At 38.1% G+C, this 72,089-nt stretch overlaps 1 protein-coding gene across 1 annotated transcript; it reads right to left on the bottom strand.

Moving 5' to 3' along the window:
- Positions 1 to 22,520: 22,520 nt before the first annotated feature.
- Positions 22,521 to 44,881, bottom strand: PI15 (peptidase inhibitor 15). The gene is made up of 6 exons (XM_066332460.1): positions 44,756 to 44,881; positions 43,866 to 44,207; positions 28,518 to 28,636; positions 28,178 to 28,310; positions 27,905 to 28,020; positions 22,521 to 24,171 (listed from the first exon to the last, which is right to left on the bottom strand). The coding sequence occupies exons 2-6, from the start codon at positions 44,136 to 44,138 to the stop codon at positions 24,036 to 24,038; spliced, it is 777 nt and encodes a 258-aa protein (XP_066188557.1). The 5' UTR covers positions 44,139 to 44,207; positions 44,756 to 44,881; the 3' UTR covers positions 22,521 to 24,035.
- Between the last annotated feature and the right edge of the window lie 27,208 nt (positions 44,882 to 72,089).

The raw sequence follows: 72,089 nt of genomic DNA, 5'->3' as shown, positions 1-72,089 counted from the left end.
ATGATCATTCTTCTTGGTTAATGACTCCTCTGGAATCTCTTCTCAGCCTGCCTAATTCATAATGGTTCAGTGTTTTCTGTCTCTGTAACTGGAGGTGGAGTGCTGTGACAGAGCCAAATAAACAGGAAAGTAATGGGTGTACTGTAGAAAATTGAAGATTTTTCAAAAGGCAAAGCAGCAAGTCTGCTAAACCCATGACCCTTATCTGACAGAAAAAGAAGAGGAAGAAAAATGCCCCTAAGAGGGAGAAAGGGCATAATTTTCAGTATGTCATACAACATTATCAGCTCCAACAAAGAACTCCTCCCCTGATAAGTTTCCATACGAGAATATTAAAATTGGAGAAAGCAAAATGCTTCATCCGGGTAGCCTTCATCAAGAGCCTTTGTCATACTTCTCAGCTCACTTGTGGAACTATTACAATAAAGTTACACAAAGACAATATTTACAAATATTCAACATCAATATTAAATATGAGGTGAGAAGGAAGGTGAAAAACAAATAATATTTGGTGGAAATTCTGAAAGACTAGAAGCAAATTATGCCATGATATTGCAGAAATGTGACTGGCTGAAAATTTAAAAATATTTAAAATCACTCACATTCTCCCTTGATGTTTACATTAAAAACTCTAATCCCAAACTATCTGGAATGAATTTGCTCATCTCGTTCAATTAGCTCTCTGCTGGGTCTTGTTAAGACACATCTTAGATACATTTTTTTAGATGTTCCTTAGGTGTTTTTGATGTTCCTTTTTTAGGTGTTCCTTAGATACATTTTTTTTCAGAAAGATTTCAAGTAATTTCGGTGAAAAACATATAAAACCAACAAGTAATAGCCAGATCTTAATGGGTATAAAATCAGAACTCTATTAATCTTGTCATTCTGGAACAGGAGAAGTACTGTTAAAAAAATAAAAACAACTCGATTTTTTTTTCTCCATGCATCCCAGTCTTTTGACTGCCTGTTAAATTCTTGTCTGTCCATCACACATTCAATGGCTACTTAAGCATCTAGATTCAAGAAAAAACTTATTTTCAACTCAATTCTGACAATCATAAACCTGAGACTACCAAAACTTATCTCATTTGGAGTCTGTATTTCCATTGTTAATGTTGCTATGGTACTGAAACCCTTTTACTGGGTATGTACATATCTGGCCTGCAATCTGATAGCAGTAGACTTGAGTTCCTCTCTCATAGCTCAACTCCTTCAGGGCTCATAAAATGCACATTCTTCCACTTCTCCCAAAATACACTTTGATTTGGTAGATGATCATACTTATCAACACTTGCCCATGTCCCCCCTTCCCACACATTCCCAAGCTAACTGAAAGAGTAACTCCTGTTTTTCTCAACAGACCAGTCATTAAAGTTCTGGGTGATTTTAGCATTTTTCATCCCTCCTTCACCAGAAGTTTCTTCCCACTCTATAAACAGCCAGGCTGTGGTATATTCCAGGGTTATCTGTGTGTCACTACAGCAGAGTTTTGCACTAAATTCTTGCATTATCACAGCATCCAAGAGCTGAGGTTTTAATCATTTTTCAGGCAGTGGCAGAGACTAGACCTTGAATCCAGTCAGTCATCATGCACCAAACAAAGATACTGAGAAGTGACATAGATCTCTATTACTAAAACCATATCCTGATCTGCTGTTTGGGAAAGGACTGATCTGTTCACATTATCCACGCAGATTAAATATCAACCAGAAAAGTCTTGAGAATTTATAACTTTGCCTCCAGTTTATATTTAGAGTCAAGTTATTTATTCCAGTAACAATAATTTTTTTCTGGCTAATGGAGTTTAAAAAGGCTCTTTTTGCTGATTTCAACCTTTATAAAAATAGTCAATGTATGAATTTATTTTGGATTTTGTTTTTGAACAAAAGTCTCTACATCAACCACTGAAAAATATGGAATAATACTTTATATACATAGGGTAATATACTTAATGTGTGCAAACTGTAACAAAATAGTTCTGTAAAACATTTGACACAGGAGGACCAAAGGCAGAATTATTTTTACATAGAAAGTAAATACTGAAATAGTTTGGACCATACTTTGCTTCTGGGTTAGCAGAGGAAATAATAACAAAAACATTCCTTCAGAAGTTTTGAATGATACCTGAGAAGTTCCAGGAATTTGCTATCAAATACATTCAGTATCCTTTGAAAGAAATTAATAACACAAATCTCAGATCAAAAGTCTTTCTCCCTCAGGAAGGGCCACTGTCTACTCTTAAAAGACCATAACTTGTGCTAAAATCTGCTTTTCTACCTGTTAAGCCACAAAAATGTGACTATAAAACTCTTCATTAATGCCTCTATAATGAGACAGAGTAGTTCAATGCCAAGGAAGGTTTGATATCACTGATAGTTTCCTGTCCTTACAAAAAGGTTTAGAGTTTTTCAGTTGATGGAAGTTTTTTCCCTTTTAATGAGCATCATGTTTATGATGTCCTTCTGCCAGCCCCAGAGAATGAAGCAGATAAAGATTAATGTAATGTTCTCCAACAGAGGTGCTGGAGTAATATTAAAAGAAGCTGTCTCCTATTCAGCACTATAAATGAAGTTACATGGTGGAACTGCTGGGCCTTTTCCATATCTTGACTGCCTGCAGTTCCCTCCAGGCTTGTGGTGAGGGCACAAGGCAACTGCCAAGGAGCTAATGATCTCGGGTACAAGGGAAGGGGCCAGTAAAAAAAAAAAAAAAAAAAAAAAAAAAAAAAAAAAAAAAAAAAAAAGGAAGCATTCAATTACCACCTATTTAGCTTTTATAATAATTCTCAGACATAATTATACTATCTGGTGATAGACATATGTGTCTCGTTAACAGCATTATATATATTTATGTATGTTTTGGCAAGAGAGACTGAATCCTAGAATTTTTTCATAATGACAACCTTGTAGTTGTTAACTTCACACTACATTCTTGTGATGGCACTTCATTCCAACATTTTCATACTTTTTTCCTACAAATAACTTAGTTGGAAATGCAAGATTGTTTTGAAACCAACTGTTATTTTCTGTTGAAAATAAACATTTCTTTGCGTTTCTCAGTAGGAGATTTGCTTTGAACTTATTTGTGGTTTTCAAACTATTCCTTCAGAGCGCCTCAGGTCCAAGCTTTCTCTGCCTGCAGCTTGATCCTCAAGAAATGGAGCTGGAGCACTTTACAAGCTACACTAGAAACATGCAGTTTCAGAATCCTACTGCAACTGCTATGGTTCAGCACATTTTCCCCACAAATCCACATGTGCTCAGATGCAATGACCTCTTCACAGAGCTGAATGTGAATGATGCCACAATGTCCCTATGATGCTCTTATAGTGATTTCCTAATTCTGTCCCTTGTGGCTTTGGCAAGCCACTCATGTAACAAGTAACCATGAGAGGAAACTCTCAGTATAAATTTTATCATAAAACACTGATGGAAAAGAAAAAAATTATCCTTGCTTTCAATTTTTTCACGAAGGTCCTATAATTAGTCAGATGGAATGTGATCTGTAAGAATTTCATTTACTGTGCCTTCTTAATGAATTTGGACCCTGAGAAAGCTCCTCTGTTCCTTTGTGTTCTAGGATGGGCTTCTTACCTCTTTTGGGGGACACTGTTTAGCAGTAACATGGTCATTTGGGGACAACAGTGATCTTAGAGGTCTTTTCCAACCTTAGTGATTCTATGATTCTTTTCTCAACAGACATTCCAGTTCCTCAACCAGCACAAGCTGTTTCATACTCTCCATAAACCTCCTTAACTGACTGAAACCAAGGCCATAAGTTCTTCAGGCAGGATGCTAAAAGTGCAGCAGTGCCCACACTCAATACAGCACAACTGTTCCAATGGGTGCTCAGTAAATAGGAGCACAGGGTCAAGAGTCCAAGGATGTGAGGTATTCCAGCAGCAATTCCCAAATTATATAAGAAGAGAAACAACCAAAAAACTCCATCCTGTGGTGGCAACACAGGTCTAGTAGTAGGCAGCAGCAACTATTACTCTGCTACATTCCTCACTGTCAACCTCAATGTGCTTCCTTGCTGCAGAAGGGAGCTGGAGCCAGGGTCTTGCTGCTTCAAGAAGGCTTCACTGTCGTTTGTGAGAATAGCACAGCTTTGTCTTTCACTCACACATGGCCCTTGGAAGGTGAAAGCCTGCCAACTAGCAGTGTTACAGCTGCAGGGCAGACAGGGAGAGCAAGAGTTCCCACGTGCTAACAGAGTGTGGCTGTTTTGTTTTGCAGGGTAGAAGGACCTTGAGAGACTGGAGAGAAGGGCAGAGAAGTACTGTCACAAATTCAACATAGACAAATGCAGATTGCTGCCCCTGGTGAGGAACAACCCCACACACCAGTACAAGCTGGGGGCTGATCTGCTGGAAAGCAGCTCTGCAGAGAGGGACCAAGAGTCCTGGTGGACTGTAACCTGTCCATGAGCTAGCAGTGTGTCCCTGGGGCCAAGAAGGACAAAGGTATCCTGAGGAGCATTAGGAAGAGCATTGCTGGTGGGTCAAAGGAGGTGATCCTTATCCTCTGCTTAGCCCTAATGAGGCAGCATCTGGAGGGCTGTGTCCAGTTCTGGGCTCCTTAGGACAAGAGAGAGATGGTGCTTCTGGAGTGGGTTCTGCTAAGAGCTAGAAAGATGACTGGGGAACTGGAGCATCTCTCTTATAAGGAAAAGTTGCAAGGGTTGAGCCTGTCCAGCCTTGGGATAAGATGACTGAGAGAGGACCCCATCAAGGAATATCTGAAGAGATGGTGTCAAGAGGCTGAAGCCAGGCTCTGCTCAGTGGTGACAATAGGAAAAGAGGCAATGGGCAGAAACTGATGCACAGGAAGTTCCACCTGAATGTGAGGAAGAGCTTGTTTACCGTGCAGGTGACAGCACTGGAACAGACTGCCCAGAGAAGTGGGAGAGTGTGCCTCACTGGAGATATTTAAGAAGCATCTGGAAACCAATCCTGTGCCATGCACTCTAGGATGATCCTGCTTGAGCAGACAGGTTGGACTAGATGGCCCACTGTGGCTCCTTTTAAACTGACTCAATCTTTGTTTTTGACTTCAAAAGATTGCTGTTTGACAGCATCTTTTAGAAGAATCACTTGGGCTTTTACAGAGGGCTGGCAGACAAATTGTTCCTGTAACGTGTTGACAGGGAGTTTCTAACCAAACTGCTAAAGCTACTCTCATAACTCTTTATTCTCCTACCATGTTGACAGAATTTCTGGTTTTATTTCATGAAAAATTGTATTGTTCTTACAGAATAAGTATTAGGGGTTTTACAGTCTGCCATTTTATAGGATTTTGCAATACCTGATTACAAGATACGTTAATAAATAATGAGAGGAAATTTAAACCAGTGAAATTTGAAAATTGCAAAACTACAATGACATGGCTGGAAGATACTCAATTGTTAGCACTGAAGGAGCAGCACAAAGTAAAATACATTGCATAATCTCAACTTTTTGTTACTCCAAAACAAATATCACACAATTATACAGTAACAAAAAAATACAATATGAATTTTGGCTAATACAGATTCTGAAAAGATAATTCATATATTGTCTGACTTGATGTGATGACAGCTGTAGTACTCTATTTACACATAGTTGTCTAGAACACTTTGTTTTAAGGAAGAAGGGTGGGTGGTGAAATTACCTTTGTTTAGTCATACTGATTTCCACTGATTTAATTTCTCATTAAATTGAGAACAAGAAGGCTCATTATGTGGTTTAGTTTAGAAACTTCGTGATTATTTTCTTCACATTTTCAACTCATATGTTTGTGATAAACACTGTTCACTAAAGATGAAGCATTAAAGCTCTCACAGATGGACTCATGCTAGTAATACAGCATGAGAAACTAACCAGAATACATAAAAGTATATGGAAAAACCTTTTAAATTTAAGCTGGCCTATAAATAGCTCTTTTGTTTATAAGTAGCATATGTATATAAAAAAATATATCAATGTATGCCACACGGATTTTAATGACACCTTTTTCAAACGTGTCCATGTCCACTTCTCCAATGTTATGGCTCTCTCCTTCTATTTCCTATAGCTCCCTCCAAAACTTGAATCTGTCTTTTTTATGAATTGACTGGATTCAGATTACAGGGGTTTACAGGGGCTAACTCTCCCTGCTGTAGATATCACTCCTTCTGTCTATAATAAATAGATCTTACTGGTTTCCCTTTTCTATATGTATGCAGAGAGTGGAGGGAAGGTGATGTGTAGCAGACCATGTCTGGATGTCACGGTACTATTGATGACAACAGCTATCAGCTTCTCCCCGCTGGTTCAAACAAAGCACAGGAACATCACATGGTGAAGCTGTAGGATTATGAATTTTCCTTCTTCCCTGAAAATCTTCTTTGGTAGGCTAAACATCTGAAACATTTGGCTTTATAAAATAGAGATTCATTGATTCATTGAAATACTGCTTGAGGTTATTCTATCATCTCCTCAGTAAAACTCTTTGACTGCACATTGCTATAATTCATAGAAAATGTTGAATAAAAGCTGAAACTTGCTTCTAATTATCATTGCAAATTTCTGAAGGTTGACCATAGAAAGACTCTTTGTTCTACCAAGGACATTGAAAATGTCCACTCCCATACTGATAAAGAGATGAGAAATATAAAATGTAAGAATATAGTAATGAAAAGTACTGGGGGAAGCAAGATATCCCAGACTAGAAAAAAGAAAAAATTTGGTTTAGTTATTTTAAGGTATTCAATTGTTCAATAATGGCTAAGGACAGAGAGGCAGTCTCCATGCCTGTGAGTAAGGACAGAATCAGTCAAGACCAGGGGCAGGACACATGAGTATTTGAGGCAATGTTACAGCTGTGGGAATGAATGACATCTGCTTCCTGTAGTGGAGAAAATGGGTGTATGAGGCTTGATGAAGATGCTGAATATCTTCAGGCTCCAGAAATAACTTCTGACACTGAATCCTGCAGCAAAAAGATCCGTAAGCAGAGAGGCAAATAAAATATCAAGATCTGCTCATTTCCTTCTCCTACAGGTGTGGAAACCAGGGACCTTTGTGCTGAAAGGAAGAGAGTAATACTTCGTGGTGTAAAAGTGGTGTGAGATGAGAAAAATGTGAAATGAGAATGCCAAAATTCCCCTACATTCCCTTTAACAGGAGCTAGTTTTAGGGGAAGGAAGCAAGCCAACTGCCTGGAAAAACTCATAAGATTTCTTAAAGATAAAATTAAGCAGCAATACATGTTGTCCAACACGCATGTTGAAGGAAGCAGAAGCCATGCCATGTCCTTTGCTCTTGGGGGAGGTAGGTCTTACTTTGCAGTCTTACTTTGTCTTCATTTTTACCCTTAGAGGTTTTCTCACTCTTAGAAGAGGTATAAGTAGTAGAAGTTAGAACTCTGTCCCAGTGAAGGCAGGACCAGTCTCAACACTCCATAACTTTTTTTTTTTGTTCAGGACTATCATGTGCTTCATGTGACTACCTTGTCTTGTACCTTCACTGCATTTGGAAAAAGTGTTGTGTGCTGGAACTACTCTGCTGCACTTTTCTTCAGTACAGTTTGGCTTCCATGATATATATTTTTTTTTTAAAGGATAAAATAAATCTTCTCTCCCTGACTGGCTATTAGAGGGCTGAATGTTTTTCAAAAGGAAAAGTTCAAATAACAGTCGTAATGACAGAGTGATATAGAATGTGGGAGAAAGTTTATTTTGGTATGCAAAAGTGGGCCATAGAATTACAAGTTACAGGGATTAAAAATGATTTTACCAAAAAATGATTTATCTTTGCCAGCAGATAATATAAGCTAGAGGTTTCTTTTAACTGTCACTCCAGTTAAATCTAATGTGCACGTTTCTATCATCTTTGTGTTTATTCTGCCTCTTACTTTTTCTGCAATTCTTCCTTCTCTCACTTTCTCTGATTTCTGCCTTCTCTTGGCTTTCTGCTATGTGCCTGCTTCATTCTCATCCTGCTTTGCTGATCAGATCATGCAGTCATATCCCTACTTCTTACTTCTCCTTACTCCTGTTCATCTACCAGATTCATTTTAATGCAAAATCTATCAGCGATTTTGTCTATGTACAAACAACTCCCAAGCAATTTTTTTAAATCCCTATATCCAGTCAGATTTATATCTTTTGCCTTTAAAATCACTTTCTGGTTCAGGGGCTAGGTGAGAGAAATCATAGAAAAAACCCCAGTAGAATCTTACTTTCTCTTTTTTAGAATATATAGAGTCCAGGAGCACAGTTCAAATGTTTGCAGATTTTAAGCTCTGAAATCAAAAGAGAAGCTACTTGCTGAAGGAAGTGGCAGATGAGTTTTTGAAACATATCTGAGCATGTACATGTGAAGATTCCTTCTACTAAGTGAGCTAGTTTCTCTTCTTAAATGATACACAACTCAAAAAGACATTTTCTTCTTGATGAAGGAGCAGGAAACCATTTACAAAAAAATCTGTTCTGAAGGTTGCTTGGTAGAGCTTTGTTTCATTTTCAGTGTACCATGTCAAGAATGAGACCAGCCAGATGCTAGGAACTGTCACCTCTTACCTCTTTATCTATGTAAGTTTTTTATCCAACTGCATCTCATCAAGTTTCTTTCTTCTGATGCTTTCTCAATGAACGTGCTTCTTTGCAAACTCTTTTAGCTGCTAATATTGCCATTATGCCATTCACTGTGCCTATGGTCAACTTACCTCTTAATTCAAAGTGAAATGACTGATACAAAATTGATTTTTTAAGCCAAACAAATTTACCATCCCATGGTTATGACTAGAAGGAGGAGGGGGAGTACAAGACAGAGAATTTGGTTTGGATGCCATCTCTTCTAGCATGCCTTTCTCTCTGTCTCAAACAGTAGCAGAGAGCAACTGTTTCTTTCTTCATTACCCCTAAACATAATAGTTTCCTCAGGATACAGACTCCCTGACTTTTTGGACAGTACAGTTTTCAAAAACTTTGATTCTGCCTAATGGTTGATTCCAGTGGCCAGTGGTTAGTTTTGCTGTTGAAGATAAATCAGCAAATTTTCTTCACAATGTCAGGAGTGCCGGTTTTAATACCAGAAGGAAATTAAACTCCAAATCAGCCACTCCCCTTCTCCCACCCCTCACAATACAGGAAGGATGAAAAGGAGTGGCTATGGGTAAAGTGTTTGCTTATTATAAGCACAAAGAAATGGAATAAGAGCAGGGAAGGGTCAGAGTGTTAGAGACTGTGGAAAAGGTACTTTGTGACTACGTGGTAGCCTAGCTCTGGACACCCTCAGACCTCATTAGTGTTTTGTTAGTGGAATTTTGGCCTTCTTCATGTATGTTCTGTCTTCTTACCATCTTTCACAGACCACAACTATGGTGGCATGATATGGCAGGAAAGGGAGAAATCTGCAGTGCTGCTCCCACCACACACACTGTTGGGCAGAAGTGAACCAACTTCTACGGGAGTCATTGGCAAACTTTGCTACCTGGGATAGTGCCAGATCAGATCTATGGAGCTGAGCTTAATTGTAAGCCATTTAATTTAAAGGATGGGATAGAACAAGAAAGAATACCTCTGGTTATTTAAAGCATTTTCACAAACAGAAAAAAAAAAAAACCAAAAACCTCAGCTGGTGCTATAAATCAAGTGGCAAATAATGAGAATTTGTGTTTTAACTGCAGGAAAACCAAAATCATCCTGTTGCAATAGTTGTTTTAAGAACAGCAGCACTTGCACTTAGATTTTCTGATGGCACATTCTTTTCTACATAAACTCTCTTCATGTAGGTGCAGCTTTCATAAGTCTAGGTGTCAAAAGTAGCAGTGCAACAAGTCTCAGTGCTTTCATTGTACAGCTTATGGGTAGGCAGAGACAGACAACTATTTTCTCTGGGTTTATCAGACCATGCTTTCATTTGGCATCATTTACAGAAACAGTTCTCAAAGTATTGCTTGCATAACACTCACTGGTGGTCCACAAGAATTAGCTCAACACATAACAAACATTTTGCTGCTTTTCTTTTCCTTCCTTCTTCTTTCTGAAAAGACAGATAAAGCTGGATTCAGTACTTTGCTAGCACTCCTTTTCAGGGCAAGAAAATGTACTACTTGCTGGAGTCACAGAATCACAGAATGTGTAGGTTGGAAGAGACCTTCAAGATCATCAAGTCCAACCCAGCCCTAACACCTCAACTAGATCATGGCATCGAGTGCCACATCCAGTCTTTTTTTAAACACATCCAGGGACGATGACTCCACCACCTCCCCGGGCAGACTATTCCAGTATTTAACCACTCTTTCCGTGAAAAACTTTTTCCTAATATCCAACCTGTATTCCCCTTGGTGCAGCTTGAGACTGTGCCCTCTCGTTCTGTCAGTTGCTGCCTGGAGAAGGAGATCAACCCCCACCTGGCTACAGCCACCCTTCAGGAGGTTTTAGAGAGTGATAAGGTCACCTCTGAGTCTCCTTTTTTCCAGGCTAAACACCTCCAGCTCCCTCAGTCATTCCTCATATAGTTACAGGTTTCTGAATGCATTGGTTTCAAAAAGTTTATCAGTCCTTCCACTGGCATCTCCTGAAAACTAACAGCTGGCCCTCCTTAGCTATCTGGCAAGCACCTGGTGCACAGCAAAAGAAATTATAGTACTCGTGGTTTTTTTTTTAAACATGACAAGGAGGCAATACAAAAACAAATCACAGTAATGCGCAATTATTCCAGCCTTGGTTTGTGCACAGTCAGCATGCTGAGATATTCCAAGCCAAGAAGATTTTTTTCCTTGCTTTTAAAGAAAGATTTATTCATAAGGGTGAAGAGGGCAAATTCCCAACATTTCAGGCCTCAGCTGGCTTTTGTCAAGGGTTTCTTATGCACACACATGGTGAAGCTTGGCTAAGGTGCAGGGGAAAAAAGTCATGAAGTAAATTCTATGGATTAATATATACTCTTTGTAGTAATGTCAAGGTTTGCCAAACTTTTCATGGATGAGGAATGTGAAAGCTTAGGAATATATGCAGATCCGAATATACTTTTACAGGCACAGATAAATAGTATAGTCTTTGTTTTTCTACCATGACTTTGCCATTGTATTATCTTACTATGCCATTAATTCCATTCCACTACATAAAGTCAGTAACCCTTTCAACTACACAGCTGGAGTAAAAGTAGCAAAATCTGGCCTTTTGTGACCCTAGCACTACAGAGCTCACATCGCTCCCTCTTCCACCCTATCTGTTGGGTAAGATCCATGATTATCAGATGAGGCTCTCCTTCACCTCAAATTTAGAAAACATCCAAGAGAGCACATTCATGGTGTTTAAAAATCATACATATCTATGTCTACTTCCTTTTTTGAATTTTTCTGCATGAAATAACACACACTTCAGAGTTGGCTTCTACCTAGCAACTCTGGGGACTTGCCTAGCCTATGCAAAGTTTAGAGATTAAGTGGTACCCCTACCCTCAAGTAAAACGCATACTGTTCCATAGCAGGTGGTGGATTCCAGTCTGTGCTCCTTAAAATTATGCATTTTACATTCTGTCTTTAAAATTAAATGCATAATGTTAGACATTTTGCACTGCATAGTGTTAGACATTTTGCATGTCAAAATCACCATCTACAGCAGCCACAGTCCTGAGAGCAGGGGCTGAGGTTTGTAACTCTTCCAGTTAGGTATCCAAACCACCATTTTTGTTTTCCCTTGCACCTCCTACATGACTCTTTTACACCTGGCTGTGCAGATGTAGATCCTTGCCAACAATTTTTGACAATGCTCTTCTGGACTTATAGAAAGCTTTATTTGGGAGTCTACACAAAGTGTGATAAAGAGCTTGAATCCCCTCTGGAAAAGAATGAAAGTAACTCTGAGACCTACTTTTCATAAGGGTTATCTAAAAAATAATAGACAGTATGTAAAAAACCTAAACATTTATATAGTCAGCACTTTCTGCCAAAATTTCAGCCTCTTCTCTTCTTCCTAAACAGCAAAAGGAACAAACTCCATGTTTTCTAACCTCTTCTGAGCCCTCTGTTTCTTCCTAGGAAGAACGCTCTAGCCCTCAATACTTGGGATGTCAAAATTCAGTTTTCATTTTGCCATTGAAAAAATTTTACCCTTTACAATGAAAACATAGGACATCCTCTGCTTCTATGCAATGTCATCTATACTAGGACATGGTTGGTAGAAAGAAAGATCAGTTACCTTCTTAGATGTAGATACTTATATTCTGTCTAAGTAGCTCTCTAAGTAAACAAGTTACTTTCTGGAATTTTGCCCTTTTTTACCCAGTAGCTGTACCACATGGTGCATGGACTATTGTTTCAGTACTTCTCACTCTTTGTGAGGAAGTATGAGTTTTTAACTAACATAATGCAGAGAAATTCTGAATATATATATATAAACAGCATTCTGAACTACTAGTTAAAACTAATTTAATACATATTGTTTTGAAAGCACATAATTTATACGAAAATAGAGTAGAAACATGTACTGCAGTTTTAAGAACCAGCATTTTCTAATTGAAAACCTCCAAACACTGTTTTAACATTGAAAAGGACATATCATAACACTAGTTAAAGCAGATGAAAATATTTTAGAGTCATAGTTAAAGTGTATTTGGAGAAAATGTGTTGAATAAATACAATACAGTTGTAGGAATTTAGAGTAGAAACTAATTTCTGATGTCACTGGGTTTACAGTAAATAAACAGCATTGTTTACCTTAAGAAAATAAGGGCCCTTAAAGAAGTTAATTTTTTATCCAAATCAGATATTATATTTATATCATCCTTTTCAGTTTAAGGACTTTTATTGGTTCTGTTTCTTCTGTAAATGCAGCTCTAAGAAATAAAAGTATTTACACTTAAATTGAGTTCCACAGTATGACATCTTCAATGCACAAAACCAGCATGTGTTAAAGTAGAAATTTTCAAAGACTCAGAGTTAAAATTATCTTTTCCATTTGCATAGTTTCATTCAGTTGGTATTTTATTCCTACTGATGGATTTTCTCCTTTTTCTAACCCTGCCCTCTTTGTTATATGCTCATACACCTTTTGGAGAGGAGGATAAAGCTTGTAGGTATTTTTAAAGTTCCTTCACTTGCTGAGGGAAAGCAGTAATTCTTAAAATGGTTTGTGTGCTGATTTTGGCTGTGATATAATTAATTACTTCACAATATGGGGCAATGTTTTGTATTTGTGCTGGAAACAATGGTGATAATATGTGGTTGCTTTTATTATTGATCAGCTTCAAGGCTTTCTCTGCTTCTCACCCCACGGCTCCAGCAAGCAGCTGGGAGTGCACAAGGAGCTGGAAGGGAGCACAGCTGGGAGCTGACCATAACTGACCAAAGGGATATTCTATACTGTTTGGTGTCGTGCTCAGCACTTATAGCTGGCAGAAGAAGGAGGAAGAGCAGGTGCTGGGAGTGATGGTGTTCGTCTTCCCAAGTCACCGTTATGCAAAATGGAGCTCTGCTTTCCTGGCTGGTTATGGAATCTCCCTCACTGGAGATACTCAAGAACCATCTGGACACAATCCTGTGCCATGTGCTCTGGGGTGATTGTGCTAGAGCAGGGAGGTCAGACTAGATGGTGCAGTGTGGTCCCTTCCAACCCTGCCTATCCTGTGACTCTTGACTTCAAAAGATTGATGTTTGAGTTTGATAGCTATATATCTGTATAGCAGTACATGCACCTAAATGGCATTATTTCGGAGGAGAGCTCCGTAGAAGGTATCACTACGGTATCACTACACGGGCCTCTGTGAAAAAGTTATTAGCATCCACAGATACTAGGATACTAGCCTAGGAGAAGGAAAAGAAAAAAAAAAAAAAAACCTGATAACATGATCTCCTGCAAGAAGCAGGGAGAAAGTTATGCAATAATATCAGCAAGGTTCAATATCAGCATCCACAGAGCATGAGTAACAAGTTGTAAAGACGATACAAAAGAGAGATGATCTTTGAGGGTAAATCGGTAACCCAGCTGTGAGAGTGGGAAATTATCTGCCTCAAAAGCTGTACTGGCCACCACAAACCTCTGGAATACACCTGAAGAAGAGAGTGGCATAAAAATAAGAAGAAATTAAAATGCCTTTTATGGAGGACCAGAAAGCTGAAAAGAGCCAAAGTTGAAAACTTATATATATATTAATGATTGCAAACCATAGTTAAAACATTTTCTTGTCATGCAAAGATTATAAATGGATAGAAATAAAAGAAAAGACAATTTTAAAAATGTAGCTACCTTTTTTCTTGAAACATTCTCACATTTTTCTCAGAGGACCTGCAAGTAATTGAAGATGAGTGGATACAATTCAGGTTGAGTTTATTCCCACAAAAGAGTAAACTAATTACATGGAATTACATGATGGCAATTATAGAAATTTCAATAAAAGCTGAGTAAAGAGAGTTTTTTTTTGTTTGTTTCTATTAGAAGTATGTCACCCCATTCGTCTTACAAGGAAACTTTATGCTTTAGAAGAAGAAAAGGTAAGAAGGTAAATAATTTGACACTTTCAAAGAGGGAAGGTCTTTCACTGCTGTGTATTCTCCAGTCAGATTGTTCCAGCATTAAACAGATGCTTCCCACCAATGACTCTTGAGTTGTCATAGGAATTACATTTAGCTGGAACTTTGTCATACAAACAACAAGGCTCCTCCAGTGTGATGGTTCCACGACATGGTTTATGGAAGGCAGCGAAACAGACTCTGGAGATGGAAATGTCACAATGTCATCATGAAGTCCAGCTGTGGGGCTCATGTCAACTTGTTTAGGAAGGAGATAAAAGTATTCTAGGACTGCCAAAGACATCTTCTTTTCCTGAGCCACTCTTGGAGCATTCCTTTCCTTCAGCTCACTGATCTATGCTGTTCCCAGCCATTAAATTTTGGTATACAGCTCCAGGTGACTACACTGGGGTTAGAATAATGGATAAAACAGATACACTCACTTAAAATCAGTGTGCTATTTTTGCTTTTGGACATACCCAAAATAATCAAACAGATATGTAGAAGAGGAATATTTTCCACTACCTGAGAGGGGAAAAATCCTTCAGGAGATGGCTAATGACAAACATTTTTCCATGTCTGATATATCAGCAGGATTCTGGCATTGCCCATAGGAAAAAACCCCACATGTCTGTGCACATTCAACACACCCATAGGAAGACACTGTTTTTTTGCAGATTGCCATTGCAGTTATGTTTGGCACATATGTTTTTCATTGGAAAATAGAAAATGTTGGTGGTATACAGCACACTAAACAGTATGCTTTCTACTGGGCGGAAAATGAGATGAGAATGACTACAAGATCATGCAGCTATGGGAAAATCTGGAGATTTTGGGTAAAGCAAAAAGTAAAAAAAACACTTCTGTGTAGTGAAAACAGCAAATATGGGGAGAAGTTTAAATGGCAGGTAGATCACAGTAAGTATGAAGAATTTATCAACACATCTGATCCTGCAAACAAGGAGGAAATACATAGACTCTGGAGAGTGATGCAGAAAAAAATGGGGCCAAAATAATATCCAACTTAAAGCAGCCAGCTAAGGGTCCTAGAGTCCCTAAAGAAACACGAAGATATTAAAAGTTTACTGAACACAGAATGTTACTTAAATAATGCAAATTATTTATTCACCTTCTAAATGCATATTGGCACATGCCTCTCTGTGTTCTGTTCTTAGTTCTAGTACAACAGTATGATCGAGTATAGACTCAGCTGCCATGGCTGCTAATGAAAGTGAATTTCAATGCATTCACTTAAAGAGGAGACTTCGGATGTTACCTGGGTGAAAAAATCTCCCATCATTATTCAAGGTCCTTTTTGGCTGAAAATACCATCACCTCAGTGCTGCCAAAGTCTACAAAATGCTGTAAAACAGCACTCCAAGGCTGTAGCTGCAGATGTATGGACTGCAAATCGGCCAAAACCTCAGAGAGTTTTGGGCTTAAAGACATATTTTCAAATTTTTTGACAAAAAAGTGCAGTGGAGCAAGTCCAGGGCTAGGTTTCACAGAAAAAATCAAATAAACCTATCCTGCCTCAGATGAAAAGAGGATTCAAAATGATGGAGTTAGAGCTCAGGATAAAATCCCACAGAAAATAAAAAAAAAAAGCCATAACGACTGCCAAGTTGAGAAAACACACTCTCAATTGGTATTATCTGCTAAGAACTCTTTATGTTGTTTTCCATTGCATGTTTTCATGATGTTTCTGTAAAGGCCTGTCATATGTGTAAGGAATGCAACTACTACAATGGTCCCTCAGTAAAACACAAGGCAATATGTTAAAGACACAGCAAAAAATCATCTAGATAAAGAAATCATTTTCAGGTTATTGTTACTAATACAAAAAAAAAAAAAAAAAAAAAAAAAAAAAAAAAAAAAAAAAAAAAAAAGCCCTAACAGGACAAAAATACCAAATTATAATAAATTAGCATCTCTGATGACAAATATCACTGGGGATTTGGAGAATTAGAGATTATGGCAAAACTTGTTTTAACTGGGCTCTCAGGTGCTGCATGATTGCATGAGAAGGAAGTTGTCTGCCTCTGTCCTAGGCTGTAAATTGCTATGATGCCACATTGACTCTCTGTAGATATACGTGGCTATTACCCTCTGGACACATACTCTATTAGCATGGTAGCCACTTTTTCCAAAAAATAAGGAAAATACAATTTCCTAGTTTACATGAGAGGTCCTAAGCCTGGCCATAATCATTGTGCAATGGCATAAATGTACACCAAACCACAGCACCACAATGAAATGTGGACTTAATGCCTCCTGGTATCAAGAGCGATGTGAGTTTTTCCTGCTGTAATCACAGCTTAGAGCACTTCATTACATCTGAACTGTGGATTCCACAACTGCTTTCAAACTCCCACAATTTATCGTCATCTATTCTCCATATTGTTGTGTGAGCTACATATACATCAGCTTTTCCATGTTTTGGTTCCTCTTGGAGAAAGATCAACATGTGAAAGCTAGATGGAAACCATTAGAAAACTGGAAGACTGAGACATGGCACTACGTGGAAATCTTCAGTTATCACTTCTGTTTCATTCTCTAATCCAGATAAAAGGACAACACAGAGAAAATGAAAAATACTCTACATGACTGATGTATCATAGCATTGTCTTTCCAACAACTGCAGTCTAATTCATAGATCACGAGAAAGAAAGGAGAGAAACAAGATAAAAAGAGAGACAAATAAGAAATAAGCAAAATTGCATTCTTTTGGTCATGGTCCAAACAATACTGGGCTCAGATGAGGGAGAGACTAGCAACAACACTGAATATTGTTGCTCAGACACTGACATTTGATATAATCCCATTACAATTGCCCAGTTACTGCCAACAGCTTGTGCCATATTTATTCAGTTCACAATATTAATCCCAAATTTCTTTAAACTTCTACATCAGAAACAGGTGTGATGAAAATAATAAAATATGATTACACAAAAAATATTATACTAAGGAAAATGCATGATGGCATTCCAAAAGAATCTGCTCATCCTTCTATTCTTTCCTATAATCTGTAAGATTGAGTCCTCCTAGCTGAAGGTCTAAATAATACATAAAATAACTTAGTGTCAAACTGAATTTTAAGGAAAAGAGTGGTTTTTTGTGTCCAGCTTGTGATGGATGAACCAAAGACTGCCAAAGACTTACACCCTGAGTTTGAATAGCTTTTGTGATGCTAAATCTAAGCATCTTAAAAATGCCTTTTCTTCCTCTCTCTGTTCTCCCTTGTCCTCATGAAATAGGTTCCTTTTTATTTTAAAAATTTCTGGGCCTTGCTTTCAAATGTAGCTTTTAAAGCTTTGTTACAACCTTGGGAGGCAGAATAATCATTCAGGAACAAAGAACTTCTCTTTTTCTGACTGTAGCATGGTTCCTTCCATGGAAAAAAAACTTGGCCAATTGACCATCATTCCTCGGCAATTTTCTGTGGATATCTCCTTTGGTCACAGTTCATATTTTCCTTCTTGGCCAGAGGCACATAAGAAAACATACCCTGAACACTAATTCTGATGGAGGGTTCCTTCTCTCAACACCAAAAGACAGACTCCTATCCATACGGGTGGATACATCAAGACTGATTTCAAGCGCATTATGGAGCTCTGGTGTAAAACATATGCACTCAAATAAATATATTCAAACTGAATTAAAATTCAGTTTAGATCTGTCCTTTACTCTCTCCCTGAAAACTTGTCTTCTTCAGGGTACAAATGGAAAAAATGAACAACAAAAGACATCTCAAAAAACCATCGATTGTAAATATTGATAATTTTACTTATTTATTGAAATGCATAGATGTCACAAAATAGATCAAAATGATGTACAGTTTCATACCAATAAAGTTGAAACAGGGATACAAATTTATATCTCAGGTATAACATATATATATATAGCATCATATGACAACACGAAAAAAATGATACATTGGTAAGTTCACTGCAACATGTGCTAAACAAGCTTTCTTCTCCTAAAAACCAGATACAACCCCACCCACACAATTATCAAAAAACCTAAACAAGAAAAATGAAAATATGGAATGAGAGGGAGGGAAGAGCATTTCACTCTATAAATACTGATTTTTTTTACATGGGTTCTGATAAAAAAGCATAGAAATATACTTATTTTCCAATCCCCAACATCTTTAAGCCTCAGAAAAATCTTTCCGTGTTGCATATGGAATAAAGCATCTGTAGATGGTTTGCTTCTTAAATGAACCCTTCCTTTAAGCACCATTTGAATTACATTAGAGTGCCCTACATGAAACAAAGCTGTTTAACTCCTAAGAGCTATTGATTCCAATATTACCATTCACTCTTTAAGGAAGAATTTTATTACTTTAAATGTCACATCTAAGATACTTCCTGACTTACAGGATAGTCTATTGAAGCTGTAGTGAGCTAGCAGCATGATGAACAGCCAGTGATTTGAATGACAATTGCTGTTGTGAGCTAAACATATAACCTGAGAGATTTTCCCTCTCTTTCCTGCTGGCCAAAATAACTCTAAGTACAATTTATAATCAATTTCAGTATGAGGGGTTTTAAAGAATTTACAATCTTATTACCCAATGATAACACACTAAAATCTTCTTCCACTCTGAATTTTGAATTCTGGCAGAAGGAGAAAATGAATTGCAACCATTTCAGTCTGGATTTTTCACAGATCACACTCAGGGGAACTCTGCAGAATGTGGATAACAATCAAAACTTTCTGTCTGTTCCACTGATTCGTGTGAGTTTTAAAAATGCATTGCCTTGTAATTATTGTCTAACAGAAAATAACTCTACCCTGAGGGAAAGTTGGGAAATGAAGGCTAAGCAGAAAGAAAGTATTGAAATTAGCAATAGTAATCAATTTTGTTTATCATTTACTGAATTAACCAGATAAGCTGTTGCCCATCTGTTGAATTAATCAGATGGGTAATTGCTATTTTTTCCTAATTTTTTCAACTATTTTCTATTGAAAGAAAGCAGTTTGACAAGCTTATTGCTATTTCAGGCTTCTATTGATAGAACTTCAACATTCTTCTTCCAAATTTAAACAAGAAGGTTTGTGCGCTTTGAGACCACCAGACCAATTCAGTATGATCTGAGAACTAGAGCATGCAGATTTTCAATGATTTTCAATTCTGCAGTTTTAAAAAGCACCAGATTTTTTTTTTTTTTTTTTTTTTTTTTGTGCTTGGATTCAAAGATCATCTCATTCTAGAACAGAAAAGCAAAAGTTTTGTCTTGAAAACTTAGCAATAATGGGCTGATTGCAACAGTAATTTGGGACTTAAAAGTTTTATTAGGGATCATCATAATTTAGTATCTGAGTAATGAGGCTTCCCACACCCTGTTTTTTAAGAACTATATCTGACTTAACACTTCTAAAAATTCTTCCAACATCTGAATAATTCTGTTTTACCTCATACTTATAAAACTTTGCATGTTAGGCAGTCACCAGCTAATAAATCTGCAATTCAGTTCTGTACTTACAAATCATGTAAAACTAAGCAATGGAAGAGTTGTGCACTGCACCTCTTCTCTCAAAAAACCAGAGTCATGTGGCTCTAAAATCAAGGCTGGAAACTTTAGATTTGCATTTGTTTTCAAAAAATCCTAAAACCTCTTGGATTCCTATGTAATTCTTGTGGCATTCTCAACCACAAGAGGGCATCCATATATCTACCTACCTACCCACCTACCTACAGACACAGATATGGATATAGACACAGATATATTTCTTTCCCTGCAATCACAGTGCTTTTGCTCTGGGAGGATTCCTCTTTCAAAGCCCCACGGTATCTCTCACTATTAACAGGGAATGGCATATGAAGTCTAATTTTGCTGTTCACAAAGCTCTCATGGAATCCAATTTTTCATTCCTGTGGAAATTATATTAAAACTCCTCCAGTTTTCACTGAGGCTAGATCAAAGTCACCTCAAATTCAGAGGGAAACAAACTGATCTCAAAGAATAGGTGCCAAGGTCAAGCTCAGATTTTCTGAAGTCATTTATTTTTCAGAGAGATGATTTGGAATTGCTAAAACTTGTTCAGCATCAATCTGAAAGCCATGACTGTCAGAGATCTTACTCGCCCCATAATTTGTTCCACAGGCACTTGCCTGTTGTGATGTGCCTGTTTGTTTTGATTTTGAACTGGAATACATTTTCCTCTCTAATGCGCATAAAACTCCTATTAGAGCCTGAAACAACCATAAAAAGGAATTCTGAAAGCAAATCTGACCTAGAGGTAAGTTATATGCTTAGCTGAAAAAGATCTCACAAACACTGGAGTGTACATGGTAATATTTTCACAAAAAATAATCTGTAACTTCAGCACCAGAACACAGAGGTTAGCACCAAAAGGTATCAATGCTGCCCATCACCTTAGATGTTTAAATGAGGCAAAAAGTCACAAGCAGATATTATTATAAACAGCTGCACTCAATAATTATTTATAACAAATTTGTTATATCATTTTTTACTCTTATGCCTCTCACAGTATTTTGACCAAAAATAATTTTTGCCTTATTTTAGCTTATGCATACTTTTACAATTTTATATTTAGAACAGAAGTCTGAGCTAATTTCTCCATCTTTAAAGGCACACCAAATCTGCTGAGAAGAAATTAGTACTTCAAAGCCATCAGAACAGCAACTGGAGGTGGTTTGCCTCAGCATGGTCTTGAACTCATCAAGCTCAGCATGCATTAGAGCTGCCAAAGACATCTGAAGTCTTCTGCACTATTGCAGCGCTTTTTTTTTGTTGTTTGTTTGTTTGTTTTTGTAGCAGCACTTGGTGTCAGGTAGTCAGTCAGAAAGCACTGGCACTGGCAATCAAAATAGAGCTTTACTGGCATTGTCATTACCTGGCCCAAGAGCAAAATGACAATAGAAATTGGGCAATTCAAATAGGTAATATAGAAAGGCATTCTACTTTAAAGTGGAAATTTCATGTGGCAATCAAACATCTGATGATCTGTAATCCTCTCTGTTAAATGAAAAATATTTAGCTAATGCTTGAGTGCTTGTGGCTGGTTTTATCAGGAGCTGCTCGTATGAAATAGCTTATTTCCAGATCATATTTTACTGCTGTCAATTACAGTGTGATTACAATAGCTAATCCCTAGCACCATCATGGGATGTTGTGAACAAAACCTGCATACCTGTTTGTTAAAAGCAAAGTTTTCTATATTCATAGAAAACAAAATATTCCACAAAATCAAGGTATTTGTAGCAACTTAAAAAGTAACAGATACAATAACATACATACCCGTGATAATAATTTCAGTTGAATTACAGAGTTATAAATTAATTTACAATGTCTAGTCCTGTTTGGAAAGTGTACCATACAACATCCAAGTTGCAAGTTTCAAAGTGCATAGAGTCATTTATTGTTAGACCTACTGTTGTAGGCTCCATGGTTTAACCTGAACTTTTTCTTATACTCTGTCTCCTATTTGTATTTTAAAAATAAAATACTGAAAATGGCTAGATGCACTGCTTTAACTGTGCTGTCTTCACCTCTACAGAAGATTTCTTATGCAGAACAAAAATGCATTTATCAGCTGCATCTTTGTCAAAAACTGTGCTGGCTGAAGGGCTAGTGACCCACCAAGTAGTTTTGTCTCACTCATTTCAGTGTGTACATAGATAATGCAAAGAGGTTGTCTTTCACTCCCAAAACAGGACTGGCTTTTACTCTGCCAAAGTAATTGATTGAGTACTGTTCAAGTCCAAACTCCTTTGAAAACAAAAGGAAAATGTTTACATTGTACCTGTTAGGATAAAAATTAGTAGATTACAAAGAATTATCCTTTTACAACATGGACACATCTAAAGGCAATATGCCTGTCTAGTTCTTGTCCTGTCAGATACAGAAGTGTCACTAACCAGAAATATCTGAAGAGCCTGCTGATGTTCTCTGAGGGATCAGAGTATGGCTAGCTAGAGAGGGGCTGCTACATTTCATACACAATACAGCCTGTTCCAGATAACTTGCTGGAGGAAAAGAATAACTAATGTGAACAATTCAAATTCTCATCTTTCTTTTTATATCATCAGCATGTTACTTCATATTCTGGTGACAGACTGTCTCCAATACCCTAAAAGGACCAAATTAATGACTTAAAGATACATACACATGTAGCTCTAGTGAAATTATCCACTGTTGTTCCACTTGCTCTACTCAGTATTGCTTTTCAAAGTTCATAAATTTCAGAGGTCAAAATGTAGCAGTGCAAGCAGACTAAACACTTATATTTAAAGTGGAGTACATTCTGCCCTGTAACATAAAGCCAAAATCCGAAGCTATTTCAATGACCTAGTAACAGTGGCAGACATTTGATTTCTTCCTTTTAATAATCTGTTTTTCAAGAAAATTACGTGTATAATATTTTGGTTTTAATGTCTCTGTTAGACACCCATAAGGCATTCTGGTTTTGGCAGAAAGTTTTTGGCAGATTTGTTTTTTAATAATGCACACAGATATTTTCAGGAAGCAGTGCAATATATATTTTTAATGGGCACTGGCAATTGTTTAGAAATGGGGATTTTTTTGCAACAAATCTATATGAATTTTAAAGCTCCTAATGTCTTTTATTCAGAAATCTTCCTACGTATTTTAAGGTCTGATCTCTCCTGATTCGCAACTGAATTTCTGTCAGAGGGATAACATATATACTGGTAAACTTACAGTGTAAAAAACACTATGGATGTCATGTATTGATATATATTGCTTTGTAGCAATATATTTCTTCCTGTATAAGAATAAATATACTCCTGCAAAGCACCACTGTAGAACTATGACTGTGTTCAGAAATACAGGAAGGTAGAGTCAAGCTGTGCTCTTACACCAGTATTCTCGAAGTGATGTAGCTTTCCATCTAGATAAGACTTTAGGCATGTGAGTTAACAGCCACTTGATCTTAGTCAATGTGGTTCCTCACTCTCTTTAATATTCCTGCCTGCACACAGATATGTGATAGCAGCAGCCATGTGCTGAACTCTAGAAACACCATGAATGAACTGATGCTGTGCATGAGGTAGGTAATATCCTGCAGTTTCTCTAGCACATATGTTTTCCTCTGCTCAGTGTCCCATTGACACTGCAGGTGAAAGCACAGGTGTAAACAGGAGGAACCATTGGGAATGTGAGGACCATTTTTTGTTTTGCATGTCATACTCCATTTTTAAAGCACAGTATTAAACAATGACCCTTCTCTCTCTAGAGCTACTGTTTTTAAAAGGAAGTAATACTCTATCTTCTGATGTGCTTTTAATATAATCTAATCATCAGGAAGCTACACTTACTAAGATCAAAATGAGTTTGTTCTCCTTTGACAAAATCGTAATCTAAAAGGGATAATGTGAGTCTTAAATCCCAAAATGTTAAAACCAAATTATACTGTACTTTGAAAGCTAATTATACAAAAGCATACAAAAAGAAAATATCAGAGTATTATTACAATCTCTCTCTATATATAGTATGTGCAAAATTCAATACACAAGGTTCTTGTTACCCATCTGTGGGTTTTCTTTAAAATAATGTTAACCTTAACTTATTTAAACCAGTATAAGTAGTTTGATGTTACTCCTGGGAAACAAAGATTGTCGATACAAGAACCTCCATAGCTTGGAGGACAAGCTGAACATGGGACTCCTACTTTATATGGTGCTTCTCCAATCCAATTCCCCCTGAAAATAAAAAATGAAAAAGAATGCTTAATAATTTCAGAGTGGAAGAAAAAAAAATCATTAACCATACTTGTTTTGAGTAATTAGAGTGAATGCCTCCCCTGATATCCCATAAATGCTCTGTCACTAAAAACATGACATTAGTTTATTTCTGTAGTTTACTGATAAACATTGATCTATCAATCCCAAAAAAGAGCAGGAAAATGACTACGTGAATTCAGGCCAGTAGTATCCATTCCATATCCTTTAGTCTCAGTGGTGAAGTTCCAGTCTTCTTGCTTTTACTACAACCAAGTGATCTTTGATTCTCTGATCCCATGACAGAGTATTTTTTACTGGAGGTCTATTATTTTCGAAAAGTAGCAAAATAAGCATTGGTGCAAGGTTCTCCTTCAGCAAGTTTTTGTCTGGCAGTTATCTCAAAAGCTTGTGCTTGAAAGATAGAAAAACAGAGTGAAACCTTACTCTGGGGTTGCACTACCCTAGGTTCGCAGTGTGGAGCTCTGAGGCTGAATTCATTATTAGAGAAAAGGGAAGATAAAAACTATTTTCACCAGTAATATATTAAAAGGACCCAGACTGGGGTGTTTCCAGAAGTCTCACAGATGGAAATGAGAGGAGAAGGAGGGCTCCTGTCTGGTGAACAGAGGTGTGCAATAGACCCTACAGGGAAAGAGATACAAAGTCTGGAGGGTGATCATATGAAAAAAGGTAACTGTGAAACATCGAGGAACATCTGAAAAACACATTCAGACTTTTAGGGGTTTATATAAACCACAGACTTTTAGAGAATCATGTAACACTCATGATGTAGGCAGAAAGTTAAAATTAGATTTTTATTTAAATGTTATGTCTCACAGACCAGAGAACTTTCCTTTAGTTTGCATATGACGTGGAATAGCAGTGAGTAATGCAATTATTTATGAAACATTTTGTCATCCCCCACCTCCCAGCCAGTAACACTGGATCAAAAGCCCTGGTCTGGGCTGTGCCTTGGAAGAAAGTAGGAATCTCAAATAATTTGCTCATTCCTACTTCTCTTCCAAATGGGTACAGCAGACTAAGTGCTCAGGAAATATATTTAGTCTGATAACAGATATGGATATTCAGAGTTTGCTGAAAACTGCTTTCTGCTTAATTTTCTATGCAGCACATGGTGGATTTGTGTGAGACTGCTGGGGCCTTTCTAAACTGCAGTTATCCTCCTTAACTTTAGAGGTTTTCACTCATGTCAGAAGCACAAATGTTTTTCAGTGTTACAGCATGGCATCGGTGAAAATTACTGCAGTTCTAAATCCTAAATCTTTGCCAAATTCCAACCTTAATAACTCAGACTGGGGCTGCAATATACACTTCCTTCCTCTTTAGAGGAGTTTCTCATGTGCTGGTTACTCAGAAGGACACAGACTTTACTGAGTGGCAAAGAGACTTCTGCATGTGTGCCCAAAGACTCTAAGCCTTATGCCCTTAACTCAATTAAATCTACAAATACAAACTTAATCCAGGGAAGACCACTCAATATAATTTTTGTGACCCTGCAAAAAGTAGATGTGAAAATCATGATAGCAGTTCCTGTGACTGAAAGGTCTACTCAAAATCTCACACAGAGCTTGCAACTTCAGGCTTTGGTTTGCTGTTCGCGAAGCTGAGGGACTTTTAGACTCAGAAAACAGAAAATGTCATTAATACTAACTGATACACAAACACTAAATCAGTTTCCAAAAATGCCTAATTTATAAATCCATTTTATTCCGATATATGAAAATTAGATAAATATTCCAGAAAGTATATAATTTTAAACTTTTTTTTCAAATTAAGATCCATTAAAAAATTCTCACTGAAACTTTGATTTCGTATTGTCCATGTTGTGGAGCTCTAAGTCAGATACAGATTTTGCTGCTTAATCTTTGCTCCCTCACATTCATTTCTTACCATCCTTTTCCAGTAAATATTAAAGACAAAAGGACAGAGAAATTTCCTTGATTTCCAAAGGTGGTTTTTTCCCCAAGTAAATTTTCTTACGAAATCCTTTCTTTCAGTTGCAAAACCTTTAAAAATTCTTTTACTCATGTAACAGCTAGAGTAATGACATATTCTTGCATGCTCTTTACCACAAATGGACCTGTGCCACCAAGATTTTATGGAAAATATGCCCAATGAATTATACTCAGGCCTCTATACAGAACTGTGTCTTTGCCTAACACACAGTCAGAGAAAGCAGCCACTTAGGCCGTCTGTGCGGCTTTTGCAACAGTGGTGCAAACCAGACCGCAAATTGAGGCTCTCCCAGAGCCACACTTCACTGACTCACCCTGCAGCCAAATGTGAGCTTGGGATGATGTCTAGGAAATGCTGGCAGAAAATTAGTTTCTGCATTTCAACCTAACACGGACCTCTGCAAGTTATGGGATATATGGCCACCTATGGGTGTCTATGGACTGTGTCTTAACCGTAACAGGGAAGGCAAGATGAGATAGACTCACATACATAGAGCTTAGACTGATGGCCTTTATATAGAAGCAATGCTTTGGATTATGTGGCGTGGTCATAAGCAAAGGTAACAACATGTATCATAGAATGAATCACAGAATGGTTTGGGTAGGAAGGAATCTTAAAGACAAACTAGCTCCAACCCCATTGCCACAGGCAGGGAATGTCTCACTAGACCAGGCTGCTCAGAACCCCATCCTGTTTGGTCTTGAACACCTCCAGGAGTCCACAACCTCTCTGGGTGAATTGTTCCAGTATATCACCACCTGCACAGCAAATAATTTCTTCCTAATGTCTAATCTAAACCTGCCCGCCTTAAGCTAAAGTCATTCCCTCTTGTCTTGTCACTACATGCCCTTGTGAAAAGTTGCTCTCCAGCTTTCTTGTAAGACTACTTTAGGTACTGGTAGGTACAAAGTCTCTCTTAAGCCTTCTCTTTCCCAAGCCAAAGAGCCCGAACTCTCTCGGCCTGCCTTCCTAAAAGACGTATTCTACCCCTGATCAATTTAGTGGCTCTCCTCTGGACCTGCTCTAACAGGTCCATGGCTTTCTTGTGCTAGGGACCCCAGAACTGGATGCAGCTCTCCAGGTGGAGAGCAAAGCAGAGAAGAATCACCTGCTGGGCACACCTCTTTTGATGCAGCCCAGGATATGTTTGGCTTTCTGAGCTGCAAGTGTGCCCATATAAGCCGTACTGAGTTTTCATCTACAAATACCCACAAGTCCTTCTCCTCAGAGCTGGTTATCAATTCATTCTCTAACCAACCTGCACCTGTGCTTGGATTAACCCAATCCAGGTGTGTTTGGCCATACTGAATACCATAGGGTTTACATAGGCCTACCTGTCAGTAAATTCAAGAGCCTGATCTACAGTGGGATTGCTTACCTGAGGAAGTCTAGCTCACCTCATCTATGCATAAAAGAGCGAAGAAATAAGGAATTCAGAGTAAAGGGAAGTCAGCAAAAGAAGGAAGAAATAATAACAATAGTAATAATAATAATAATAACAACAATAAAAAAAACAAGTTGTTTTGTTCCACACATATCGATTCTTTTTCTTCCTTGTATACCAAAGTCATACATTTCTGTATGTTCAGATGGAAAGCTTGAACAAAGGAGCAGCCCACAGAAAAAAGGCACAAGAAAAGGTCATGCTGCAGAAAAAGGGGTACGCAGTCCTATGAGATGACCGAAACATGCACAAAGGATAAAAAATTAACAAAAATAAGAGAGAGCAACTCACTTTGGGGCATAGTTGCATACCAAGTAAACAGCTCGCCGCCAAACAGATCCCCAGACGTTCATATTGTGGCACGTGTGGATTGCGCAGCCCATTCGATTGGAAGTGGCCCAAACCATCTGAATAAATATTTATTATTGGTGAAGTCCAAATCGAAAAGGAATATACACATAGATATACACATACATTTATTAGAGAGAGAGGAGTATAAATATATCATAGGAAAGTCCAGCTTTGGACATGAGATTTTGAAGAGAGGAAAGTAATTTATATCACCTGTGTGTAATGGGTGCACATGGGTCCGTAACATCGCATCGGGCACCTCGGGTTGCAGTCTTGAGGATAAGGGAAAGCATAATCCTTCACCTCATCATACCATGGCTTTACCAGCTGGAGAATAGATCGATACCTGGGTTTGTTAAAACAAAACAGAAAGAAAAACGTGTCATTTTAGATTTCTTCTCACATCACTAGGGGCACAGTATTAAGCAATAATATTCTTAAGCCAAATGAACACTGACAGAATACTGGATGACGCTTCTATCAGTCCAATGTCCGGATCAAAAAGGTTGTTCAAAGGCTGACAAAATAACTGTTTTGTAGGGTATCCTCTTACCTTCCAGTTCTTACAGACAGGTTCTGGCCCAAAAATCTCAGAAGATAGGAAGGTCCATGGTCCCAAATGCACGTGGCAGCCCAAGCCTCAGCAGATTTGGCAAGAGTTTCATCCCAAACCTGACAAAATAAAGTATCCTTAGCAGTAGAACAGAAAAAAACAGATAATGATCATAGCACTAGAACAAAAGAAGCAAGTACCTTAATCAACAAATATACTGTGTAACACGTCAGATCTGGAAATAAGAAGAGAACTGTGGAGCAGCATGTACAGAATCCAGTGGGATTTGCCCTATTGCTGAACAGAATTTCTGTCCACATCATTTGAGGAAGCCAAGTATTTCAATCTCTCCCTTTGTTTCGGGAAAAGCTCTTCACCAACCAGGCATTTTCCTACCATTTTCCCTTCTGTGTTGATGAGATCCATGTGTGGAGAGGAGTGAAATGTTGGCTGGGACTCAAGATAGAAAGTGAAGAAGAGGAACACAGGGAAGAACAATTCAGCACAGGTATTACATACCCCACAAAACCCCAACACATTTGAAATAGGACCTCAGGAATATCTATAGCCAGAGACAACGTGAGGTCACAAGGTCAAGAAAGGGATTCCAAAAAGGCAAAGACTATGGGTAGTTTCCAGGTGCAGTATGGATTTCACTACTTTATTCTGCACAGGAACTGGCACTTCTCACTGCCTGATGTAAAAAGATAACTACTCTGTAAGAACAGACAGTTTGACTTCTTAAGTTCCCCAGTGTTTGGAACATGACAAGTGAACTTAAACACTGTCTCCTTTATATGCTTTGCCTGCTCAGTTACATGCCTGATTTGTAACTCTGCTGTTTTCTCCATAGAAAAACAGGTTTGTCTCAGAAATAATGGAGATATTGGCAACAGAACCTACTGCACCACTGGAACTGCTGATAAAAAATGCACTGTTACATTACAAGTGCACACAAATCCTAGTATAACTTAGTGTTTAAGGGATACCCAAGTAGGCTGAAGATTCTGGAATTACAGGTATATTTGGAATACCCTGAGTGTTTAGGTGCAGAATAGTTGTAGTGAATTCCAAGTAGAAAGGCAGAACAGAATGTGGTAAAATTGCCTATGTAGACTATCAGTGCTTTTTAAACACAAACACAAACTCATAACTCTTGAGTGGCTATGAAATAAAGAGTATGCTCTCTGAGGCATGAAATAAGAAGCAAAGTCAGAAATAAACTTATCAAAAGATAAAGTGGCTCACATCACAAATATTTTCTGTACTACAGTCCAATAATGATTTCTAACACTGAATTCAATTTTAAGTTCACAAATCTGAAGAGTGAAAACACTGATCACTGACCAGGACAGTAAATCATGCCCTAACTCTAGTACTTTGTGAAATTTCTCTTAGTGAGGATGACAAAATTTAGTAAGTGTTATGAAATAGCTAGACCACTGAACCAAGCTTTTGCGAATACAGAGTGGAAAAGGTACCTCCTCTATTAAAGGTGAAGAAGCACAAGACCAGTAAGACTTCTCAACACAAATCATTTTCCATTCAAGCAGAACTTAGGGATGGTAAAATGGGTGGTGCTTAAAGCAGAGAAGATTTATTTTACACCTGTTCAGAAAATTTTCTAGAACAGTCAAAGCAAATTGTTAGTACAAGGAAAAAAGACAGAAGTCTTAGGAAGAAGCATGCTACAAAGGAATACTCTTCAAGCCAGCGAACACTTAGACTTCAGCTCTGAAAAATTATGGTAGTTTCTTGGAGGAGTTAGAGATAAAAAATCCAAAACCCAGGATATGCTTTAGGGCTTAAGGCGAAGCAAACTGTCCATAAACATTTCTTCTGCTTTGTATCTCTGCCATTAAGTTTACTAGCTGCATGTGGCCAATGTATAAAAACCTCTTTATAATCCCTGTGGTACAGCAGTGGTACAGCCCAAAAAGAGGGCTTAAAGAGTAGGTACAAACATAAAAGAGTGCCTGGGGAGTGTGCCTGAGAGGCTGGGGCCACAGCCAGCATTTGGAGCCTGCCAGGCCCAGGGGAGCAGACGAGCTCTCGGATCCAGCACATGGTTCCAAACACAGCTGCCTGGTGTGCATCCATAAGGGGCTGCTCTGCCAGGACTGTGACACCCCATAAACACCCTCCTTTGCTGGGATTAATCACGCTTCTGGCACGAGTGCTCCTGCCAGGAGGCTGAACATGAGGTTTGCGTGCCTGCTCCCAAGTGACCTGTCTGCACTCCCACAGTAATCTAAACGTGCGCTGTATTCGCACAAACAGCGCCAGCATCCTGATTTCCACCCAGCACATTTTTGTGTACTGAACTGCCTCGCAAAATAGCATGTTGAGTGTTTGAAAGAAATGTGAAGAATGGACTAGGTTTTCACTATTAACACTCTCTGAACAAGGCACAGCCCCTGCCTTGGGCAGAGAGGGCATTTCTAGTTCACTTTTGCTTCTCCTCACCTTCATTTCTGGTTATTAGGAATCATCTGTAGCATTGGATTGGTAAAGTTTTGGGGTGTTTCAAACTCATTTAAAATGTTTTGAGTTTGGCATGTATAGTACACTCTGCTTTCCATTATCTATTCACTCTTGATCCCTCTCTGGACAGATTAAATGTTTGCCAAATGTAAAAAATTAGCAACAAAGAGAAGGAAAATAACTAAGGAATAAGGGGGAGGGGAACATATGCAGCATCTTTAAATTTCCTCCATTCTTTCATTAGCAGGCTGGTGAAAAGCCTCTATAGAGTCCCCTACTTCTATGTAAATAATTTTATTTCATTGGAGAAGTTGATTGCCTCACCTTCCTTATTTTATTTACTTCATTTTTTTAGATGAAATGGTAGTCTCAGTCCTTTTAGGACTAGCTCTAAATGATCACCAGAAGAAGAGAATGCAGTAGGGAGATGTTATAGAGTCTTTCAGCACATGAAGTGAGCCTACAAAATGAAAGAGACTTTTTGCACTGGGATCAAGTGATAGAACAGGAGGGAATGGCTTGAAGCTGAAGGAGGCTTGGTTTAGATTAAATATTAGGAAGAAATTCTTTAGTGTGAGGATGGTGAAAGAAATGGCCCAGAGAAGTTGTGGATGCCCCATCCCGGGAAGTGTTCAAGTCCAGGCTGGATGGAGCTTTGAGCAACCTGGACTAGTGGAAGGTGCTCCTGCCCATGGCAGGAGGGTTGGAACTGGATGATCTTTAAGATCCCTTTCAACCCAAACCATTCTATGATTCTATAAAAAGGCAAACAAATAATACAGGCTGAAGGTGAGAAATATTATCTCATAATGACCCAAATTATTTTAGGAGACTGCGCCATTAGTTCACCTTTTCAAAAAAAGTCTGATCCTGAGTCCACAGTTGTACCAATTTTTATCACAGTTCAGTCCTCTGTTTTGGGCATGTAAAAGAACAGAGCAAAGACATATGGATTTTGAAGCCATGTGCCTTCATTGTTGTTCATAGATAAACAGCACACCAAGAAATGGAAATATATCCCAAAAAGAAAAACTGAATTAACTTGAAAATGAAAGGGACAGCTTCTGTACAAGAGAAATTTAAAAGCTCAAGCTAATTAGAAAAGAATTTAAAAGAAACAGAGTGATAAACAAAATTACAAACACTGAAATATGGGCAATCCAGTGTTCCTACTACACACATCTGATAAAGCTGCCTGACATGAACATAGAATTGTAAAAGAGAAAAAGAAGATTTCCATTCTCAGTGGGTTAAGATCTAAGAAGGTGACTCATCCTGAAATGCTGTTCATGCAAATTCCCAGTGCCAAACCTCATCCACTCCCTGGGGACAGGTAATCTTCATTTGCTGGGTTGCGAGTAGTTGATGAAGAAGTCACCTTCTACCCAATAAAAAGATCCCCTCAAACTCCAGATCACTGATTTGTCCAGCATGGAAAACTCCCCACTCCTCAGCTGGGCCACAGTAGAGTTAATAGTGTCACCACACTTCCACTGACAACTTGAAATTAACATCCTTTGGCCAATTTATTTTTCTTTCTTGAGCCAAAGATTATTTTCCTAGAAAGCTCTCTGACTGTGCTCTCTGTGCTCCCTGCAAAACAACACTTCCAAATTACATCTCACTTGAAAATTGTCAAGAAGACTGAACACAAGGGACAGGACAGTGTTTCTACATGGGGAGATTCAACACCTGAGAGCACTTCATGAGGCAGCTCTGGGGTGTTCTCTGCACTCACACAGCATGTGCTTGCTGAGAGTTAGGAGTAAAATCTTAGCCTCAATAAAGTCAGCAGGAATTTTGTCAGTGAGCCAGAACTCATCCTAGATTTTGTTTGTTTCCCTTTGTGAACAAAAAGTAAAATATTTAATCCCCCAAATGTGTAATAAGCAATAGAGTGTAAACCAAAATCTCTCTCACGCTGAATGAAATTTCAAGAAAGAGTGGGCTTCCTTATCCAAGGAAAGGCTTTTAATGTGGGTCACAGTTCCCTCATACATTCCCTTGCTATAGCTGTTTGTATAGCTGTCTCTCAGTTGTTCTTAAATAATTTCCATGTAAAAAGGATGAAGTTGCCCTTTTGTGCTTGGTTGGAACAGGAGGTCCTGGTCACAATTATGCTCTTAGGTATTAAAACCATGGTGAAGCAGAATAAACATTCTGATCATGAAAAAGAAAAGAAACAACTACAATATTACAAATATCTGTTCACAACATTTGTTGAAGTAATTGGCTGTTCCCTTCCTACTTTGATACCTATGTTTTAATATGAGGAATTGTGTACATGAAAATTTTTAACTATATCTTGAACTTAGAAATATGGTTCTGATCATTTTCATAGCAGGCAGAACTGTAGACCTCAATCATTTAAATGCAGTAGATTTTTCTTTAGTCTGCTCAATAAATGTCGTAGGAGACAAACCTAATCACTCAAATGCTAATGACCTTGTCTCTGCAAGTACTCTGAAATTATTATTAATGGCAACAGATAGCAAGAATTTGTGATTTAAATACAAAGAAAACAGAATACACAGTCATACACTGTATTAATTATTTTCCCATTCTGTGTGGAAATCTGTGGGTAAACTAAATGGTTTTAGAAGCACTTAAATAGACAGCCTTCACTGTTACAAAGGAAATATGAAAAAAGATGTGGTAAGTAGGAATGCTCCTCCCCTGACAGTACCAGGAGACAGATTGTGAGACAGAAGTTGTAGCCCAATTGTGGAATCCATAAAGATACATTTTTTTTTTACCTGGCAGCCTAAGGACTGTGCTAATGATCATTTGCAAAACACTAAAGCAATCCAAACCTGTGTTTTCATTCTTCTTTTGCCATCATGATCTTTAATTTTTCCCAGCTCATTTTTATTGACAGTAACAGGGAAGCTCTCCTAACTTGCAAAAGAGCACAAGAGAACATCAGCAGAGCATTGCTCTGGGTACTAAATACCAGCAGCAGCCCTCAGTACCTCACTGTGTTTGGTCTGTTTGTTGCAGGGGTTTTCTTAATGATATATCAGCCAAGCTAACACTATTCATATTTGTCAATGGTGAAAAAAAATACTTTAAGCAAAAATACACACCCTGGTCACTCATTACCTTTCTAGGAATTCCCTGAGTCAGGGCTGCTGCCCCTAATACCAGGACAGCTGTATATAATACCAGGACGAGATCTGCAGCTGGCTGCCACCAACTGTATAGCTGAAGTGACAAACACAGGGTAGATGTGAACACAAATCCAGTGCAAACAGGTGAAGTTCACTGTTTTAACACATCCCTCTGCAACAGCTTCTTTACACAAATGCAGTTACATGAAGAGATGGCAAATGAAACACTAGGATACGCAGTTTGAAGAGAGTTGCATGGCAACACAACTACAATTTGAAGCAATAAAAATTGGCAATTTGTTTTCTAGTCTTGGCATCTTATTTTTCATTTATATATGTTTACTGTGGATTCATATTAGTGATATTCAGATTGATATTTCACACAAACAAATCTACAGCAATTCTTATGCTTCTCAGAAAGATGGCTAGTATGACCTTTCAGCAATGATCAGTTAAAAAACACGTCTTTGCACCTCAAACATATTATTTTACTCTCCAGTAGCCCCCTGCTTCTCTTTGTTTGCCTAGTCGAAGATCAAAAGCTTTTACTTCCAGAATGGCAGCAAGGGAGAAAGAAGAAAACCTTGACTCAAGCAATTTCTTCCTCTGATAAAAACACTGTGACGCCAAGGGATGAAATCCAACATGTCCAGTCCATCTGTGCAGCTGCATTCCACAGCTGCTCGTGCAAGTCCCCGAGCGGATTAGCAGATGTAGGCTGCTACCCTCCAACACACAGGTCTTGTCCTCGCGGGTCACCCAGCCTTGCTCCGCTCACACCACTGCACGTGCGGTGCCTGTCTCAAATCCCACAGCAGCCTGCAGGGCACACAGGACTCCTTTGCTCCCCTTCTCTTTCATGTAGTCAGACCTATAGCATTTTCAGGTTTAGAAATGTTCTGTAGGACCCCCCACCACGTCCACTGCCCCAAATCTGGCAGAAAGCTTAATAAAACAACCCAACAGCCCTTCTGCCTGCATGCTTTCACAGCAGAATGACTGAAAGAGCCTCGTCTTTTTGCTCCCACTTTCTTCGCTACATACTGTGTGATGAAAACATATGAGCTCATTGGAACTTACAAAGAGATGTGGCAAACTTTATATATTTATTTAGGCTCTGAAATCATTTGGACTCTAGACTCTCTCTCTCTGTCTCTCCCTCTAAGAATATGACTTTTTTTTTAATCTCAACAGCCACCTGTGAGAAATTTCTGTGTGTATATTGTAATTGGTGCGTACCACACATGCAGGTACTTTCTCACATGCAATAGGTAATAATTAGAAAGTATACACAGAAAATCGTCGGTCTACCCTCTAGAGAAAAAAACCTTAATGGGATTCACAGTTCTGTATGTCATTCTTTTGCAAATAAACAGAGGGTTAATACATCAAGCTGCTTGTCCAACAATCCCCTGCAACTCAAAGTAAAACTGTGCAATGTTTCATAGTCAATTTACTCTCATATATCCAAACCTCCAAACATGTGAGTCACACTTATGAAGAGCTCAGTATTAGGAGGTCTGGCCTAATCCAGGCATCACCAGACATATTCCCAAGAAACCTCATTGCCAGAAATACTTTTCTTATGAAAATTCAAGTCTGTGTTTTACTTAGGAGTTTATATTCCTGGATGTCTATGTAGTGCAAACACAAAGTGTTGTCATTTGAAGCTTTGCCACTGTTAGTAGTCAATTTTTTTCTTCTAAAGGTTGTCTGCACTTCCTTTCATGTTTGGCATCAGGCTTTTAGACAACAAGAAATAAAGAAAATTGGTATGCTGTCAGATTTAATAACAATAAGCTTCTCTGATATGCTATTATTTGTTTAGCTTTTGGAAAAGTTAAATATCACAGCTATATATCTTAAAATATTCTGTGCTTTTCTAACCTACTACAAGACATATTTTAATTGGCAACAGCTTATCTTAGAAGTGGTAACAAGAAGGACCAAACTGTGGAGAAGGACAGCTCCATGTCACCCTGACAATTGGTCAGAAGTCTGAAAAGGAGCATGTCTGGCCCCTATAATTTTAAATATGATAAGAACAAATTGTATTTTCTTAGAAATACAAAACGTGAATGTATTTGTTTTGTGGTATTTCGTTTATCTTATATACAGAAAAAAAAATCTACATTTTGCTTTTCTTTGTTACTAACCACTGAAGCTTTTCATAAAAAAAAATGTTCTTAATTTCTTTAAAAGTTTTCAAAGAAAATACTTACTATTTTTAAAGCAGCTCTAGCAGAAAGATGTGGCAGCATGACATAAAAGAAAACACATAGAAGCTCCTTCTTTCTGCAGACTAAAGAATAAGAACAATAGTTCTTTATTCTCAGAAGAAAGCTCAATTTAAGATTCTTCCTCTTGATACAGATTACAGATATCACTGACAGATAGGAAGATGTGCAAAACCAGTTCATTCTCAGTTTCATTAAAACGGACTTCAAACCCCATCCCACGGCACCTGCAGACGCATTCATACATGGAAGCACCTGAGTTGAAGACAGGATTCTGTGCACAGAAAACAAGCAAGGGACTATCCTGGGACTTCCATCTTCTGCTGCCTCTAGGATACACATTTTCACAGAGCTGTGACAAACTATTTATCTTTTCAGGTATAGAAAAAGTACAAAAATGTTGAGAAGTTTAAGGTTACTATCATCTCCATTCATGTATGAAACAAAGTACTGTGTACTTTGGATCAAGATTCTTGTGAAAAATGCCCTGTCTCTGTTTATAGCCAAGAAGTTCAAGAGGTGCTACATTTAATAATAAAGGAATGTCTAATTCCAAGGCCTCTGGGCAGGCTGCTTTTCTATCTGAGACTTTACTAAGTTGTTTTTTGTTTGTTTAAACTCCTAGAAGGCTTTCTGCTAATACTAAATTTAAATAATGTAAATATTCTTTTCTAAAACACAATCAAAATGGATGTTTTAAAATTGTCATGCATAAAACACTGGAACAGAGCTCTAGAACCAAAGCAAGTTTAACACAGTCATTCTTTTCCACAAAATCCATCAACAACAGCATTTTTGGGGAAGTTTTTCAGATTTTTCAGGAAGTGCTTTCCAGGAAGGGTCTTTTCCATTCAGCTCTTGAACAGGTCTGTCATTCACTCTGAACATAACAGATGGCTTTTGTGCTTCTCATTGGTAACATCCACTTGGATTTGACCTTAGATGAACACTAGTTACTGAGACTGAACAGGCTTTCCTAGCTTTCTGTCAATGAAACTGCTGGAAAAATGGGCAACCCTCTTCATCTCAGCGACAGCCAAGTAGTTGAGTGCTGCATTATTGACAGTGATGCACTAGGAAATATGTAAGTGATGATAAACTCATCTGTGAGGCAAAAGAGAGCTAGGTAACTATTATGCCAAAATCAGCAAAAAGTAAGCTCCATTTACTCCTGCTTTCTCTCAGCTCACTGTCAGTTGCCATGTTGTGCCTCTGCTGCAGAGAAAGGCTGAGTATGCAGGGAAACAACTGCTTCCTCTCCAGGCTGTAATCCAGACAGATGGCATGAACTGTAACCATGTGAACCACATCAGCTCCCCCTATATTATTCTAATTTTTTTGAGAGAATCATTTGTCCATGATCTTCAGACACTCCTGGCGCTGGGTTATGGTATTAGGCAGATGGGACACACTCAATTGGCTAAACAGAAAAACAAGGGGTAAGAGGCAGAAACTGGAACCAGTGAATACATTCCACCATTATACCCCTTCTCATTTGTTCTTACCTCACTTGAGAATTCCCAGCATTGAGCAAGCTAAAAACCATGGCCAACTGGGACAGGAGGCCCACACTGGGGAGCCTCCAAGCATCTTGAGCTCTCATCTACCAGAAGATTGGAGAGGATTATACTTACTTTTATTTTATGCTCTGGCATGATGAAAAGCATAACTTTTTACCCTGACTCATCATCTGGTTACTTTATTTCAAATTTTACCATGTATACAGGATTTAAGGGAACAAGACTACTGAATGGGAAAAGTAGGCTGCCAGTAACTTCTACAGCAAATTCTTCATTGAATTATGGCACTTGGGTCTTCAGACACGCACAGTTAAAATGATGGTCCTAATCTCGTTTGACATCTAAGGGTCTTGTTCACTAATTTAACAAAGGAACTGTAAATGGAGTGCAACTGTAATTTGATCTAATGTGCAGAAGTATTGTTATGACATGCACATGCAAATTAAGGAAAGATAATATGCATCTTAATGCCAAGAAAACTGTCAGGAAATGTGTAAAGGGTAATTTTTAAAATGAAAAAGGATAGAAATTCTACTCGCAGTTTAAAAACGCATATGAAGATTAATTATCTGAGGTTTAGAGGGAAATATTTATGTTAGACATTTGGAAATAATTTCTATTCCTAAGGTAAAGTGTTTGCCAAGAGATGTGACCAAGACAGCATCACTATATGTGTTCAAGAGTAGACAAGATGAAAACCATATGTATGTAATGCAGAAGGAAGTCCTGCAACAGGCCAGGGATAAAGTACATGAATTAGGAGATTCTATCCAACTTGTTAGACATAAATCTTGAAGGAACTAGCCCTGCAATCCTTACTCACAGGCATGTATGACTTCAGTGGGACCATATAAATAAGCCAGGGCAAATGACTCAAGAACAAAATGTCCTTAAAGATTTAGAATGGTCTGTAAAACAACACATTAAAAATTAAAAATTAAAAAAAAAAAAAAAAAAAAAAAGAAACAGGTCGAGAAGTTTATTTATCAGAAATGCTATTGAATTGGAGAGAAAACCTAACTCACACTTTCCACATCCATACAAAAGGCTTTCAATATTAAACAGGACTTTGGAAAAATTGAAGTAGGTTTGTTGGGGTTTTTTGACTTTGTCAAAAAAGCTTACTGCACATTCACAGAATATTTTTAGGATCACCTTGACAGTAAAATGATTTTATCAAGACTTTCAATCTAAGATGGGAAATAATAAGGGAGCTATTTGCATTTGTGAGGACTAACTGGGTTATACCTTGCATCTCTGACCTGACTTAGGAAATTACCTGCAAATTTTCTGGGGAAAGAAGTATCCAAATACATCACCTCAGCAAAGAGAGTCATTCCTGGGCACATATTTCCAGCATGACACATGTGGACTCCTTCACAAGACCGCAGGAACTTCTTTTGGAACACAATTACTTTTCTTCTACAACAATAGGTTGTTTCCCTTGTTTAGTCTATTATGGCCTTTTATGTGGATTTACTAGAAATTAATATGCTGAAATTATTCATTGTCTTCCAGTTCCTCTGCCATCAGCTCATGAGAAACATGAAATAACTCCTGGGTAGCTAAACTAACTCATTTCAGGCTAGTCTGGAAATCTTTTACTACTTTGAGTTGTACAAAGTGAGTCAAAGCAGCAAAGTTGAACCAGGGGCAAATTTTCCCAAATATAAAAGTGCAGTTACATATCACTGACCAAAAAAGAAGGGAAACTGTGCCTGAACATCTTCGAGACATTAGCAGGCTCAAGTTTATCTAGAGCACTTTTTGCACTTAAAATCTTCAGACAGCATTCCACAAACATGTTCTCGAGTATGTAATCCTGCCCCCTCTATTATACTTCAGACGTGCTACTGCCAGGCCACTAATAACTGTTGATCCATACTGGGTTCAGGACTCATCCTTGCAGACGCATCCTTGCAGATCCAGCAGTAAAAATACTTATGGCTTGTCTTTTGCTATGGCTCTTCAACAAGTTATTCAGATCATCTCAGAGAACTCTTAAAAAACCCCAGATTTTCTCATTTTGCATGGGAATGCCATGGAGGATGGTGTTGAGTGCTCATCGAGGCCCACTTATATCGGTTACTGCATCTACATGCAAAGCTGTAAAGACCATGTCTGTACGTAAGCAACTGCTCCACCAGCTTTCACACAAACACAGTGGTGTGAGTTACAACAAAGGCCATACAGACTTTGAAGAAACTGGCCTCGAGCAGGAATGACTGCAGGAAAAGGAAAAATAATTTCTGATCCTCATAGGAACAGATATTTCATGAATAAATGCTTTAGAAGCTTAAAGATAGTACCAATGCACACTAAAAGATATTTTATGAGACTCAAATTTCATTTGGCAACGTCTTTAAAATATTTACTGGCCTACCAAATATCTGAGATGTTCCAGAAAGGCAACACGGGTCTCTATAGCACAGAATTAGTATTCAGAAAAAGGGATTTCTTTGTTCACATGCTTTCACTGGATCTACATATGTATATACTCTTCACACTGGACAGCTGCTGGCAACTCTACACCTCACTTTTTATGAGTTTTATGGAATCTTTCTGCTTTCTCCACAAAAAATATGCAAAGACAAGTTGATGGTTTTCACTCTTTGTTAGGCCAACAGTGTGGTGTCATCTTTCTTTCTGCAGGTATGCCCTCAGCTTTTGAAGCACAAACAAAGACTTTCTTAGGATAAGGAAGAAGAAGGTCCAAATTAAAATAAAGACTCATGAATTCTGCATGATAGGCCTGGAGGTTCTTGTTTCCTTTCATTTTCCTTCACGTTTACACTGACTAGATTTGTACCTGTAGAAAATCTTCCAGTTGAAGGCATCAGGACTCCAGAACCAGAACCAAAAGCAGGACTACTTTAAAGTCTAACACACTGGATATCAATGTACCAACAGAAAGACTTACCAAAGTGTAACTGGCATAAGACCAGTTTCTATCACTGGGGACTGACACAATGCCTCCCACCATGTTTGACTCCCCAGCTTTCTGCTTTTTCATGGGAGGCTGTGTACAACAACAGGCTGGGACAGCACCCAGACCCACCTCTCATCCAAACTCCTACAGTACATAAACCTTCTAGACAATAAGAGTAGAGAGAATACTACCCAAGCAGTGTGAATTATCTCTAACTGCACTGAACATGTGAGAAGAAGGCTATATCAGGGAGAGGAACAGAATGTGTCAAATAGAAAAGCCCCAATAAAAGTTGGGTGCGGAGAACTGGAATCACAAGAACCAAACCATGCAGCTAAACTCTGAAGGGGTTTTATTTCCACCAGGAAGGTAGAAATAAAAGCAAATGGAACTGCACAGAAGTGAGACTGTGATACAATAATTAACGAGAAGAACAGCTCCTAGCAGAAGTAGGAAAAACCAACAAAACATCATTTACTATGACAGTATGACAGTGAACAGAGAAAAGATGAAAAAAATCTTCTTCTAGTGCTTCAAAACTGCTTAGTTTTTTCTCTATTTCAACACACTTACAAAAGATTTCCACAATCTCCTGCATCTGTAAGCAATTCCAGCTCTTGAACATGTGACATCCGTTTTAGTCATTGTTAGGGAAAATGGGATAGGCCATTTTCTTCACTGCCCCAGCACTTTTCCATAGTATTCAGGAATGGAACACACATTCTGTAAGGTTCTTTCAAGTACAAATACACGTTGTCTGCTAGTAATGACAATGTGTTCATTGTCTTATTTATGAAAATAAGCACTGAGAAACATGACATCTTTTTTATATAACAGCAGCAACCTCATGTCCCTGTAAGACACAACAGATCTGCACCACACACTGAAATTATTCAGAGACCAAAGAATGAACAAAGCAAAGTCAGTTACTGATAGAAGTGTTTCCAGTCTTGGTATGACTTATAGCACCATGTCAAGGCCTCCCTACCAAAATCCTTCTGTAGTCAGAGGTAAGAAGTTCCATAGATGGTGCCATGACCACAATGCAGATGGCAGAGCACACCAAGTGTGATGTTGCTCACTGACCATTTTTTGCTCTGTAGTTACATGGGGCACACACAGACTTACACAATTTTAAAAGAGAATTGGTGGCAGAGGAGTGGCTGCCACTTGGGGTTTCGGGCTCGAGTTGCACCCTGGATCATGACCTACACACCTTCCATGTTGGAAGCAGACTTTGCCTCTGACTTGATTATGATAATCAAGAATGGCAATCATGTCATTCTGAGAAATCAGCTTGAGGTGCTGATCTGAATCCTGCTGCATGAAGTCACAAAGTATTTTCAGACTGGAAAACCAAATGTAAAATAAAGCCTTCAGTCTTTGCACTTGAGCCAACTGATGGTGCTGATGCTGCCAGGAGCACAGGTATACATCCTACAGCTGGTTGCTACTGGCAAAAGCAATAGAAGGCAAGAAAAAGAACAGCATGCCAGCTGTAAGGAGCATGATTTCAATCTTGACTTTGTATCTATGTTGCAGCAAAGCTGCAGCAGAACACTCACCAATATAGATAAAATCTTGGCAGTTTATGTATTTGAGTTCATTAAAACAGATTTAATCTGGGAAGCTTGCTTTCTATTTACAAGGGTTTTTTACTGAACTGGCTAAGAACACTACACTTACAAAACCCTTGGGAATATGACAGGGTGCTGGCTTCACTTAAGCAAACTGCAGGAGCACATTTCTAAAACACACAAGCCAAGGAAGGGTATGGTAGGCTGCCATTCCCTCAGACATTACAACAAAGTTTATTTATGCAGAATCAAAGGAAACATCAGTGGAGAGCACAGCAATGAAAATGATGACTGAGCTTGACTTCTGACTGCTCTGGGTTTTCTGTCTCTGACCTTTCCACTTAACCAGACTTCAAACTCAGCCTATGGTCTTCATCCTGCAATATTCTGAGAGCACTTAGCATTCTGAGGTGTTGCTGGGATGTGCTGAACAGAATATATGATGAAACCCAGATTTAGGTAACATCTGTGATAGAAACACGTCCAAATTGTTAGTTATTAGTTGCTATAAAGGAGGAGCTGTTATTACTGACATCCCATTTTTATGTCAAGCTGATGGTGTCCTGTTTCTCAAACTTATTGACTGCTGTCATATGAGAAACTCTGTGACTTTAAGCATTTATTATGGGGCTGCCACAACTTGTCTGTACTTTCAAAACAGTGTGAATACCTTAATAACGTGAAAAAAAAAATCTGGACAATCTACATTTAATATTAGAGGCCCACATTATGCATGCATGCCAAGTTGGAACACAAAGTAGCAAACACTGTTTTAGCAGTAGTGCTAAATATGAGAGCACAGTGAATGTGTAACTTCTATCACACCTGAAGGAACAGATATTTCCTGTAAGTATTTTCCAATAAGGGGAAAATGTGCCTGCCACATACTTCTTTTGAGCACATTGAAATCCTACATACTAGAGAAACATTGAAAAGCAGCATTGTATTTGATGGAAAGATAAAGGTATTAGGTGCACACAAACAATATGCACTAAGCAAAACACATGAAGAGGAGACAGACAGGGCATCAGGTGAATTACTCTGCTAACACAGTGTTACCATATTGCTTCCATACATACTATGTGTGAAATAAATTAGAAATAGGCATTGGGTACATTTTTTCCCACATTAGGATGATGACTTTCAGTGTACTCCACAAAAACTATGGGGCTAATGATCAGCACTTTAAGCACTTTGTTTTGAATGTGATCACACACTGTTCCTCAGGCCAGCAAGCAATTAACTCACCACTTCACTTACTTCATTGGGACTACACATGGACATGAAAATTGAACAGGACAAGAGGTTCAGAGTTCAGTATTTAGCTTTTTCTTGTGGAAGCTAATGCAGCTTGAAAAATGTAAAGACAACATTTTAGTAGCATTAATAAATTAAAAAAATATTTAGTTAACTAAACCATTGCAATTTGTTTAAGAAAACCAGATCCCTGATTTGCAGTTTGTTTTACTCTGAAATAAACAGTTCACTTACCATATATTCCATGTTGGAAGCAGGTGGGAAGACTTTGCCTCTGACTTGATTATGATAATCAAGAATGGCAATCATGTCATTCTGAGAAATGTATCGCTTCTGCCTGGCTTTGGGAATTTTTGCAGAGTCCAGATGAGCTGCCAAAGCCGTCTTGATGTCAGTGAAATTATTGTCTGACAAGAATAGGTCAGTGGAGTTGGGTAACACTAAAGCACTTGTTTCACAGAGAATGGAAAATAAGAGAGTACAACTGATTGCAGCAATTACTGTCATTTTGGGGCCAAAGGAGATAGATAGGCCACAGAGGTACTCTACTTTAAGTCAGGGCAGCAGAAAGCAAACCTGTAGAAGAGAAGATACCAAGGATGTGATTCTGTACATCTGGGTAGCAAGACAAAGTGAATTAGCAGGCTGTGATCAGAAAAATCATTCTGTCAGCTCAATCATAAAAAATCCAGGCAGAACACGTGTTGCTGAGCAATTTTCAATAACTGCATTAAGTGATGATGGTCTTATTACAACACACCAAATGAAGTATCATTATACCACTGATTACATGGTGAGAGCTAGTAGTATTCCTGAAATAGTGACAGTGCCATCACACCCGACCAGTCCATAAAGCACACTGTAAATCTTAAATGGGGAGACTGCAACAAACCTCACATCATGTTTTCCACTGAAAATTAAAAAGACATCCTAGGCTATGCCTATCCCATAGGCATGGACTGCTTTGACACGATGTGGCAGAGATAAACCACTAGGCAAAAGCAAACATATACAGCATGAAAGCAGGACAGCTTAGAAACAGCATTCAAGTCTTAAGTTCACCAAATGTGATGAGCATTGATAAAACTGCATGCAAAGCAAACTTATGGAACTGAATGGCTTACCTCTGGATAATACCAAGAAAAAAAAAAGAACAGAGTCTATTGTTCTCCCAGTATATATAGCACTCTCCTATGTGATGATATGAACCTTTGTGAAGAAAGTGTCTCTTATTACAACCTCCCAAAGAAGAAAACTACGCTGGTTGTGAAGCCTCTGGCCAGAGGAGCTGCTGACAGCCTTTATATGTCCGAGCCTGTGTGAGCCGGTCCGGGCAGTGTCCCGGCGGGTCCCGCTCAGCCGGGCGGGCGGGAGGGGCTGTGCCGAGCGCACGGCAGCCATTGGGTGGCACCCCGGAGGGTGGGTGCTTTGGGGACTCAGTCACACCCCCGCCTGATGCAGCACGGAGGCAGCGTGCAAGACCCTCTATTCGGCTTTTCCTTTTTTTTTTTTTTTTCTTTCTCCCTCATTTCCCGAGCATCATGCCGCCTCGGGAAGCGCTCTTTCACGCAGCTCCGCGAGCCCCCACGGCGCAGCGTGGAGCGCAGAGTTTTCAAACCTGAGTTTGTTGTCCCGGTCCCAGGAAACGGAGCCCGTGCAGCGCCGTGCCAGCAGCGCGGTGTCCCCGGCGGCAGCCCGGGCCAGGGCCCCGCTCCATCCATCGCCGGCCCGGCAGCTGTCCCAGGGCTGTCCCAGGGCTGTCCCAGGGCTGTCCCAGGGCTGTCCCAGGGCGGCCCCGGCCGCCGCTCGCCCGCTGCTCCTGCTCCCTGGCCCCCCGCTCCGGGCAGAGCTGCGGGCGGCCGGGGCTGTCCCACAGCAGTCACCTGAACGCCTGCCAGTGAGGAGCTACGGCAGCGGCGGGACCGAAAGCTCCAGCCAGTGCCAGGGAGACATCTGTTCCCCATTAGCTAGCCTATAGCTGGAATTATTTAAGCTCAGAATGGTCCAGCCGCTCACACAGCAGAGCTGAGGGCATAGCACGGAGGCCGTGACGAAAGCGAGCAGAGAAGCAGCAGCAGCCAGCAATTGTGTGGTGGGGACAGCCTATGGGAGCTACACAATGTCAGGCTGACCCCCCACTAGGGCTGGGCGACCTGGGGCAGCCTGTGAAACGAGACCCTTAAAAGTGTAATTATAGTATTTTGTGCCATCATAAAGGAGCTAGGAGGGAGAAACACAACAGGTTTGCTATTACACCAAAATTTACGAGTGCTCAAAAGTTTCAGTAGCTCTGTTAGGGAGGCAATATGGGATTTAAGTATTAAGGAAGTGCAGTCCGGTAGTTGGAGCGCGGGGCTGGAAGCCAACACTCACGCTCTCCTTTTGGCTCTGCTGCTCACTTGCTGTGTGGCCTAACCCAAACCATTTAATCTCTGTGTGCAATCTCTACAACAGTATAATAGTCTTCTACAGACATGTCGTAAGGATCAAATGACTAGTGTTTGATAGTGTACTTTGTGATGAAAGGTGTTAAGTATAAAGTATCATAATTAGTTACATTGCTATTGTATACTCAGCCTGTCCAAAACTGCTATTAAAGCTGCAGGTATTCCTTTGCATGATTATACAAGAAACTTGAAGACATAATTTGTCCTCGCAAGACTAGATATTGGATGATTCGTTTAATTCAGTTTTCTGTCTTCTGAAATGAAATTCGTATTTGTTCATGTTAATGTCAAGAACTGTCTTCCCATTGTTTGAATATAATAAGAATTCTCGGCTCCTTTGAATTGCCGCAGGTCCTTGATTTCATCTGAGCTGCAATAAGTTATCAAAGGGAAGACACCAGCTTACCATGTCAGCAAGTTCAGAGGGTAGATTTTACTGGTTAGTCACATTTTAGAGTGCTACAATTATTTCCTTGTACCTCATGGCAGCACTTGGCAGCTCTTATGATATAGGGCACTATACAGAACCACAAGGATATACAAGCAAATGTGAACTAGCCGTAGCTTTCCCATCTGTGAAACTGAGCTGTACTTCCCTACAAACAGACCAGTTTATGAGAAAATTCTTTTCTTTCTTTTACCATCTAATTCTTTGTTTCCATGTCAACAGGCAGTCAGTGCAACTACTCACCTAGACATAAAAAAAACCCCAACATTCTGAGCAATGCTAATATGCATTATTGCAGAAAGTGTATTGTGAATGTGAAAGGCCTTAGAGCATGAGAGTGTCTCAACCCCCGTGTGCTGCACTGGTCAGTTGTCAAGAAGGAGATGCCAATAGTGAAAGTGTGACAGTAACTCTCAGGCTTGTCAAGTAAGATAGTGAAGACAATCACACCCACATGTGTGTTCAGTTTTCTTCTGAAAGAGTCAATCAGCAGATATGCAATGAAATTTAGCAAGCAAGACCAATGAAGCCGCACTAAAGTTCCCGTGAAGGTCTGTGCCAAGGAGAAGAATGTCTAAAATGAAGAGGAATGAAGAAAAAACACATCAAAGATGTTTGCAAGCAGAAAAATAAAAATTGGATAGAACCATCTGCAACATACACAAAAAGAACTATTTCCTGACTTTTCAGCCTTCTCCAAAAAGACAAAGCAAACAATCAGACCTGTGATAAAAGACCATTACAGGCCAGAGACAGAGCATCAGTGAGATTTTGAATGAGTCAAAATATCTTTAATCCTAATTAAGAACAGAATGTGCCAGCCAAGATGGCCACAAAGTGGTTACTGAGCAGCCTGGAAAAAAATAAAGGACAGTAATTCTTGTGCTTAATGTCAGCAAATGTTACCAGTGAGAAAAGTTATATAATCAAGAATAAGAAAGAATGTAGAAGAAACTAAGAAAGAAAAACATCTCAGTTTATCTTCTGAAAGACTCAGTTCTAGGAAATGGACTAGATTTCAGGGTTTTTTCTAGAAAATATCTGCATTTTCACAGAACCAGTGTTCATGTGTAGGAAAAAAAGGAGAAATGGAAATATAACATATTAGCACAAGATCTAGATTTTATCTGGGCCTTAGGCCGTACAAAGGCATGGATTAAAAAGAACAGGATATAAGTTTATTAAATGTAGCATCTTCACCTTCACTGCACAATAAAAATGATGAATCACAATAGTCATGGTTCTTCTGCAGTGTATTCCTTTCATTGAGACTATAAATTCTGAATTTCTGAGTAATGGGTGATTACCCATTGCTCAATAAAGTGGGATGAACTTCATCATGTTGAGTGATATTTATTTTAGTAAATGAACTAAGAATTTATAAAAGCTGAATTGTTGTAATTTAAGAATGAGTAAACTTAAAGCAAAATAATTCTATGATGATTGCTAATATTAAGTAGTTAAGTTTGAAATATTTATTATAATTTATTTTACTTATGAATTACTTGACAATATCTACCTGAGATTTGAGATACTTTTGATATTATGTCTGTAGTGGCAGACAATAGTTCATACAGTTGAAGTCTAAAATGCATTTGGTTTGGTTTTTTTTTTTTTTTTCCTCTCCTGTATCTCCAAGCACAGTAAAGTTGAAAAAAAAATTACACATTCATATTTCATATTTCTCAATCACATCAGACACCCTGGAAAGCTGCTTGAATAACTCTGAATATCACTGACTGTATTGACTATGTCTTTGTTAATTACACTAATGGTTTAAGCACTCAGCTAATATATAGACAGTACTTTTGGTGCCTTCATCTTGAACGGAATCCTATCCAATTTCAAATTGTACCAAAGATAAAAGCTTCAAACAAAGAAGATAGAATAAGTATGATATGGACAGTCATATTCTCAGAATTTTACTTTTTTTTCCAAACAAGTTGAAAATATAACTTTCACCAACACAAGCATAAATATCCTTAATATACTGTGTAGCCAATGGCAAGGATTTGGGTGCAAACAATAATAAAATTGGCACATGGAAGATTCATGAAACAATTTCACAGAATTTTTAGGGTTGGAAAGGACCTCTGGAGATCATCTTGTCCATCCCCCCGACAAGGCAGGGTCATGTAAAGCAGGTGACACAGGAACACTCCAGGTCAGTTTTGAATGTCTCCAGAGAGGAAGACTCCCCAACCTCACTGGGCAACCTGATCCAGTGCCCGGGCACCCTCAGTGTAAAGTTCTTCCTCATATTGAGGTGGAACTGCTTGTGTTTTAGTTTATGGCCATTAGTCCTTGTCCTGTCACTGGGCAGCACTGAAAAGAGTCTGACACCATCCTCTTGACACCTATCTTTGTGATATTTATACCCATTAATGGGGTCACCTCTCAGTCTTCTTTTCTGGACCAAACAGGTCCAGCTTCCGCAGTCTCTCTTGATAAGAAAGATGCCCCCAGTTTTCTCAGGTTTGTCTGTTGTTACTGGCAATATATCAGTAGCATAGAAAAGAATTAGTAGAAAATGAGGAACAATTATTTATAATGAGAGGAAATACTAATTACGTGTATAAAGAACTCTGCTCTGCCAAGAAATTCCTAGCGAGTAGAGTGGATGCTAAAGAGTTGTTGCCAGTCATAATATAACATTTCTTAGAAATGAGGTAATTAGCACACTTTGAGGCACTGATAAAATCAGAGTTCTTCTCACTGACACATCAGCAGAAACTACCAGGCTAAGTGTACTTGTCATTTCAAGCATACATTTTCCAGAGTTTCTTTTGGTTATTGTGTCACATTTCACTACTTTGAGTATTCCTTAGGAATCTTATCAGAACCAGCATAATGAAAACATATGAATGCATCAGTACCTACTTTCTTTTGATAGATAAATTATGAAACAAAATCTCCCAAAGCATCAGAGTAGTGTCCAGTGCTTCTTGTGCCATCATCATAACCAGACATTAGCATTTTTTTGTTCATAGTTCCTTGATGATATAGTGCCTTTATATGGTGTTTTAAGCATCTCTATAATTTAAAATGGAGTTGAAAAATCCAGTTTATACCAATACTAAAAAAAGCAACATTTCTCACTCCAAGTGCAGAAGTTCATGTTTTATTTCTGCTGGATTGAAGCATCCTTTTTAGAACTTTGAAAAGTACTGAAATGAAAAAGAATAATATTTTAGTGTGTGTTCAACATTTGTCATCTGCCAATCAGGCTCTTACTCTAGCATTATGTCACTTTCAACACTTCTAATATTTCCTTTTCTATATAAAGCAAAGATACGTAGCAACTTGGCACTCATTTTGGAGAATGGGTGTGTGTATATTCTGCAGTATTTCTCCTGACCTTTAGCATATTCATTTTAGGAGCATAGCATCATAGAATCATTTAGGTTGAAAAAGACCTCTAAGATCATCAAATCCAACTGTTAAACCAGCACTGGCAAGTCCACCACCAAACCAGGTCTATAAGTGCCACATCTACACATCCTTTAAATATCTCCAGGGGTGATGACTCCACCATTTCCCTGAGCAGGCTGTTCCAGTTCTTGACAATCCTTTCAGTGAAAAAAAAAAAAAAAAAAAAAAAAAAAAAAACAACAACAACAAAAAAAACCAAAAACAAAAATCCCTAATATCCAATCTAAATTGGATAAGATATTAGATAATCATATAAGAAAAGATATTAGACAGATCTGGCCCGAGCACTGAGCCATGGGAACACCAGTTTTGACCAGACACCAACTGGATATAACTTCATTGGTATAACTTCATTCACCAGTACTCTCTAGGCACAGCCATCCAGCCAGATTTTTACCCACTCAAGCCATTCTCCAGGAGCATGCTGTGGGAAATGGTGTCAAAACCTTTACTGATACCTAAATAGACAACTACATTCTGTCCTGTTTGTCAGCTTCCAGGTAGCTGTCATCTCCCCAGTTAGCGAGGACTGCTGGTAAAGGATGGAAAGTGACTCAGAGAGCACTTCCCCCGGTTCCCTCAACACTTTTGGGTGGATCCCATCTGGCCCCATAGACTTGTGTCTGTCTAAGTGGTACAGCAGTTCACTGACCATTTTCCCTTGGTTTGTGGGCCCTTCATTCCGCTGCTCATCTCTGTCTCCCAGCTCAGGGGGCTGGGTACCCAGAAAACAGCTGCCTTGCTATTAAAAACTGAGGCAAAGAAGGCATTACAAGGGGATTGTCCTTAGCCCTCCTTTTGTTGCTTTGTAATTATAGAAACATTTTTATTGTCTTTTGAGACACTAGCCAGATTAAGTTCTAGCTGAGCTTTGGCCCTTCTAATTTTCTGTCTGCTTAACCTCACAGTGTCCTTGTAGTCCTCCTAAGTTGCCAGGCCCTTCTTTCAAGGGTCACAACCTCTTCTTATTTTCCTGAGTTTCAGCCAAAGCTCTCTATTCAGTCAGGCCGGTCATCGTCACTGCTATCTCATCACTCAGCACATGAAGATGGCCCGTTTCTGTATTTTGGTGTTTCCTTCTCAAAGAATCTCCAGTTTTCCTGGGCTCCATAGCCCTTCAGGACTGACTCACAAGGGACTCTGTGAACAAGTCTCCTAAACAGGCCAAAGTCTGCCCTGTGGAAGTCCTATGTGGCAGGACTGCTGATCCCCCTCCTTATTTCTCTGAGAACTGAAAACTCTCGTTTCACAATTACTGTGCCCAAGATGGCCTTTGACTACAACATCACCCACCAATCCTTCTCTGTTCAAAAGCAGCAGGTCCGGTGGGGAGCCCTCCCTGCCTGACTCTCTCACCAGCTGTGTCAGGAACAGATTTTACACACACTCCAGGAATCTGGAAAGCTATTCACCTTCTTCCTTCATATGCAAATTCTGTGAGCAAAACAACCTCCCTAAATTGTTTGACCTGAATGTGCTCAAGTGAACTTTGCTTAAAGAAACTAACTTTAAAACTGAAGAACTTTCTAAATATACAAATAATATAGGGTTTAGTGACCAATTCACTGTATTCGAATCAGAAAATGTGACATCAGTTTCTGGATCAGTTTTCTGATCAGATCTGCCTTCTTTGTGACTTTGGGCTATGTAGTTTACTGCTTATGACTTCAGACAAGAGTAAATGTATGTCTTTAAATGCCCCTCTGTGTCTTTTTCTATGTCACCAATTTGCACTAAACAGATAACCTTTTTAGGCCTGGAGTAGAATAAAGTACTTCCTGAATATTACTATCTTTTTTTCTTGTAAGAGGTCTGCTTAGATATCTATTTCTCATCTTCACAACATCTTTATTTTTATGTTGCTTACTTGCTTGGTATTATGATGTCACACAATCTAACATAAGTCTCACACAGACCACAGTGGGAGAAATGAAATAAAGAAATGAAGGAACAGTTTCTTAAAACATGAAAGTTGACATGGTGAGTTATTAAATGCCTAGTAGCTAATAAACTAAATAATAAAATGCAGTAAAAAATTCCTCAGAAATACAGCAGAAAAGTTGAGCATGGATTTCATATTCTTTCATACTATATCCTTTCATACTATTTAAAAAATAGTAGAAGAAATTTTCCTTTTTATATATGTACTCTTGGGCCAGAGATATGAGAAGCATTTATTATCCCAGAAAAGTGAAATGGCATAAAGCAGTTATCAGCCTGTACTACAAATGTTTAAGGAAAACAGAACTCCTACAGAGAAAGAGTCTTTTAAAAGGTATCCGTTTCTTGTGAAAACTTAAAGCATTCTTTTCAAGCTTTCAAACTTTTCAAGAATTTACAACAGATTTCAGACTTTCAAGTTAAATATGTAATTTTGATGGTTTATGGAAACCCTAATTCAAGCCTGAATTGTAGTAAGAATTAGAGACTCAAAATGGAGAATGAGATCGCTAGGAGAATGTGACTTTAACAAAACCAAGAACTGTTAAAATATGCAAGACTGAAGCTTAGATACATGATAGTTTGCAGAGTAGTTTCCAGGCTCTTCTGTAGAGCCAGGCTCTTCCAGGCTCTTCTTCTAAGACCTTCTTCTAACATCTTTGGAGACCTGTAGACAGTCTTCTAGAAACTTTAGAGTGACTATTGCTGGAAAAGGGTAGCTATTCCACAATTTTTATTCAAGGAAATCTGTCAGCTGCTAAATACTTATTCAGCTGTTTACGCTAAAATGTGTATGCATCTTTTACCTTGGCTGCCTTCTGATTTGGGAATGTCAAGCAGCTGCATCTGGGAAAGAGGAGGATTGTCCCCTCCAGGGTTGTGGAGGGAGCCCAAAGGCTGACGTTGTGGGAGACCATGTCCTTGCTTGGAGCAGCCGTGCATTTGTTGAGGAGCCAGTTTGGCCCATTAAGGAGATGCGGAACAAAGGTCAGGAATTCTGTACCTGGGAAGATGACAGAGACTCAGCAGAGAGGATGAAACCCCAACTGCACAGAAGGTGGGGAAGCTCTATGGTGTTTGATTGGAAGTGAAGAAGGTGGAAAAAATGGGGGAAAAATTATAGACAGGTGGAGAAATACACCAGTGGGGTTTCAGCAAGGAGTGATGCCAAATCCTTCAGCTGGAATAAACCTTTGGTACTAGATGGACCTACTAGGACACTGGCAAGGAGCAGCTCTGTAGAAAATGACCTGAGGCCTTGGTAGACCAAATGAATATAAACTAGCAGCATGTCTTCACATCAAAGGCTGACAGCTTCCTGGGATGTATTAGCAGAAACAATTATTCACTTTTACTTGACAGCTTTTAGGCCACATTAGAAAACTGTAGTGCATCCAGTTTCCTCAGACACACCCTTGCCAATAGAAAAAAGACACCAGTAAGATGGAATGACTTTGGCAGAGGGCCATCAAGATGATCAGGGGCTGGAGCATTTGTCCTGAGAAGAGGATAAGAATAGGCCTTATTTAGCCTGAAGGAGAGATGGATTTGAGGAAGACCTGAGACCAGTCTGACAGAATTTGTGTGGAGATAACTGAGCAGATGGAGCCAGTATCTTCAGCAGTGCTCAGCAGAACAGAAGAAAACGGATATAAATTAAAACAAGAAGTTCAGTCATAATAAACTTTTCCTTTACGTGAGCAGAACAGCAACAAAACAGGTTGCCCAGGGAGTTTGGATGATCTGTGTGCTTAGAAGCTTCTAATATCCAACTGGCCAAATCTCTAAGCAGCCTGGTTTGAGCTTAGAATTGACCCTGCTTTCAAACTTCCAGCCTCAGTTATTCTATGGTAGCAGCACAAAGCCAGATCAATTTCTTGGAAGGAAAGCAAGACAATACCACTACAGCAGTGAAATTGTAAAGCATAGCCTCACAAGAATAGGCAACATGAAGTCAAAAAAGTGACAGTTTCAAAGAGACTGTAAGACAATGGGAAAATGAAGTAGGAAACAGCTCTTGTTTTCAAAAAACAAAGGCTCCATGTACTATGAAAGCAAGTACAGCCCTAAACTGTGTCCTGCTGTTGAACAGGCATTTTTTTAGAAAAGTGTAGCCTGCACTTGTAAAGAAATAAGATTAGAAATACTCTAAACATGAAGACAGCATTTTCTCTACCAGACAGAACTGAATGCAGGAGCAACCGATGTCATTTGGTCTGTATTTGCTGAGAATTAATGTAGCAATAGGGACAAAAAGTGTGATTAAAGGCAAGTAAAATTAATTAAAGCTAGCAAGTGACAAGCAAAAATGTTAGATGGCATAGAAGAAATTCTACAAAAATGTCAATATCAAACCTTTGTACCAACCTTTGTGCTCAGAAAAATTCACCATGAAGAAATAAATACTTGTTTAAGCAAAAGTAGATGGGGAATCCATATGGAAGGATTATTTCTCAAAAGATTTTCCTCTTTCATGATATACAGACATAAGGGAAGAACTTGGCTTTTGTATTCAGTAACTACAAGACTGAGATGATCCAAATCCTTCCTTCTTCGTTTTCCATGTCCATGGAGCTACTCTTGCCACACTAAGACATTGGCATCATTCAGTTTCTGAGCTGACTTACAGTGCAGTCTTCCAGGAGTGGAACAAGCTTACCCTTGGAAAGGGAAAGCAAAGTCCCTGACTCTACCCTGTCCTTTAAGAAAAATATTCATTGCTATTGAACTGTTACTGACACTCACCATTAGTGTTTGTTTTGCTAAGAGGAGGTCAAAGATATTGACTTTGTCTGACTTTGAACTTCATCTCAACCCTATGACACTAGAACCCAGGGGAAAGATCCCTCTATCTGCAGAAGGCTTCTTCCCATTTTAGGAAGAACTCCTTAACTCTCTCCATACTTAGGTCAAGTTACTCTGATTTCTGACATGATTTCATGTTTTGGTTCCCAAAACCTCTGAAGAGCCTGCTATGCTCTGCTTTCAGGGCTATACTTCAGATGGTAAAATTATTTGCTCACAATGTGTTATAGTTTAGTTTTGTCCATAGGCAAAGTAGTCAAATGACCTTAACAAACACTGATTTGAACAACTCCACATTTAAAACACCACTCCCATTTACTAGTTGTCAGTGAGAAAATAGAGAGTACTTCTCCAGAGACAATTATATTCTTTGAAGTTGCCATCTAAGGGACATTTTAAAGAGGAAAAAGCAACCCTGCATGTTTGTTTGGCTCCTGTTACTCTAATTTAACCTGGTCTGCTTAAAACAAAGATGGTGAGAAATGTGAACACTTGCCTTTTACAGAATAGTCTGTGCCCTTTGATAAATAGCAGATACGTGTAAATTGAGTAATTTTTTCTTCACTCACCCTCATTCCAAGGAGATATTAGGAATTAAAAAAAGGTTTTGATTTTTTTGTCCAGTTCTGCGGTGGTATTGTCCATGCTTTAGTCATTCTCACATAAAGATGAGATAAGGAATCATGGGCCTTTCAGATGAGGAACCCCTCTGTGAAGGATAGCTGCCTGCAGCTTGTACTAAATGTACTTTTCTCCCTTCATTTCATCTGCTTCCCATGGTTCAACAGCCACTGTGATGTGAAAAATAAAACAATATTCAGCATAGTGTCAGAATTACATCAAAGAAACGAGACTCTTATTTTCCTTTTGCTGGATATTGTCTTTTGTTAGGAAGTGCTGTTATAAGAATTTCGAGCTAGTCTAACCCTAATGACATGGAGACAAAGAGAAAGCCTCTACCATCAGACAATTTTTTTATATTGATTACCTCTGGAATTTTTGCCTCACATAAGTTTGTTCTTGAGTGTTGGCAGTTTAGGTGCAGATATGACATTCACTTTGGATCCTGGGTAGATCAACTTTTTCCATTTGTTTTATGTTTTCTATAAACTTAAAAAGTGGAGCCCCTGGACCGAATGTGATGCACAAAATGTTTTCTTAAACAATATATAAAAGCGTTACTTTTAACACAGAGGTGGAAAGTACACCATATAGAGAGCAAACAACATATAGTGCTGCACTTGAAGTAAAAGTTCTTCCACATTAAAGAACTGTCATATATGTTTCTATAGGGGTTTTTTTAATTGATAAAAGAAATGTAGCTCAGTATGTGATCTGATTAAAAATTTCAGTGAACCATCTCCATTTTAGGCAAAGTGCGAGGGAGTCACTGGCTTTTAAAAGTGCGAGGGAGTCATGGCTATGCAATGACTTGATATAATGATTCATCAGGTAAGAAGGATAAATGGCACCATTATTTGTCAGTGCAAAATTGACTGGAAGAATTCCGGGGAAACCATATTTTAGGAGGCAAACAGGATGGGTAAAAGGCATTTCTTAGTGCTGAACAGAATGGTGGCAATGGTATTATCAAGCTTGATCCGTAGTTAAAACCTTGGACTTGGGCAAAATATTTTATTGTTAATTTGTTTCAACTCATTTTGTGGCACATATTCCTTGAGGCTAAAAAAGGTTTGAGAAATTCCTTTCAATTATTTATATCACCTGTATTAAAATTGTTGTCACTGGAAGAGCTACTCTTGTATGTCTTTATTTTGAGATCATTCCTGTCATCAGTAGTTTTCCTATAAACACATCTGCATTCAATTTGGAAAGAACTGGCAAAGACTAAAGGAGACACCTTCAGCTCATGTCAGTCTTCTGTGTCTTCTGTTAGATTATTTACCCTTTTATGAATACAGGCAATACAATGGCCTCTTTGACCTCAAGCAAAGATCTCTGACAAAGATCTCTGGTAATACAACTAGACAAAATATTTTAAAAAAGAGGAATGGTGGTGTTGAGTTTGTTTTTACAGCAGGTTTGCCAAGTGATGCAAATGCAAATTGGAATTCCACATTCTGTATTAACAAAAGACAGAGCACAATATTATTCTTTGATGCCCTTATGAGTGTTTTTTACAGCTGTATACAACAATTCTGATCTTTTGGTAAGAAAACTACATTCCTTTCTTCATCAAAGTCCAAGTTCATAAAATATAATCAATTCTGATGTTAAAATCCTTTTAATTTAGTAAAACATAGTCATTGTTTTATCAGATATTTTGATATAGTGCTAATCAGAGTGATTTCACAAAATTATTTTAAGCACTCACACAAATTACTAAGCGGAGATAGAAACAGCTCATATGAAATCAATTAAGGTCCACTGATTACCCTGGGGTTTCATCTGGACTCTGTGCTTGGATTGTTGCTGTGTGTATTCTTTTCATTAATTTGCTAATAACCATTTTATACTGCACAATGACCCTGAACTAGAAAGATTATCTTGTGTATATGGCTCTATTCTATGAGCCATATACACAAATAGTATCTCTCAGCACTGAGATCTTGTTAAGTCTTTTAAGAGTTTTCTCAGAGGATGTGTTCTAAATATTTTAACTCTTCGGGCAAATTATTTCACCTGCAATTTTGTTTGCAGTTCCAGTTAACTGAGCACCACAGATTTTCACATCAGCTAAGCCACACTAAAAATTAGGGAAACTAAAATTCCGAAGTTAGATACCAGGAGTACTGACAGCAACCAGATCTGCCAGATAGTCAGCTATTGGCCAACAGTTACTTGCAGGTGCAAACTCCAAATACAAATAGGAAGATCAGCATCTAATTTTCACATCTACTAAAATCAAATATAAGTCTGACAATCCAACACCATTATCTTGAGCTGAATTTTCATCAAAATGTGCCAAATCTGGCTGTACCAGCAGTGCAAACTACTTCCAGCAGATCACAGTGGGGAAAAAAATAAAGCAGCACAACAAAAAACCCTAAACCAAACCAAGCCAAAACAGAAAGATCCTAAACTAATAGATTAAAAAACTAGAGCATTTCCTGTCAATTATCAGTGGAAATGTAAGAAGGCTGAACACAACCATCCAAGTTAGGATACAGCTAAAACATTCAGGAAAATAACTCCACTCTCCTAAAGAGTCCAGTGTGATCTTTACTGACAATACTTAGTCACGTACTCAGTTTCACATTTTATAGGAAAATATGATCCTCCAAAATGATGCTGGGTCAGTGATACTTACTGACTTGCAAGAACAAATGTAACTGATTAAACAACCGTTTCATGTTCCATTTAATCTTATTTCGAACCTTTTTTTCATGGCTGTGCACTTACTCTAGCAGAGAAAAGCAGTATACTGGGTGACCATGCAGGTTCTTATAGTTATTTTAAAATTAGAGTTGCAGGTTGCTGAGCAGCCCAATTTAGAGTCAAGGGCCTCATTTCTCAAATAGGCACAATACTGGTAGATTGTGCTGTGTCAGCTTAAAGATGGTACATTTAAGGACATCTGAGGATGAGGGAAATCACTGCTGATGGGAATGATTAAACTCTGACTGTTCTGTTTATAATCACTTTACTGTGCCATCAGTGAATGGTGGTGTCATAAATATAATGATATACAAAGTCAAATTTTATGAGTATTTTTCTTACAAGCTTTTCCATTCCAAAACATCATTTTAACTTATGTACAGATTCAGAAAAGCATTCCTATATTTTCAGCATGTTTCTTTAGAGCTATAAAAATAAAAATGCTGCAATACAGATGCAGAAAAAGGTGGTAAGTTTTTGCCTTTTTTTTTTTTTTTTGCTTATATGTTGTAACATTTTACTTCCCAAGACATGAAAAAGGTCAAGTTTTCTCAGAAAAGTATTTAATCAACACAAAGATTAAAAAAACAATGTAAAACAAGGTAAACCAACCCACAGACAGATAGTCTCTTCCTAATATAGGCCTCAATCTTTGTCAGTCAGGATCTGATCTTGCATCCACCTGCACCTTGTGGGTCTAATTATCAGACAGAGTAAATTAGCAATTCTAGAAGATTTTCCACAAAAAAATACTGTTGTCGTCATCCACCCATTTTTGCAGGACATTAACCTGAAAGTAGTTGTGAACTTAAGCAGTGAGTTAATAACCAGTGCTAGTAGAATTTTTCCCTAACAACAGAGAAGACCATATGTTAATGATGCTATTTGGGAATGCACAGAAGTCAAACCATATCTGTTCTTTAAATGTGACCATAATTTCATTCCAGGTGATTACACTAAGTTTAGACATGGTACAGGGCAAAGGAAATGAAGGACATTCTTCCTCTTCTTCATGGTCAAATTGGTCAGATTTCTCTCTCTCAGAGTTTTTAAAGAAACTTAGCAACCCTTACAAAACAGAGGTCCTAGTCACTGTAAGTCTTATATCCTCTCAGCAAAAGATTTGTTAGTTAAAACTCTCAGAAAGTCATATTATGTTCACAGGACTGTTTAATGCAATGGAGTGAGTGCTGGTACACAGAACAGTGTACTTGTTAATAAAGTGAGTGTACTCAACTGTCCAGAAATCCTTGCCAGTTTTGTATCTTGCCGAGAGAGATCACTTCAACAGATCATCATTTATATTAGCAGTTGGACAAATGAAGGCAGTGTGCTGCATGAATAGTCTTAAGGAGAAACGCCAACCTCCTACCAAGATTAACTGGAAATACCCCTGGCATTTAATTCTAAAATGTTTCTAAATAGGTAATTTAAAATAATACAAGAATATTAGCAGGCTGAAAAAAGAAATAAATATCATTTACGTCACACCAAATTTCACGTTCAAAATGACTTCTTCTGTTCTTTCATGGTTTCATCTCTCTTTGAACTGAAGGAAACCGGAGTCTTTCAGCAAACTCATCAGTTTACCATTTTTAAGAACAGTGCTGTTGCTCACACATCTATGGTAGGATTAGCAAGAAAGATGTCTTTTTGGTTTTGTTTTTGTACTTGGTTGCAACTTTGCTGCTTCCAAAGCTGAAAATTACTTGACAAGTTAAACTCACTAACGAAGTTAGCACGTGTGTGTTAAAATCTGAAAAAAGCTTCCAGTTTTCCCAAACTATTACCAAGCGCCATATTCAGATGTAAATGAAACCAGCATTAAGAAGACTAAATCACTTGGAAATGACAGTACTACACTAATATTGCCAAGTGAAAACTGGAAGAAGATTTGATATGTTCAGACTCCATCCCCACAGAGAAATTGAGTGGCAAAAGAAGTCTGAAGTTCTTTATTTATAATTAGCTACTGAACCCTGGGGAATTGTAGCAGAACATCTCTTACCCATATGTGAGTGTATTTAACTGGTCCATCTTTTTTGTTTTTCATTTACTATCATGAATTGCTTCCCAAAATTTCTGCATCCTAACATAATGTTAATTCCTTATGGAAGAAAATACTGGATAACACTGTAACTGTTAAAGTCTTCATCTCAGGTAAATTTTACTGCCATTTTAGGAAAGCAGAGGAAAGTCTTATATTTTCTTTAAATAATGCCAAAACTGCTGCTTACTATAATGACACAAAATAGGTTCCTCACAATCTCAAATTTAGAAAGGAAAAGAGAGAACTGAGTATGCAGTTCTATCTTTCATATTTTTCTGAGAAAATAAAATGTAGCAAAATGTTATTGTTGTCAATAAACCAAGTAGAAATGATTCAGAATGCAAACACAGGAATCAGACCTATGACTAAGGCACCATTTTTAAATTCAAAGAAAGATATTATTACAATTGAAAATTTATTGCTATTTTTCATCTGCACCGGATGCAACATTTTCCTGTGGAATTAAAAAACCATGGGAGTGAAAACCCCTGAGAACTAACTACATATAACAAACTAACTAACTAACTAACTAGCTAACTAACTAACTAGCTAACTAACCTTATCATCACTCTCTTTTACTTGCCCCACTAAATTCTCTCTGGAGAACAAGACACATCTCTTTGACCTTGAAAACATAAAGGTCTAGATATAATTTTACCATGAGGGAGGGATGAATGAGAAAGGATATCATGTATCAAAGTATGAGTATGTCCACATGGTGTGGTTATATGACCCAATTTCAGTCCTTATTTTATAAAGGAGCTTAGAAGAATATTCACGATAAGGTGTCAGACTGGTGAGGCTCTTTGTCTTCCCTTCCCTTCCTAGTCAATGGAGGGACAGTACCCTTGTAGCCTTTCAGAAAGGGAAAGGAAACCTATGAGAAATGAGAGGGAAACTATGAAAATTTCACCTTCTTCTTGGTGTCCTGAATGTCCCAGGATATTCAGTAGAGAAATCTAGATTTTTCAAACTTCGCCTAATGGGCTTTTCATCCAGTGATAATACTGGTGACCCAGCAGTCATATTCTTCTGTTCTTCTGCTGACTCCTGGGGAGGATGAGACTCAGAAGCCCACCAACCCTCCCCAGCCCCATCCTCTGATTTTCTGTTTCCAAAAGATCATCAGGCAAGTGATTTGGAGGTCCAAGTCCCCAGTGGGGGTGATTCAGGAGCTGGACCACAGGGTGCATTGTGTCATATACTCTTTCTGGTCACAGTACCAACTGAAGATAATCAAAATATTAGCAGAGATTTCTGCCAAAACATCTTTCATTGGTACATTTATTCTTCTACATTTTTTTAAATTAAATATTAATCCAAAAGAGCCTTTTTCAAGAATGGTTCTTACTACATTCTCACTATTTTAGCCAGCACTAAAAGATGAGGACTTTGCATAAGCAAAAACAAAAAAAAAAATCTAGCTTCAAACATTCTTTCTTTTGTATTTCATAACTATAGCTAAAGAATGTTACACTTTTGTTGGAGAATGTAGGTTTAACTATTTTCTCATTGAAGTATTGCTATTATTTAATATCTCTTTGGCACCTAACATATTAAATAACATAAAATTAACTGACATGAGATGACAATCAACAAAGTTAAGCCAGAGAAAGAATTGTGAACAATTTTAAAATTTGGTAGCATTTTTTGTCTCCTGGTTAATGTGGAAAAATTATGTACATATGAAAGATATACAGTGCTTCATTAATATTTTTACCCTCAGTGTTCATGGATCAAATAATTATTTAAATCCGGTGTGCAAGAAATATTAAATCCTCCTGTATTGTACCCCAGGTTATGAGAAAGCCAATGACACAGAGGTCAAATGGCAAATTCTATCTTCTCTTTTTCTTGACTGGGCTTTGGACAACTGTGTTTGGAGAGCATGTGCATGTGCCATCTGGTGGCAATCTTACGGAATTATATATTTAGGAAGGAAAAGCAGGAAGCAAAATGGGCTGAAATGTTTTGCCATTTAAGTCACCAATGTTCCTGAAAAATCCCTGCTTTAAAAAGAAAAACGAAACAGAAAAGATAAATTTTGTTGTAAACTTCAGATTAGAGCAGACTGGAAAGATAATTTCATCCAAGGTTGTCATCTCTTGCCAAACAAGAAAGGCAATTGAAAATATTTGGATTATACTTCTGTGTCTTCAAAGACAGAGACTGGGTTTTGATTTGTAGTTATAGTATGAACTAGACCTGTGGATAAAAAGACAAAGGAATCAGATCTCATGTCCAGGATTGTCTCAGGGACTGACTGAATTCCAGACATTTAGCTAGGGGATCATGCAACATTTTATCTCCAGTTATAATTTTCTCCTCACTTTTCTAAGAAGTTCTGTAGAGGTTTTATTTGGTTTTTTGGTTTTTTGGGGTTTTTTTTTTAAAGAAATTGAAAAGAAAGTTGTTATGTTTTGAGTTTTATTTGGAAATTTGGTCATAAAATCAACTCTAGGCTATCCCAGGCTTAGTATGTTTGGTTTGGCTCCATACTGGCTCGGGCACAGGCTTTTTCATCATGCTCTGCACTACACACTCCAGAGACATTATCAAAAATCTTCAATCAAGTCCAGGGTGGCCATCACTGTACAATATGACCCACTGAGGTATTTGGCAGCAGCTAGGACCTACCACCAGACCTGATTTCTAAGTCAACCTCTACAAAACCTCCTTGCAGAGCTCTAAGAAATGTCTAGTTCATAAAATAAATTTGAGAAATTATTTTTGAATGCAGGCCATTTCTAGATTTTCTTAATCTTTTTTTTTTTTTTTTCCCTAGGCTCTTATACTACTACTCATGACATCAAACTATGAGTGCATATATGATCAGAGCATGCATACCACATGGCATGGGATTTTGAAATAAATAAAAAAATACAGATATTTATATGCTTACACCTGTATTTACTAGTACTCTAATGAACTGTGAGATGAGATTTTATTAATCACCCCTTACCGAAACACTCTTTGGGGGAATTTAGCTCTTCTCTGCTACTCCCCTGAATGGTGGACCAATGTAAATAACCTATCCTAAGTCTAAGCATCACACTTTCTGCCAGGAATAAAGTCTTCTGCATGCTGACTGACAGCCCCGCATCCTTACAAACTGGAGAGACTGGAGAACTGATGTGTCTCTCCATTTAGCATGGCCCTGGAATATTTTATTCCTTCAGTTTAGCGGAAGGTCCACAGGAACAGCTATCCTAATTTCCCTCTAAAATTCCATACTCATCCTGCACTTACCTGCACTTCTGTCCTCTGGGAGACAAGCTTTTCTCATGCTTATGGTGTTCCCTATCAGAAATTCACCACTCTGTGGGATATCCCCCACACTGATTTTTCTATCTGGAATATTCTCGTTCTCCTTTTTGAGCACTCAAAGAGTGCTTTCCATAATAGATGGGTGATCTCTAGTTGGAATGTAGCTTTAGCAGTTAGCATAGTATGGGAGACATTTTGAAGCTGACATAAAATTTGATACAGCAATGTGCTCTGTGCTCTGAGCTCCCGGGGGCCCTGTTGGATCAGGCTTTTTGAATGGTAGCTCAGGAGTCAAACTTAAAAGAAATCTAATATTTAGCTCTCCTAGACACCCACGAAATACCTAGCCTTAAGCCAAGATAGTTACTAAAAACATATATGTTATTTAGAAAGTGAGAGTAGCTGAAATCAGGCCCATTACATACAACTCCTTGTTGAACTGCATCTTAAAACTAACTCTGGAAGGTTTCATGCACCCTTCATACATTTCTCTCTACATATCTTCTGTGCTGCTTCAAAATGAGAACAGGCATTGGATGTTTTTTCTGTAACATTTGGCTGTCCGTCAGAGTGAGAACAACATTAGGTGTAAATCACAAGAGCACTTGTTCCAATTTAAATATTATGTTTGTAATGGGTCTTAGACTATTCCCTCATATATCAAAAGTTCCCATGCAGACCAGCACAAGAACATCTGTTTAAAAACAATCTGTTTATTTTGTTACATCTCCCAAAGTTTTGCTTGTGAAAGCATATAACAATACTGGGAAAGGGAGAAGCCACCTTCTTTCTTTGAGTTCACATGTACGACTTAGTTTGATGAAACAAAGCCTGACTGAATCAGCTCACACTGCCATTTTGTTCATGTACTTTTTGAAAGCAAAGCAAATGAAAGAGAATCAAATATGCTATTTCTCAAAATTAAAAAGCCCAAGAAAAAGGTGTGGCCAAATAAACACTCTAATTAACTACTTTTATATGATGAAGTAGGCTGGTTGTGTGTGCCAAAATACTACACAGAATATATGTTAACAAACACTGGCTTCCATGTTCTCTTTATTGCTGATAAATCCCAGTTAAGAAACTGATGAACTGTAGGAGTAATCAGTGCTGAAATGTTACTGGTACAATTCTTTAGCTAATTATTTCTGCTCTGTAAAAAAAAAAATTAACATATGCATGAGTCTTCGATGTGTCAATTTTTAAATGCTTGCTTTCTTAAGCCATACAGCAGTTCCAAGAATTAATCCATTAAATCTCTTTTTACCTTTCAGGAAGGGAGACCAAACTAAGTCTATAACTTAGTCTTACTATAAACTTAATAAACTAAGTCTTACTATAAGTAAATTCATACTTACATGCCAAATATGTAATGTCCTCCAAATAAGAGACTGTTCATGCCTCAGTTACAGAGACAATAACCTGATCTGTTGTTCAGCAACAAGTATCACCCATTGCATGAGTCTATAAAATGATTCCCAAAGGCTCAGACTAAATCAATAGAGCAGGGAATGTTAAACAATTTTACTGTTTCCCCAGTGTCTACAGTGATAAAAATAGATTATAGAAATATGCTGGTTGCAACAGAGCCTAATTTTATTTTCAGGAAATGCTTTGGAAGAAAATAAATTCCATTACAATACAACATTAAATAATCATGTTTTCTGTATATATTTATTTGGTATTCCAATCAAATTATCACTTCCTTAGAGTGCAGTTGGTATTCCTGTATCCAGAGCATTTAGTGTAGCTGAGGTTCCAGAGCAGAGGTTCTCTAGCTATGGTACACTCGCCTCAAGGGAAGTGTAGGAAAGGAACACATCTCCAGTCCCTGAGTGCACATTGGAGCAGCAGCAGCAAATTTCCTGCTGGGTGAGGTCTCAAATGTGCTCCATTGCTGATACAGCTCAGGAAGGACACAGACCTGTTTGAGCAGATCCAGGGCAGGTCTGTGGAGATTAGAGAGATGGAGCACCTCTCTTATGGAGAGAGGCTCAGAGAGCTGGGATTATTCAGTTTGGAGAAGAGAAGGCTCTGGGAGGACTTTATAGCAGCCTTTCAGGTACTTGAAGGGGGCTATAAGAAAAATAGGAACAAACCTTTTAGCAGAACCTTTTCCAATAGGACTAGGGGAAATTGAAGGAGGGTTAACAGATAGATACAAGAAAGATGTTTTTTAAATGAAGGTGATAAACAGGTCTCCCAAGGAGGGTGGTAGATGCCTCATCCTATGGAAGGGATTCTGAGCAACTTGATCTAATTGAAGACGACCCTGATCATTGCGGGGGATTTGCACTAAATATTCTTTAAAGATTCCTCCCAACCCAAACGATTCTATGAGTCTATACTTGGTGCAGTATTTGGAAGTAACTCTTCTCCAGGTCCTGAAGGAAGATGGCCATTTCCAGACTTAGACTTTTGGCTTAGGACCTGAAGAGGACCATCGGGGGATTTCCTGTAAGGAAACAAGATGCAGAGGGCCAGTGGATTTGCCATCACATAGAGTCAGAGTCCTGTCTCCTTTGGACAGGAGAAGGAAATAGGAGTTGGGAGTGAAAATAAGGCCATGGGGCTGAAATCTTCTCACATTCAGGTCACTTAAATGCCTTTTTAGTGGTCTTTACTGAGTATGTTCTCTGTGATGGAAAAAACATAACAACAGATGGATGCTCAAGGACTCAGAAATACTAGATCATTTTGTTAATGTGCTAAAAAACATGACTGCTGCATCAGTCCAAAATAAACTATTTTTGTTGAAAATATATTTTCAGAGCATATCTTTTGGTTAAAGTTTAGAAAAATACACATCACCCCCCCCCTTTGTGGAAGAAATATTTTTTGAGAAGGAATCCTCCCTAAACAAACAAGGATTATTTGAGACAGTTACTGCAACTCAGGGCATATTTTATGTGCCAATTTTTGTGATGGAGTTAAATGGACTCTTTAGAAAAACACCTGGAAAGTCAGGCCAAAGGCACAAAATGTGACTTGAGAGTTTTTACTGGTACTGCACAGATTGCTGGTGCAGCTACTAGGTGCTGCAATTTTTATTTGTTGTTTAGCTGAAGGTGGACAGTGTCTGTAAATATCATATATGTCACACTTTACCTACCTCATCACTTTTATCTTTTGATGAAACATTGCAGTGAAGTAGCACAGGGACCTAGTACTTTCTGACTCATCAGCATATGTCAGAAGTGTCTCATGAGACCCCACCTGCTGCATCCAGCTCTGGGATCCTCAGCACAAGGAAGACATGGAGCTATTGGAGCAAGTCCCGAGGAGGCCACAAAGATAATCAGAGGGCCTGAGCACCCCTCCTAGCTCTCCTCTATTATTCTGATTATTCAGTCATTGCCTTGCAAGGAAAAACTCATTAGGAAAAACCTGTTCATCCTGCCTTTTAACCCTGGAAAGCCAAATGAGTAGCTAAGTGTACTATATTTGGCCTATGAATTTTTGTATTACATCTGCCTGCTTAAACACCTTGGAGGATGTCCTAAGCCCAGATGTGTGTTACTAATGCCAGGACCTACAACAAGGACATTAGCATGAGAAAAGTCAGGGTTGCTGCCAAAAGACATTAGCTACTACACTTGGGCCAAAGAACCTAAGGTTTTAGTCAGAGACAGTAAAGAAACTTGGGAGTTTTAGGTGGGTGAACTTGGAATGAGTCTACTGCAAAACATAATCATTCCCATATGTCTGAGAAAGGGAGTGAAAGATTTGCAGGGTAAAAAATATGGGTCAGAAAACCAGTAAGTAGGGATATAGCAGACAGGAAAAGGACTTTTCTGAGATTGTATGGACAGAGCTTTTTTCAAAATGAAGTTGGTGAAACCAAAAGATCTTTATCATTAAGAGATATGTATTGAGAAATTTATGAAACTTAATATATTAAGTTTTACTAAAGAGAGATAATAAAATCAAATTTTAAAAGATACAGCAAAGGAGAAAGGAATTTCACTGGTTTTAAGATAGACAAATCAAAGAAAGAAAATATTCACATGGGCAGTAGTTGAAATTGTCTAATTTGTGAAGAAATGACGTTGCACTGTTTGTAGGAAACTTGTTGTTAGTGGTGTGGAGCAGCGAAAGAAAATGAACTTTCACATACACATTCAAGCATTTTGGGAAACAAATTGAAGATAGCAGAGTTATGGAATGGGATTGGAAAGACACTAACAGAAACACAGAGTCATATATGGAGTATAGCTAAGTCACTCTGAAAAGATAATAAAAACAAAAGAGGTGAAGCATCACTAAGATTTACTGACTGAGAAGAAGAAAAAAAGGAAAGTGAAAGAAAGAAAATGGAATTTTGCTGATCTCAAGCTCACAGAATTTTAGAAGCCAGCACTGAAGGAGGCTATGAAGAGGAATCACTACAGTATTATTTCACACCAATGGCTCTATAAACTCTTAACAGCAACAGAGACTTTGCTTTCATAGTTATGGATTGGAAAACAAATGCTATTATTCATAAAGAGGCCTTAAAAATGAGAAAGTTTCCACAGAATTACTGAGACAACTAAGAATCATATTACACACCTGGCCTGAAGACATTTTATATATAGCAGAATGGAAAGATTACCTTACCAAAGTGTGTTCATTGACTGGTTCAGTTTAAAACAGAAAAACCCCACTCCCTCTATTATAAAAAGGGAAATTTTAGTTAATTAAGTCATCTTAATTAACGCATTAATTAAGGGCCTAAACGCAAGACTTTTATATAGAGGAAAGCCTTAGGCAAAGTTTCATAAACTATCTAGAACATGCTTCCATTGGAAAAGAAAAACGTGCAAGGAAGAGCATCAGATCTAGCTAAATGAATAAACAAAAAGGGTATGAGGAGTAAGCAGAGAGCTATAAGGAATGGAAAAAAAGACTGAACAGCCAAGAAATCATCTTTTGAGGTCAAGAAGTATCGGGATAAAATGAGAATAGCGAAAGGTCAACCTGAGTTAGACCTTTAAAGGATATTAAAATAAATAGGAAAGAAAGGCACTTTGGGAATATAAATAAAAACAGAATAAATAAAAAAGAAACATGAAGGCTGAGGCTGATATTTAAGACAATCTAGATATAGCCCCCATACTAAATGAATAGTTTGCCTCAGCTTTCAGTAAGACTAATTATTTCAGTATGAAATGGCAGAGGTAAACTGAATAACAGAAATCAAGTTAAAAATAATATCAGAATGGAGCTTGACTTAGAAATCAGGCCTCTTAGTGTAGTCATGATTAGATAGTTGGATGATCACACATTTCAAAATTTTCAGATAATTAGTGGGTAGTGTGGGAATTTCCTTGCTGGTGTAAAATTGTATTCTTAATGAAACATGTACTGTAGTTCATACATAGCTATGCTTGCATAAAGAATATGATATAATATCTTATGGGAGATTATGAGCCAAAAAGAATTTTCTAAATAACTAGAGAAGGCAAGAATTTTGACTAAAAGGGAGATCAAGCATAGAAAATAGTGAAAATACCTTAAAGTACTGAAAATATCTATAGTAGATGATTCAGAATGAGTATAAACTCTCCCAAAGTTTGCTGTTGGTACAAGACTGATTCGCTTATGCTCTTGACAGGAAAAAAGAAGCGTGTGCTAATGCCATGTTGTTGGTGATGAAAAATTGGATGACTTTGAGAATAGGAGAAATTGAAAAGAAAAAAAATTAAATAGGCCAAGGAAAATTGCCAAACGTCCAGTAGCAATTACTGAAAACAATGCCGAAGAGAAACTACTTTCAGGCATGGCCATTAAAAATATGTAAGAAGTAAAGTGGTCAACAGGCAACGGGGAAATAATGTTATATATCATCCTCTTCTATGCAATGCTGAAAAAAAAGCTTGGTTATCTGCATCCACAAAAATTAAAATCAGAAGACATGCAGAAGCTGATGGGTGAGAAAACCTATACTGGGCAAAGGCAATCAAATAATTTGACCTCTTTACATTTAGCAAAATCAGAGGAAGAAACTTCACATATAGAAGATCAGGGTTATGCAAACGTAGAATAACTTCAAGTGTATTTTAGGCTGTCATCTGATTCTCATGCATGTTTGTCAGTGAAAATACATGATTTTTTTTCTTTCATCTCTCCCACTCTGGCATTTGGACACATTGAAAAAGCTCTTTGTTCTAAAATATCATCACTTTTTGCTTTAGAGTAGGACTTTATAAGGGACAATGTAACTGAGTCATCAGACTTAGCTCTTAAATGATGCCTCTGGAAATTGGATCATTAGTATTATAATGTCTAATTTCACTATTGTGTTGGAAAGTTCAGTCCTGTTGAGGGTGACTGTAGTCATGGAAAGTCAAAACCTTAGGCAGAAATAGAATTCCCTGCATTGGCTAAGGAGTGCTCATTTCAGCATCAAGCTTTGTACTCAGTGGTGTATTTTGTAGCAATAGAAATACAGTGCAGAGAAGATTCGCTCTTTCCAAAAGTAGATGGGATTAGTGTGGATTGCTTTTAAATCATATTGGCAAGGGATTGTTTAAGAAGCTGTGTTTTTGTGAGAAATTTCTTTAACAAAAGAAAAATAAAAGAGAGAAATAATTATGAAACATCTGGTTTTTGATTAATCAATACATTTACATTAACTTTACATCAAGACTTTCATTAGTCCTTTTTATGTTTGTAGTAATAGGCATTTTAACTACTTGCAGAAACCTTATTAGATGCATTCAACATGCAGGATACTTTTGTAACTCTCTTTATTTATTCACAAAAGTTTCTAGATAAACCATTTGCTGCCAACATAATTTACAGGTTCTAAAATTCCATAATCTTCTCTGTTTTGTTTTGGGGGATTTTTGTTCATTTTTTTTTTAATAATTAAACAAGTATTAAAAACAATTTTCAGGGCACCATACACAAAATCTGCAAACTTCTGACCCTGAAGTGTTGAGCTCTTGAGTGAAAAATGACTGACAATAAATTGCACAAAGCGTCCCTTCTAGCCAAATAAAACTGGAGAAAAAAGGCTTTGCAGTAGAGTCTGTTGCTTTTCTGAACACTTCTACCAAGAATTTTATAGAAATTTATGCCTATGCCTTTGTAATTTTAGCTATGTGTGGAAAAAAAATGTTTCAAAAAGTTAAAATTAAGCAATAGTGTCAGAAAATTTTTGATAATCATCTGGTAGCAGAATAAGCTTTCTATAAATAAGCATGGTGTTAACCTGTCCTCTGAGTAGCAGGAAGTAGACAAACTATATAACATTAAGCAATGGTTATGAAGAACCTGCAGATGGGAGGATAAGAATTTCCTTCCAATATATTTTTTCTGACACAAGATATCCAGACTTTTGTTGGTTTTTTTTCTGATAATTATTCCGGTGAAAAGACAGAAAAATATGTGAAGGAATCAGGCCAGATCTAGTTATTCCTATAATACTTTTAGCCAGCTCTTGAAGGATCAAATTATAAACCTGTATTTCAGTAGGTTGTAAACCTAAGATCCAAGTTCTGTTACATCTTAATGACTACTATCTACAAAATTCTGGAAAAGTACAGTGATGCAAGGTGAGATTTCTTTTGTGTTATCAGGCCTTATATTCATGCTAGCAACCAGTAAGAGCTTTTCATAGCTAAATGGGTGCGGCTAGGAGAAACTCAATGTAACTGCAATAGAAACTTCCTGAAGCCTCATCTGCATTCCCTTTAATCTCCCATTCCTGCATAAGTAATAAATGCATTTGTGTAAGGATGTTACAAGTTGCTAGTACAAAGCACTTATTATTATTATTATTATTATTTGTAAATGCTATGCTACTCAAATTGCTTGTGACCAGAATTTTAGTAATCATGTAGTTTACAAATAAAAAGGGTGCCCTCTTTGCACAAGGTTTTCCGCAATTATCCTTTACATTGAGAACAGCAGTGCCAAGTTGATTTGACTTCCTTTTTTTTCCATTTCCCCAACATTTCTGGCTGATCTCAAATTAAAAGATTCCTGCTACAGTTTAGCTGGCTGCTTTTCTTAGTATCTATTTTGTATCATATATAACACTTGTTCTTCTCAAATAGTTCCATACTTGTTTTACAGACTTTTTTTCTTTCTTGCTTCCTGCCCTATGTAGAATTTGCTGGCAGCTTCTGTGGTAACTAACTAGAGACAGACAGTCATACTCAAACAAGATAAAAAATTACTTGGACTTTCACCCTAAGGATGTAGTAGAGAGAATCTGGAGCTGAATCTTTTCTAGGGTAGAAGGAGCAGAACAAAGTTTTCTGTCTATACTTTTAAAACACCGAGAATGTAGGGAAAAGTAAAATGAGTTGTAATGTTGCAGTAGTTCTTCGCCAACTTTTTCCTGACACTCTGACAGGATAGCTCTATCAACATAAGGTAATGAAAGCACTTTTGTGAGATATTCAAGCAACAATAAAGCCCTATCTTAAAAAATAACAATGAACAAGCAAAGAAAATGGAGAATTGTGCAGCCTTTGAGGTATTCAAATACTGGTTTAAAAAATAAGTTTTACAGAAATGCAGATTACAGGAAAATACAGGATGACTCTAGTTGATTGTGATTTGTAATCTGCAAGAGGTCATATTATATAATCAAAGGGTCCATTTTGGAGTTACTCTTTATGATTCCATGAAAGAGAGTGGCAAGTTAAAAAGCACATTACTCTTACATCTTTCTTTTCCATCCTCTTTTACCTCCTGCCGACATTCATACTTAGAATAATTTCCCTCCAGTCTCT

The sequence above is a fragment of the Sylvia atricapilla genome, chromosome 1 (genome assembly GCF_009819655.1).
Source record: "Sylvia atricapilla isolate bSylAtr1 chromosome 1, bSylAtr1.pri, whole genome shotgun sequence".
Lineage (NCBI taxonomy): Eukaryota > Metazoa > Chordata > Aves > Passeriformes > Sylviidae > Sylvia > Sylvia atricapilla.
Note: the sequence above shows the minus strand (reverse complement) of the source record. Positions and strands in the feature narration are given on the sequence as shown.

Coding starts and splice junctions, on each gene's coding strand:
- PI15 (XM_066332460.1), bottom strand. CDS start 44,138: ATGACAGTAATTGCTGCAATCAGTTGTACTCTCTTATTTTCCATTCTC. Junction 28,637..43,865: donor CTTCCAACATGGAATATATG/GTAAGTGAACTG, acceptor TTATTTTGTCAG/GTTTGGGATGAAACTCTTGC. Junction 24,172..27,904: donor GTATGCAACTATGCCCCAAA/GTGAGTTGCTCT, acceptor TTTTATTTTCAG/GGGGAATTGGATTGGAGAAG.